Raw genomic sequence first — 60,948 nt, 5'->3', positions numbered from 1 at the left:
AAAACTTCACTTTGTTGTAGTGTTAGTAAACATTTCGAAGAGTTCTTGGCCGCCCCTTGGAAGTTGGTGTCAATGTCATCACAATTTCATTGTTCGCATGATAGTAAGTAGCGTACTCCGCTACTACTACGCATTGAGGTGTACAGCGCGTTTCTTCGATCAAGGCGCTTAAAATTCACAATCGGTGCTGGCTTATCCCGCTGTAGAATAGCTTTTTCGTTTCGGTAAAGGGTGTCCACGGTAAAATTGCAACACGCTCAAATTGCTCTAACTTTTGAACTGTTGGGTAAAATTAAATCAAATTAGCATTTTCCTGTGTTAGCTTCAAGATCGTGTTCTTAAGTCCTAAATTAGATTTAGATGCTAAATGGAACAATAATACTGCAATAATAACTTCTTCTGTTCTAGATTTCATAGGATCATTCGCCTATGGCCTAGCTCTTCCGGTAGCCGTAGGAAATCCGACCCCGCCAAACCATTGGCTATCGAGATCAAAGTGTAGCGTCTTGGCCCTACCTGGTTTTCTCATCTCATCTGGGTTAAGCTTAACTTTAGAAGGCACCCATCGCAATTCGCGCACTTCCGTACTTTCCAAAATCTCCCTTATACGATGGGCTATGAAAGGCTTGTAGTACCACGAATCCCACCGGATCCATGATTGCGCGATTGTAGAGTCCGTCCAAAAATCGGCGAATAGAGTAGGATGGCCCGGAAACCAAAACACAATTGGGAGCACCTTCATCTTCGGTCGTTCGAAGGTAAGGTCATTCTACATATGACCTGAACATGAACGTGAAAAAAGTTTCATTCAAAAATTGCTTGCTCGTCCATACACATATGCAACCCGAAGCCAGCTAGGATGATGCAGTAACAAATTCTCCATCACGAAAGAATGTACACATAGCACATATTCTGAAATATAAGGATTTATTCAATTTCCGGAGAAGGAATAAAATAAGAACCATAGCGGAACGAAATTCACCAAACTTCATTGGAAGTGTAAATAGGCTAGCGAACATGAACGTGAATCAGTACTTGTGGCCTAAGCAGCACGTTCTCCTCAAGGACATTCGCTTCCGAAAGTGTCGCGGTATTCTGAAAACGTTCACTCGTTGTGTAAACCCGACGATGAACGTGAAATGAGTAATTCCCCATTGCGTTTGTTATTGCAAAGCGTGACACGTTTGTTCCTCGCCCCTCGGGATTTGGCGTTTCCGAGTGCGAGTACGCTAAACGAAAAGAGAAAGAGCGAGAAGAGAGAGAGAGGCGGGGGGACTCACCACTCGAATTTATTTACTAACTTTACTTATACACACCGCAAAGCGTGAGAGAACTCGCGCGCGAACGAAACGGCAGGTGAACTCAGTGAACGGAACAGAATTTGGCTACTAGATGGCCAGAATAAGAGGCAGCGATAGCCTCCCAGTTGGCTTCTATGTATGACGCCAGGTAATAAGCCAATCGTCGTATGTTCGAATCTTGACTATGAGAGGTTATTAGAATCAATAGGATCGTAGCACCTGGCCCTGCAATTGTCCTGCACTCTAACAGCTGCTTTTTTTTAAGAAGCAGCGATTTACCTAGTCGAAGGAGAATTCGCAGAGGGCCATAGCTGGTGAGTCAGTATTAGACATGTTACTAGACAAGAAAACAACTTGCAGATTCATCATCTGTTTGTTGACTTTAAAGCAGTGTACGATTCAGTCTAACGAAATGGTTTTACGACAAGCTAGTTAAGCTGATGCGTGTGGCGCTTGTTCGATCGAAATCATGCATTAGGATAGCAGGTGAACCTATTTCGCAAAAAAAAACTGATGCTCTAGCAAATCATGGACGCTGAAGAAAGCTGATCGACGAGCCCGAGAGTTTTTTGAGCGCAAAAATCTGCGATCTTTACTTGGTGCCAAAATGGAGTGTGGCACAGACGCATGAACTAAGAGCTGTATCATGTATCCAAATATGCTTATATAGCGAAGGTAGTAAAATGTGGCAAGCTGTAGTGAGCTGAGCACGTAGCCAGAATGCCCGACGAAAGAATAGCCAAAACTATCTCCATTAGAGAACCAGAAAAGGCTATAGGCTCATATGTCGAGTGAACACCATCAAAAAGACGCGTTTTCCTTCTAGTGTTTAGATAATCGTGAATGTCCGCCCGTGCGGCCCTGGAGAGCCATTCGCCATTGCGGTATGCTCCATTTTGATTTATTAAGGTTTATAGGATGGATATACGAAGGAAGTTCGACATCGTAGAGCTGCAAGAGGTATTCTGGGAAAAAAAACATACGTATAGGGATGGTCATACCGTGCGCGGTAATACACACGAACTGGGTGCAGCTTTCATAGTGATGGGCGAAATGCAGAAGTGAATGGTGGTGGCCGATGATGACAAAGACGAATTTTACACGCAGTTGGAGCGCGAATACGATCGCTGCCCAAAACATGGTGCCAAATCATCATCGGGATCTGTAATACTCAGGTTAGTTAGAAGGATGAATTTAAACGCAAACGTACAAAAACTGCCTAAGACTTGTCGACTTCGCCGCCTCTAGAAACATGACCATATGTGGTAATACCTTCTTCCAGCATAACCTCTACCATCGGCGCACCTGGAAATCACCCAACCAAACGGAATCACAAATCGACCACGTCGATAGTCAGCACTTTTCAGACTAAAACTAATTCGGCTCACTACCTAGTGATGGTTAGGATACGTCAAAAACTATCTATTGTGAACAACATACTATAGCGGCGCCCGCCACGTTATAATATAGCGCAACTAAAGCAAGCGGATGTCGTCGAAAGCTACCGCGTTGCCGGAAGAGGCAAGTTGGATGAAGCCCCCCTTCTGGACTGTTGGAATGCCGTGAAAACAGCCATTAACAGCGTAGCAGAGAATGTCCTAGGCCGTGTGGCACCGAATCGATGTAACGAATGATTTGATGAGGAGTGCCAGCAGATATTGGATGAGAATAACGCAACTCGAGTACAAATTCTGCGTAGAGCCTCCCGTCAGACCGTGGAACGATACAAACAGAAGCGGAGACAACAAGAAGAAGCGCTATCAGGAGGAGAAGGAGTGCGAAGAACTCGATTAGCTGTACCGCGTTCATGATACACGGAAATTCTATCAGAGACTCGACGAATCACGCAAAGGCTTTGTGCCGCGTGCCGAAATGTGCAGAGATAAAGATGAAGGTATCGTGACTAACGACCGTGCGGTGATCGAAAGGTGGAAGCAGCACTACGATGAACGCCTGAATGGCGTGCAGGCGGAAGATCATGATAGTGGAGTAAGTGACTTCATTGGTGCAGCAAGCAACGAAGATGTGTCACCCCCATCTATAAGGGAAATTAAAGAAGCCATTCAGCGGCTCAAGAACAACAAAGCAGCGGGAAAGAATGGCATTGCAGCGGAATTTATTAATGGGTCCGGACAAGTCTGCATCAACTGATTGTCAAGATTTGGGATACAGAACGACTGCCGGAGAAAGACGGGGTTATTTGCCCTATCTACAAGAAAGGCGATAAGCTGGATTGTGAAAAATACCGAGCGATCACTATCCTGAATGCCGCCTACAAATTGCTTTCTCAAGTCATCTTCTATCGACTACCGCCAATAGCCAATAGATTTGTGGGAAGTTACCAGGCCGGCTTCATGGAGGGTAGGTTTACAACGGACCTAATCTTCACCCTGCGGCAGATCTCCAAAAGTGCCGCGAATTCCGAGTCCCCACGCATCATCTGTTCATCGATTTCAAAGCCGCATATGATAGTGTAAACCGACAAGCTATGAAAAATTTTGGACGAAAATGACTTTCCGGGTAAGCTTACTAGACTTATCATGGCTACGATGGATGGGGTCCAGTGCTGTGTGATCGGAGTGTGATCTCGGGTGGATATTCGGACCCATTTGAAACTCGCAGGAGACTTTGACAAAGAGATGGTCTTTCCCGCCTGCTTTTCAACATTACGCTTTAAAGTAAGACGAGCAGCGATCGAATTGCGGGGCACGATTTTCAATAAATCCAGTCAATTTATTTGCTTCGCTGACGACGTGAATGCTGTCGGCAGAACTTTTGAAATGGTGGAAGATCAGTACACCAGACTAAAACGCGAAGCAGAGAAGACTGGGTTGAAGACAGATACGTCTGAAACGAAGTATATGCTGACGGGCGGGACCGAGCGCGAAAAGGCCCCGCTTGGGCAGTACCGTGGTAATAGACGGGGATGAGTCTGAGGTAGTCGACGATTTCGTATACCTTGGCTCACTGGCAACAGAGGGAAAAGTTATGTTCCAGGTGTCGAGTGAACACCATCAAAAAGACGCGTTTTCCTTCTTCTAGAATTATTGTTGTATGCTCCGTTTCGATTTGATTCATTGAAAGGATTGATGATGGTGAGATAGATAGATGCCAATATCAATATTGTTTGACGAGAGAAATTCCATAAGGTGCTCACCTCGATTGTTGAAGTCGATACTTCCCCACAAAGTGTGATGACCATTGGCGGTTTTAATGATTTCCCTGCAGTGTTTGACGAAATACGCGACTTCTTCAGTGGGCACTGGGAACCACAGCAGCATTGTCAGGAGAGTACCTACATATGTTGATGCAATATTCTTTTTATATTCCTCTGGCGTTTGTTACCTCAATTCTGGCCGGGACAATTTCCCGTAGGATAAACTCTGTAATAGGAAAGTATTATTTAATATTGTATTAACCAGTAGCTTTCGAACAGTCTTGCTTGGATGTATATATGCATAAGGAAAGCCACCATTAGTTCAAAGTCCTGCTAATGTATGTGGATAGACTTACAGTAGATCCAAATTTGATTATTAAATAAATTTCATACTAATGCTTACTCACTTACTAGCTAATTGGGCCGTGTTGGCCGATCTAGCAGAACAAGGGACGAAATCAGATAACTCCACTGCCGACGGTTAGTCACAATGGCTGTCACCTGCCACCAGGACAGGCTCTCGTCTACAGCCCGGATGTCGTTGGCTAAGCTGCGTCGCCAGGTGCCTCTTGGTCTGCTTTTTTTTCGTTGTTCTTGCGGATTCCAGTCGAGGGCTTTTCTGCAGATCTCGTTCGCTTCATTCCTCAACATTTGTCCGATCCACTTCCACTCGGCTGCTGACTCCTGGTTGAGCGCATCCTCAAGCAGTAATTCTTGTGCGTATTCCGGGATTATGAGCACCTTCCGTAATAATCAAATTCATTGCACTTTCACTTTCAACTTAGGTACATGAAGGTTTGTTGGTTAGAAGGGCGCAACATAATGATTGTGTCAGGCATTCAGGAGTTTCCTCCTAGAGAATCCGGTTGACTACTCACTCGATCTTCCATTCTTTCACTCATATGATGCCTCTGTATTTCAACTTTCTCCTTAATTTATCAGATAATGCATTGAAGAATAAAAAGTGAATATATGGGGCACTTTTAAATATGAAATTGAATTCACAAAATATTGTGCGTGAAGGTTTCTAATGAATTTGTGAGCGAAAACAGTGTTTGAAAAATTCTCGGTATCCCAAATTCTCAGATTCAGTACTCTTGAACCTAGAATCGTAGAGCAAAACTTTTTTGATGAAAATGTAAGCTAATTTTTTCAATAATTCAGAAAAATATTATCTGGGAAAAGTTTTTTATGAAATTTTCAACGGTGTTCAAATTTATTCCACTAACATGCCCTTTCTCAACCGTCAATCGATTTTCATCTCGATAAGTCACGATTCTCATTGTTTTTTGCTGCTTCTGCATGTATTACGTATAGGAAAAACGTCTTTGTGTTGCTCTTGGGCTCTTTTCTTCCTCCAGACAATTTTTACAGAGTGCACTTTACAGGTTATAGGGTTGCCATTATGCTTAGTGATAATTTAAATGAATTAATAAATGAAAAAATTCAAGTATAGTAACGGAATTAAGCATCTGAATTTATCTGACTTGATTGTTTACCCCGCTTTTTGCGAGGCTTCCCCTTTTTCGTCGACAGAGTGGTACCGCAACAATCGAGCAAATGCTGTTTTTTCTCTTTTCCGGTCTGGAACGGAGTCGCACACTTTGGACATTGGCCCAGATGACGCTGATTCTAGAAAAATAGATCAGAATTAGATACAATATATATTTCGCTGTTCTCAGAAAATCATACCCGTGTTGTTCGAATGTACCCCCACAGATGATTGGGATCTGGCTTGACACGTACATTCGTCCTAACCCCATGGTCAACGAGCATATGTTTGTTGTAATTACGGTGGTAAAAGTAATCCTTTCCGCAACAAACGTAATCGTTACTAAGAGATAAATACCAAATAAAAGATAATTGGGCCAAGTGCTTTCTAAAAAAGCAACGCGCTAAGCTTACCGGTAAGTAATACAGGTATGAGCTTCCATCAGCTCGTTCGATGCAAAAACATCCAAACAAGTTCCGCACTCGAGCTCTTGTGGGCTGGCGTGTCGCAATTTGTGCGTACTCAACGCATCTGAACTATTGAACACCAGCAGACAAATATCACAGAAAAACCGAACCTGAATCTGGAAGACAAAACCGTTTCAGATACAGCTGGCGTCATAAGAAGCATTTGTTTGATGAAAAAACTATTACCCCATGCACATACTCAATGTGATCTCGCAGAAACTCTGTTCTGAGAAATGCTTCTCCGCAATGTTCACAGGCCACGGTTATTTTTTCGTGTACCATTCGTTTATGCCGCCTAAGGGCGGCTAACTTGAGAAATGATTTACTACACCGATCACATTTGTGCAATCTGTTATCAGTGTGCCCATTCATATGGTCCGTCATAGAAGACTTCCTGTAAACAACGAGAATGTAGGTAGGGGTAATAGGGGCATAATGAGCATACGGGGCAGAATGGGCCACCGTTCGTTTGGGCATATTGGACGATCAATTTCGCTAATTTGACTAATGACCTTGTTGATAATGTTCTTAATAAGCATCTCAACAAAAATCGCGTCCAAATTCGTTGACATGTCTGAGATATTGAGAAAAAGCTCGAGCTGATTCAGGATTGTAAAAATACTATAAGAATTGCAACCCACAAAATAAGCTCTATAGCCATTTGTTGCGTGCTATGGATTTCTCCACTCCATATATGGTTACTATTAGCATATATGAACAATTTCTTTGTATAATTGAGATATTTTGTTGTTTTATCGCATTATTATAATTATTTTTGATTAGCATAGCTATAAGGGGCATAATGAGCATACCTGGCAATGTATTTGTACATAACCAATAAACGCTTGAAAGTAATATAAACATTAAAATTACACAGTCAAGTATAATGCTGCGTAATTGTGCGCAAAAATCAACCCGAAAATAGCGGTTACAGAGCAAAAATTGTGTCTTTCATCTACCTGCCACTTGAACCGCCATGTTGCCTATGTTGTTCAACTGAAAAAAAATCGTTAAATAGAAACAATCATAAAACAACCGCTGAATGAAATCAAAATAGTCACCATTTCTCTTTTCTTCTATATGATATAGTCTTTTATGTTATTTACCTGTAAAAACTGGTTAAATTGGTAACTTTAACTAACGTGCCCATATTGCCCCGTATGGTGGCCCATTATGCCCCGTATGGTTTGTGAACGACGCAAAAAGTATCATTTTTTAAACATTTAAATTTGATGGCTGTTCATAGTCAAGCAATATTCTAACATTGTTGATTTATCAAAGACATGTCAAATCGTAAGTTTATGGCAATTATTAGAATTTTAATTACGCGCTACATGTTTTATGAAGCGTTTTGCTTAGGTGGCCCATATTGCCCCTACCACCCCTAGTGGAAAACTAACTATCAAACAAGCTTCTATCATACCGCTTAAACCGAACACCACATATTTCGCAAGGAAAGAAGTAAGCTGCATTATGTCTAACGTTAATGTGAGTGCGTAGATCCTGTTTCGTGTTGGTACGAAGACCGCAGTACGTACAGCAGTGGCTGTACAAGTTCAAATGCCGTTCTTTATGGTTGGCTAATCTGCCGGCATTCCCGAATCGCATCCCGCACGTGTCACAAATATGTGGTTTATGAATTCGTTCGTTATGTTTGCGACGGGATCGAGAATCCGGGAATATTTCCGTACACGTGGTATCAAAGCACGGATATGTTTTACTTTTTTTTCTTGCAGCCTCTGGAATTAGTTCGGCTATTTCATCAGCCGTACACTCTTCTGCAAAAATCCCTATCGGTTCTTCACCTTGTCCAGCTTTTTTCTGTTCTACAGTCATTTTCGCCACATAATATTTGGGAAATTCTTCTAACAAATCTTCTACCGTAACTGGTTGCTTCGTGCAAAGGTCAAGATCCTTAAACAAAATTGCAAGCTTGGCTGATTTGCTTTGAAACAGTTCAATCATCGGAGCTGAATTAGAATGTTTCAACTCTGCTAGTGAATTCATAAACAAATGCATGTTAAGCAACTTTGCGCGAAATTTGGCGAAAAATTTAAGTGATTCGTAACAATCCTGACAAATCGCTTGAGGAAGCAGTGCAATGTTGGGCTGAAAAGGAAATGCTGAGAGTATAATCAACAATAAACAATGAATCTACTAGGTATAAGTACCTCTGCAATTTCGATAGTTATCGCCGTGATAAAGCTCTCTATAGTGCCGTCAAAAACTGGATCTTTTTTCTTCAGTGGAATCATTCCTTTTTTCGTCGCAGGTTTGAAACACAACCGGCAGACAATAGGATACTGTTCTAATTTTAAAAGGACCATTTTGAAGCTTCACTGCATCAGATTTTTGGTAAACTTTCAGCAAATACCTAATCTTATAAAACACGAAAGCAGTCGAAGGAAAAGAAAAGGATGGATCCATGGATGATGGATCAGATACAGAGAACAGAGCTGCCAGATAGTGGCTTTTGTGCCGGTGACAGTTGAAATATGGTTGAAATTATGTAGTCGTTGAAACGCATAGACTTGCGGATGCAACACAGTTGTGATTCGAAAAATCTTCAACCGATATGTAGTTGGCGCTGCAGTAAAAATCTTGAAAATAATGCAATCTTTAATAAAAGTATTTAAAATATTTGAAAATTAAAGTCTATCTTCATTATATTTTTAAATTGTACTAAGTATACTTACTTCCATCAGCCGAGAGCCGGGGTGGTTATTACCGTAATAAGAATTTCGTTTCCACTATACTCGGTGCTGGGGGCTACTAAGTATATAGAGCTTGCTAAGCCCAGTGCAAAAGGCTACAAAAACTTATCGTTTATCACTCAAACGTATGTTTTTTTACCGGGGTATAACTGGGGGAAAACAAAAACAAACGTGTAAAATCAATGTAAAATCTAACAACAGCAACAACAAATCGCGCGTCGATGTGTGCGTACGGTAAACGTCAGCAAGCTCAATAGTCGCCAACTCTGCGCGTCCCAACACACGCAAGTCGGTTGAACCTGGTCGACCTATCTTTAAAGTACTTAGCAAAAAACTCACGGACTTTCTTTTTGTTTAGCGGAACGAAGGGAAAGTCCGTGAGTTTTTTGCTAAGTACTTTAAAGTGGCGACGAGCCAAAACGGTTAGCTACGCGTGTGTTTGAATAAGTGCATAAAGTGGCATTTAGTGGTAGCTGAAATTTCGCTACACAGTGTTTTGTACAGGGCGATAATTTGGTGCCGTTCGGTAGCGTTTTTGAACGCCGAATTTGGGCAGAATCTAGAGCAAATTATCAACTTTAAATCAGCGCAAGGTAAGTGAATAAGCCACAGGGCTTTTTTAGTGAAAAGTGGAACGCCATTTTAGTGTATTTTAGGATTTTTTTTTTGACAAAGTGATCCGCAAGCTAAGCATTTTTTAGTGATTTTGCCTTTGTTTTTCTTTTTCTCCTTTTTGCTAGTTTTGCCAGTCGGTTGCAAAGCAACGCTCTCAGCATCGGCAACATAGTTGCATGCTACGGTATAGAGTTGTATAGAGTACACTAACGCAATCTGGGCTTTTCTTTCGCCGATTGCCGGTTCGTTGTGTTTACCTTTTTCAAGGTATAAAAAGTTGGCGATTGACCGGGTTTTTCGCGCTAGAGGCGGGCGAAATACGGAATTACGATTTCGGACGGAGCGTTCAAAGGATCCTGGAGACGGGCTTTGTTGTACCAGCTACACAAAGGCGGCCGTGGCCATTTCGTGTACGACAAGATTCCGGACAAAGGCTGTGACCATTTCGTAGGTCTGAATAGATTGCGGACAAAGGCGGAGGTGACCATTTTTTAGGATCCCGGACAAAGGCGCTATTCTGTGGAGCACACAAAGGCGGAAGTGCCTTTTCAAATCCGGTGGAACGGACAATAGCGAGGAGCTTCACGGTTTTGTTTAACAACTGATTAGACAAGGTACGTTTTTTTTTGTCTATTATTTTTAAATTGCCTTTTATATTTATTATAAAAATATATCTTTAGTCGCTTTGATCTGGTGCAGGTATGGCGTTAATGGGGACAATAGACCCATACGTCTTTGGCACGTCTTTTTCGAATTATGTAGAGCGGCTAGAGTATTTCTTTTCGTGTAATGACATACCGCAAGATAAAAAGAAAGATATTTTTATGAGTTTCTCGGGAATGCATGTTTTTGAGGAACTCAAATTACTTTATCCTGGTATAGAGCTGAGAACTCTTACCTATGAGGCAATTACAAAAAAACTAAAGGAGCGTTTTGATAAAATCGAATCAGACACGATTTTGAGGCATAAGTTTAGGTCTAGGAAACAAGGTGCAACAGAAACTGGTGAAAATTTTATACTTGCCGTAAAGCTTCTCGCAGAGCAATGCGATTTTGGAGAGTTTCGCGATTCCGCTATTAAGGACCAATTGATATACGGGATTTACGATAAGAAATTGCAAAAAGACATTCTTGAAATTGATAATTTGACGTTGAGAATTGTGGAACAGAAGATTAAGAATAAAGAAATTATAATGTCAAGTACAAGTGCTTTAAATTCGGATTATAATACTGGTGTTAACGCTGTTCGGAATCGTTTAGGAAATCGTGAATCGGATTATAGGCCGCGGAATTCAGTTGATAGAGGTCGTGACAGATTTAGAGGTAGAGATAGGATGAACAATAGCTATCATAGAGGTAATGATAGAAGGCGCTCACGTTCGGGGCGCAGGAATTCCAGTCGTGGAAGATATGCCAACTTTATTTGCAATTTTTGTAATCGGAAGGGTCACATCCAGAAAAATTGCTACCGTTACAAAAATCAGAGGAAGAATTCCGTAAAGTTCATCGCAGAGACGCCTAGTTCTGACAATGTGTACGACTATTTTAAAAAACTGAGGGTCGACTATGACAGCGATGATTCTCCAGGTGATTATCCATGTCTTATGATTAGATCCGTTAATAGGATTGCTGAACCTTGTTTCCTAGAAGCTGACATTGAGGGTAGATTGATAAAAATGGAAATTGATAGTGGTTCATCAGTTTCGGTGATGAGCAAATCTGATTTCTTCAAACATTTGCTAAATGTTCCATTGAAAAATAACAATAGAAAGCTTTTGGTGGTAAATGGATCGACATTGGAGATACTGGGCAGTGCTTTTGTGAGAGTTTCAACCAATAATAGAGAGGCTTTGCTAGAACTTATAATTTTAAACAGTGAACATCGCTTTACTCCACTAATGGGGAGAGACTGGCTGGATGTTTTTTGTGAAGGTTGGAGGCAGCATTTTTCGAATATATTTTCAATAAATGCTACTTTTCCAAAGAATCGTTCTGAAATGATAGTAAGCAATATAAAGGACAATTACAAAAGCATTTTTGATAAAAATCTATCTACTCCTATTATTGGTTTTGAGGCTGATTTGGTGTTGCGGGAGGATACACCGATTTTTAAAAAGGCGTATCAAGTCCCTTATCGTTTGAAGGAAAAGGTTGATAATTATTTAATAAAACTTGAGAAGGATAAAATCATTTCTCCCATTAAAACCAGTTTATGGGCCTCGCCGGTGATAGCGGTTATGAAGAAAGATAACACGATTAGACTTGTCATAGACTGCAAGGTGTCTATAAACAAAGTTTTGATTCAAAATACGTACCCATTACCTTTAGCGCAAGATTTATTTGCATCCTTGTCTGATTGTAGTTGTTTTTGTTCCTTGGACTTATCTAATGCTTATACACAACTTAATTTATCAGAGAAATCACGGAAATTTGTCGTTATTAATACATCAAGAGGACTTTTCACTTACAACAGGCTTCCTCAAGGTGCTTCTTCAAGTGCTGCAATTTTTCAGCAAATAATGGACACGGTTTTAAAAGGACTAGATATGGTCTTTTGCTATTTAGACGACGTGTTGGTTGCTGGAAGAGATTTTGAGGATTGCCATAAAAGGCTTCTATTAGTTTTAGACAGATTGCATGAAACTAATATCAAGGTTAACTTTGATAAATGTAAGTTTTTCGTGAAAGAGTTGCTTTATTTGGGACACGTAATATCAGGGGAGGGCCTCAAGCCAAACCCAGAGAAAGTAGCAACTATTCAGCAAGCTAAGAAACCAGAAAATGTTACCCAATTAAAAGCTTTTCTTGGCCTCATAAACTATTATGGCAAATTTCTTCCTAATTTATCTGCAATTTTAAGTCCATTGTATAAGTTATTGCTAAAAGATGTTAAGTATGTGTGGAGTTCTATATGTGACAAAGCCTTTAATGAATGCAAATTACAGCTGCTCAATGCTAGTTTATTAGTTTTGTACGATCCCAAAAAACCAATTATAGTCTGTGCTGATGCTTCATCCTACGGATTAGGAGGAGTGATAGCTCACACTATCGGTGGAGTAGAAAGGCCGATCAGTTTCACCTCTTTTTCGCTGAATACAGCACAAAAAACTTATCCGATCCTGCATTTGGAGGCACTGGCAATAGTATCAACGATAAAGAAGTTCCATAAATACCTGTACGGCCAGAAATTCACGGTATATACTGACCATAAGCCGCTTTTAGGAATTTTCGGTAAATCGGGACGTAATTCAATTTTCGTGACTAGGTTGCAACGTTACATAATGGAGTTGTCCATTTACAATTTCGATATTTTGTACAGACCATCGGATAAAATGAGCAACGCCGATTTTTGTTCCAGATTTCCTTTAAGCAACGAGGTTCCTAAAGCTGTTGATAGTTATAGCGTGAATAGTTTAAATTTTTCTATTCAACTGCCTCTCGATTCTTCCGTAATAGCTAAAGAGACCCAGAATGACCAATATCTTCAACAGGTAATATATTTTACAAAGCATGGTTGGCCAGAAAGATTAGAGAGAAGTTTCAGAAATATTTATTCACAACATAAGGATTTAGAAATCACGGACGGTTGTTTAGTTTTCCAGAACCGTGTAGTAATACCATTTTCGCTCCAAAATAAGATATTGAAGCTACTCCATGCAAATCACGTAGGGATTATCAAGATGAAACAATTAGCAAGAAGATATTTATACTGGTTTGGCATTAATAACGACATTGAGCGTTATGTTAAAAAATGTGACGTTTGTGCAAAAATGGTTTCTGTGCCAGGGCAAAACCTTACATTTAAATGGACGCCAACTACTCGACCGTTTAGTAGAATCCATGCGGATTTTTTCTACCATGAAAGAAATGTATTCTTGCTAATTGTAGACAGTTTTTCGAAATGGTTAGAAGTAATATGGATGAAGTATGGAACGGAAGCCGAAAAAGTTATTAAAAACATGCAAAGTTTATTCACTCGTTTTGGTCTACCGGATGTTGTGGTGACGGATAATGGACCACCGTTTAATTCCCAACAATTTATTTCTTTTCTTGAAAGACAAGGGATCAAGGTGATGAAAAGTCCGCCTTACCATCCACAAAGTAATGGTCAAGCGGAACGCTTAGTACGAGTGGCTAAGGATATTTTAAAGAAATTTCTCCTTGATCCCGAGATAAAGAGTTTAAGTATCCAGGATAAACTGGACTACTTTTTGTTTGGTTACCGTAATACTTGTCTGACAGAGGGAGGAGATTTCCCGTCTGAAAGAGTTTTGTGCTATAAACCGAAAACGCTTTTAGATTTGACAAACCCTAATAAAAACTTCAAAAAAATGATTAAGCAATCCAAATTTGACGATGAAGAAAAGCATGTTCAGTTTGAAAAGGCACTTAAAGATCCGTTCAATAAACTAGTTTCAGGAGACAAGGTTTATTACAGAAATCATAATATGAAAGAAACACAGAAATGGTTAGAAGCGACGTTTGTTAAAAGAATCTCTTTGAATACTTTACAGATCTCGATCGGATCAGCCTTGATCTCGGCCCACAGGGGGCAGATTAAGCTCAGTGAAACTGAACGCAGGCGCAATACGGCGCTTCAGTTGGACCGGTTTACACCTACGCTATGCCGGGGTTCAAAAAGGCGACATGAAGGCTCCGATGACGACGAACCATTCCGGGGATTTTCGCCGAACTTGGAACTACCTGTACCAACTAGAAACGAAGTACACCCGAATGTTTTACGATCAAAGGATTCAAGAGTTCAACACGACTCTTCTCGAAGCAACAGTGATAAAGATCTGCGTAGATCTAGCCGAGCTAGAAAAAAGAAGTTCGATGGAAGCTATGTTTATTATAAATGAAATGTTCAATATTCGATTGAATTCTAATGTTATAATTTCAATAATTTCGAATTTATTATGTTGTAAATAGTTGTAAAAATATTAAGCATAAGTTCGATCCTAAGGGTGAAGGCATTGTAATATATATACAGTTCGGTTAATAATCAAGTAGAGTGTAGAAGTTGATCTTTAGTCTAGTGGGCATAGATGTCCGAACCCATTGATGATCCAGCTGTCATTTCGATTGCTATTGATATTGTTCGCTCTTCGGTAAGAATTTAGCTGAAAGCTAAATTGGTTCGATATGTTAGAATAAACTCGATCGTCAAAGTGGAAAGTTTACTTTTCCCTTCGTTCCGCTAAAAAAGAAAGTCCGTGAGTTTTTTGCTAAGTACTTTAAACTATCAAGTACGTTGGACTCTTTCACTGCACAAACGTCCAGCATCTTTGCAACGTGGCCGGCCCACCGTATAGTCTCCCAGCATTTGACAGGGTTGGGTTTAGTTTCGACGCATTGATTTGTAACCCTAGGAGAATTGTGTTCCGTTTTTAATCTGGTGTTGCAAGGTTTCTATAGAAATGATGTCGAGCTCATCTGCGAAGGCTAGGAGTTGGCTTCTCTTGCTCGTTCTCTCGTTTCGATGCCCGCTCGCTGGATCCCACCTTCAATAGCGATATTGAAAAACATACAGGACAGTCCATCCCCTTGCCGCAACCCTCTGCGCGATTCAAAAGGACTCGAGTGTCCCCGAAACGCGCATGTAGCACATCACTCGCCCCAGATTAGCTTTGATCAACCATGTCAGTTTGTCCGGAAAACCAACCATCTGCATTATCTGCCATAGCTGTCCGCGTTCAACTGTACCGTATACCGTCCTGAAATCCACAAAAATACGATGCGTGGGCACACTGTATTCCCGACATTTCTGGAAGATTTATCGGAGAGTAAAAATTCGCCCTACGAATCCTCTTGCTATGTATTGCAGACAGGCGACGCACGCAACAAAATCTGGGAGAGCATTTTTTTCCATGTGTGGACTCATCACTGCGACCAGTATAGTTGATCTATTGTGATATCGCCCGGGTGTTTGCTGTACGACCTGCACTGCATTTCTTTTTGCTATAATCGCTATTGAATGAGCGATATGCTTATTAAATTTTATGCGTGCTTGAACTACTTTACCCCCTTATTCCTCGCTGCCAGTCCTATCCCATATTATAGCCGTCGTTCCAGGCGAGGACTTATTCGTACTTCTGACCAGTACGCTTCCCAGGTAACCAATAAGCATTTCCAATGCAATTTAAATGCAAGCCAATAAACATTAAGGTTGCCTTAAATGCTATTTTGGCTAAATATGCGGCTACTTTACTGTTAGCCCTCTTATAGTGCTAACAATGCTTATTTGCAGCTAGTTACCGACAAGAAGAATTTAAATAGAATTGTGGATGCCAATTTACAACCATTATGCAGTCAAAAGACTGATAAACGATTGATTTACTGCTTATACTAATGCTTGTTGGTTACCTGGGTTAACTATAGGAGGGACATTTGCACTGTCAGGAGGCTTCAAAGAGTAAATATAGAATTCAGCATGAAGAAAGGGTAAATGGAGTGGCCTGAGAATAAACTCATACTAAAGTCACTAGACATCGAATGGCTTGATTCCACTAAGATTCGAACCCACGACCACTCGCTTGTCAATGCAGACTCGATAATCTTGCGGCTAGGGAGCTTCTCTGTCGTACTGGGGTCCCTTTTTGTAGATGGGACAGACTACAGCTTTCATCCACTGCCCCGGTATTTTCTACTCCTCAAAAATTCTTGACATTATCAAGGGAAGTAATTGTGCTAAGTATATGTGGTTTATGGTTTTAAACCAGTCGTGTATTATAATTGGGGTTTCCATATATTGCTAAGTAGCTGATACATCACCCGACATGGATGGATCAGCTTGATACCTTAATTACAACCAATTTACGCAATTAATGCGACGAACTATACGCTTGTTTTGATATGGCTCTGACATTTAGGAAAAATTTGTTCAAAATGGTCAGTCCATGCAGTTTGAGCCCCAGACGCATTCGAGTTCCAAACGTCAAGAGTGAAACACGTCTTTCCGGAAAGTGAATAAGAAAATCCTTAGTTAAATAATTCAGTTCTCTGTAGAGTAGCAGCGTTAATCACGTGATTTACTACAAGTGATTCAAAAATTTATAAATTCATATTGTTAAGGTGAAAATATCATTTTTTCGACCCAAGGGGCGATAAAGGACGCCATAAGTTAAAAGTGAGGTTAAGCCCATCATAAGGCGAAAAATGACACGTGCTTTCAGATATTGCAAGAAGTAAGAAGCCGTAACATGTTAGCAGGAAACGGGGTCAAAAGGAAACATCTCGAAGTTCCGGCATACACCCAAACTAGCAGGACCATGGAAAAAGTAGACTATCACTATGTTTTTGGAGATCAAAGTCCTTTTCGAGTAATGGTGGAGATGAACATACAAAATGAAGCTCACACTATCAATAAACTAACGCTTGCCAGCACATTGCGCAAAATGGCGATGTACAAAGCACACATTACCGATATGAAAAATGTTGGACGAAACAAAGTACTGATATATCTAAATAATTATCAAATCGCCAACCGTCTCACAACAGATCCAGTATTAAAAGAAAAAAACTACCGGGCCTACATCCCGCGTCATTTGGTTTCCGTAACAGGAGTCATATCTGGAATACCCTTTGTTGCTTATGCAACAAAGGGAAACGGTTTCCGTAATTTTAAATTTTTGTATTTACGCAAATTAAAATTTTCCTGTAACAGTTGATAATTCGTAATTATTTTTAGTAGCACATTAAATCTATTACATACGTTTGTAAGTTTCCTGGATTTTCTGTAATTTCAACCGGAGCGATAGCGAAACTGTTTGCACGGGTCTAAGCTAGGTTTAATGTTAAATAAGTATTCGTTTTATCAATAGCTTCAAGTAGAGTCGTACTAACCTTATTTAAGTTTTATACTCTAGATAATTTATACTAGCATTAAGCAAAACTCCGTACTATTATTAAGTAAATTTTAGCCTTATCAGCAGTATTTATCCGTACTATATAGCAATAACTTTTAATCCCACTATTATTTAATTATCTTTAAGAAAATGTCCGTAGAAAGCGATTTTAATTCTCCTCGTGACTTGCAAGAATCGGCAGTGACAGTTCTCCATCCAATGTTTACACACCACGGTCAACTGTATGCAAGGTGAGTCCAGTTCAGCGATCCATGTGTTCAACAGTAGGTGCGGCGTATGCGCAACAGTCCCCCCCAGTGATCGGATCTTTGTTCGACTCACTTTCGTTTGCACCTACGTCTAGGACTGCCAGCTTCACCGCGGGCTTTTCGTAGAGACCAAAGGCAGTCTGTATAACTGCCGACCGGACTTGTCCATCTGTGGAAGTCTTCACTGACACTACTCTTCCTTTAGGCCAGCAGTTCCTTGGCATGTTGGGATCCACTATAATGACGATCTCACCCACAGCGATTGGCTTGGTTGGATAGAACCATTTGGTTCGTCGAGTTATTGTGGGCAGATACTCTGCAACCCAGCGTTTCCAAAAATGATTGGCCAGGGCGTCTGATGCTCGCCACGACCGTTGCAGTGCCAGCGGACAGTCAGAAAAGGGAACAAGCGGCTTCAGTCCGTTTGATGAACCAACCAAAAAATGATTAGGGGTCAAGGCCGGCGCAGAGCGGTCATCTACGGGAACGTATGTTAACGGCCGACTATTAACAATATTCTCCACCTGAATTAGATAGTTCCTCAAAACCTCCTCTGTGAGTACCCGTTGGGGCTTGACACGAGCCAAAATCTTTTTTACTGATTGGATCAGCCGCTCCCAACAACCACCCATATGTGGTGAGGCCGGAGGGTTGAAACGCCATAGAGTTGACGGTGTAGTGAATTCTCTTAGCAAGGGGTCCATGTCTAACGCGGCCACTGCGTCTTTCAGTTCTTTGTCTGCCCCTACAAAATTTGTTCCACGATCGCTAACTATTTCGATAGGAGTTCCCCGACGTGCGAAACAGTTCTGTAATGCTAGAATGCAGGAACTCGTATTCAACGAAGCAGCTAATTCGAGGTGTATAGCTCTAGTTGTTAAGCATGTTACAATAACACCCCATCGTTTTTCGTGCCGCCGACCTACTACTATGTGAAATGGTCCAAAATAATCGACGCCAACATAAGAAAATGGTCTAACAAAGGCTGCCAGTCTAGCTTTAGGTAGAGGAGCCATCGCAGGGGGTATGGGTCTGGCTCTAAGTATTTTACACATTTGACAGCTTCGCTGTACTTGGTCGCATACGGTTCGTACGCGCGGAATATAAAACGCTTTACGCACTTCGTTCACACAAGTCTCACGACACTGATGATGAAAACGTAAGTGGACGTCATGGACAATAAGGCGTGTCAAATGATGATTTCGAGGTAATACAATCGGATATCTATCATTGCTGTCTATGAAGTCGCACTCGGCTAGTCGACTATGTATGCGCATCACCCCGTTTTCGTCTACGAACGGGCTAACTTTATATAAACGACTTTTGTTATTGAGGCGATTTCCCGCCAATAAGAGCGCGAATTCATCTGCGTATTCATCTTGTTGAGCTCTCGTGTAGTGAAACACTTCAGCGTCGAAAAGTTCCTTTTGCGTTAGCGGCTCAACGATCATTCGCTGGTTACTCATCCTCCGTTTTATGTTGGCAATGTAACGCAGTACGTAGGCAGTGACACGACGGAGACGATTCCACGACGAGAAGTGCTGTGGTCTTAGGACAGAACAGATTCGATCGTCCGAGAAATGCAATGAAATAAAGGACGGTCGGATTTCTACGTTAGTGGACTCGACGTTTAACGATGACATTGGCCACTCACTTTCCGGCTTCCACAGAAATGAAGGTCCCTCAAACCAACGGCTAGTAGATCTTAGATCCGGTTTCGATTTCCACTTTGTGGCGTCATCAGCCACGTTCAACTTAGTCCCCAGCCAGCGCCACTCAGATATGTTTGTCGCTTCCAGAATTTCACCCACACGAAAGGCCACATACTGCGAAAATCGTCGATGATCTGATTGCAGCCAACATATGACGTCTCGCGCATCCGTCCAGAAGTAACGTCGAGCAATTTTGATAGAATGGTTTTCTTCCACGTTTTTAGCTAGGCGTGTACCAACAACGGCAGCCTGAAGTTCTAGGCGCGGAATGGAAACAAACTTGATGGGCGCTACCCTGGTCTTGCTTGCAATTAATGTACATTGCACGCAACTTTCATATTCAATACGGAAGTAGGCTACCGCGGCATAGCCGTTTTCACTAGCGTCCACGAACGTATGCAATTCCACTGTAGCCTCCGAGAGGCTTATTTTCCCTTGAAAATAGCAGCGCGGAATCTCTACCGATTCTAATTCTGGCAATACACGCAACCAAGTAAACCACTTTTGCAGCTCTTTCTCGGCTATCGGCTCATCCCAATCTGTTTGTGCTCTCCAAATCTCTTGCAGCAATACCTTTAGGTACATTAGATAGTGCGCAATAAGTCCCAAAGGGTCGTATATGGCCATCAACGTACGCAGCACGTCCCGTTTTGTGGGATGCTTTTCTCCAGTTAACAGCTCTTTGTTGCGTTCCGTACAGAGTTTATAACGGAAGGTATCCGATGATAAGCTCCACCACATCCCAAGGACCTTTTCCATAGCCAGCTCCGCATTCATATTCATCGACTTTTCTACCTTTGGAATTTCACCTAATGCTCGTAAAACAGCCGGAGAATTCGACACCCAATTTCGCATTTGGAATCCTCCCTGTTGGTGAATGTGGTGTACTTCATTGGCTAACTTTATTGCCTCTTCTTCCGTATCGACACTTGTCAGCATATCGTCGACGTAATGTCTATGGCGGATGGCATCAACTGCAGCAGGATACACGCTTTCAAACCGGGTTGCATTTTCATTCAAAACGTATAAAGCTGTGCTAGGGGAACACGTGGCACCGAACGTTACTACCTGCATCACGTAATCGCAGGCTTCTGCTGTGTCGTTATTAGCACACCATACAATTCGCTGGCTGTCCTCATCCACAGGATTCATACGCATTTGGTGAAACATTTCTGCAATATCACCACCAAGGCCCACCAACCGCTCCCGAAACTTATACAAGACTGACGACAGAGCGTTTAGTTGATCAGGACCCTTCATCAACACCGAATTTAGAGAAACACCTTTAAACGAAGCGGCTGCATCGAAAACAATTCTGACCTTTCCCGGTTTATTGGGATTGAAGATCGGGAAGATCGGTAAATACCAAGTTCTATCGCTGATTTTCCGGCTCTCTTCGGGAGTGAGTTTACGAATATATCCCTTGCGCTCATAGTCTGACATTTTCCCTCTTACCGTCTCTGATAGATGAGGATCACGTTCCATTCGTTTAATCAGACAACGATGACGTCTTAATGCCATGGAGCGATTATTTGGTAAACGGACATCGTCGTATTTCCAAAGCAGTCCAACCTCATATCGCCCATCCCGTAATGTTGTCGATTCTTGCAATTTGGTCAAAGCTCGTTTATCTTCTTTGGAGAATAAATTATCTTGTTGCGCTTTAATGCCTAAACTATCCAGTGCGAAGTAGTTCTTGACGGCTTCGTGCAAATATTCATCGGAGTAACGAGAGTGAAAGCAAACCTGAAAGCTACACGGAATCTCTTTTATATTTGCCGACGGACATACTCCATACACCGTCCAACCAAGACGTGTTTTAACTGCTACAGGCTCTTCTAGCTTACCTTCTCGGCCCTCGAGAGGATGTAACATTCTGGCGTTACTCATTCCAATCAGCAGCTTTGGTCGAACACTGTTGTAAGATTCGATAGGCAACCCTTTAAGTTGAGCGTACTGTTCCGAAAGCTTACGTACAGACAACGATTGCGATGGGAGCTTTAGATCTTTCACAGTGTATACTTCCGACAGACAGTGTTGGCTACTATTACTATACGTGCCGGAGATTTTCACGGAAACCATCATAGCGTCTTTCTCAAATCGGCAAGTATCTGCAGTCCAGCGCAAGCAGAGGGGATATTTCTCACCTCGCAGATCTAGTTCTTCTGCCAGACTCTCCTCCATCAAAGTCAAGGAAGATCCACTGTCCAGGAACGCGTACGTACGCAGAGCATTTCCATTGTGGTGAAGAACAACTGGGATGTACTGGAACAGAACCGATTTGCGTCCTCCGCGATGCGTATTGCATGAATCAGCTTCGGAAGCGTCACGGTTACTCAAGCTGGATGATGACACCTGCTGTTTGTCCTTAGCATCATTGTGCAGGAGCTGATGATGTTTGTATTGACAACCGTTCTTCCCGCACAGTTTTCCGAACTCACAAGGACCACGATGATCACCCAAGCAACTACGGCATAGCTTGTATTTCCGGAGTATATCCCAGCGAACTGAAAGACCGGACGAAAGAAATTTCTTGCACTTCTCCACTGCATCACAATCTCCATGGCAAACGAAACAACTACTGACGTCATATTGCTCAAACTTCTGTTCTGTTTCGGTGTGGGCATTTAGAAAACCATCGTCTTTCCGCCCACGGCGAGACTTACTATCGGAGGAACTAGAGAAATCTGGCAGTGTAATAGAGCTTGCTGCTTCCGCCAGTTTGTACAACCAATCACTAAAGTCTAACACAGTCACGGAGGGAAGAGACTGTCGATGAGTTGCCCAATTCAGTCGGATCATTGGGGGAAGCCGCTTAGTCAAGTTGTGCAGGAGGGTAGGGTTGCATAGATGCTGCTCCAAATCGCAGGCTTTAATAGTAGCTACCATGTTACGCACAGCCAAAGCAAAATCAACCAGCGATCCAAGGTTCTCCTCTTTTGGAGAAGGAAGAACGTTTATTTTTTGTAGTAGTGAATGAACGATGATATCCGGGCGACCAAAGAGCATCTTAAGGGTGGAGAGAACTTGTCCTAGATTAGTAGGATGTAACAGCTGACATTTAACTGCATCTAAGGCTCTTCCTCGCAAGCACTTTTGCAGTCGAGCTAGATTTTCTTCAGGTGAGTACCCACAGAGGTTTGTAGAATTCTCATATGTAGCAAAAAACAGTGGCCACTCTTCCGGGTCACCACAGAAGATTGGTAACTCTTTGGAAATCGCCTGTCGTGCAGCGATTTGACTACTATTTAGCAACGTAGTCCCTCCAAAGGCGCCAGAAAAGCCGAGGGAATCACAGGGGTAATGTTCTTGAGTCGCATAACGAGGAAGACCAACGAAAGGTGCGAACGCGGAGGCATTTGGACGTTGGTGGCGATTTGGCAATGATGATGACGGAATATACTCAAACTGCTCGGGACGACCGGGAGCAAACGATGACGCATTAGGCCGCTGCTCAACTGGAGGCGGATATCGTACTGGTACTGGAATGTATGCCTGTTGGTTTGGCGGAACTGGACCAAATGCTGACGAGTTCCCACGATTTGCGAGCGAATGTGGAACGTTAGCTGGAACACGAATTGGTTGTTCCTTCATACCTCGAACGAACACTGATTCATCTCTATTTTGGTGGCTAGCATGCGGAGGATGGTCATTAGAACGGTAATCATTCATTGGCGATGAATGGAAAATAGGAGGATCTCTAACATTATTACTTGCTGGCATATTTGCACTACTATTGCCCTGACTTGCATGATTTTTATTCACTGATGCCTCGAGTAAGAGTTGGTATTTACGTCGTAAAAACTTACGTTCGATGGCTTCTTCTTCTTCCAGCATCTTGATACGAAGTTCAACTGGAAGTTTGTTTGCTAGATCAGGATCAACAACAACCTCTCCCGAAACGGTAGGCATATTTAGTTGCACGAGTGGTGGCCGGGGAGAGCGCGGTTGTGGTGGTGGAACCGGCGAGATGGGTGTTTGTGGTGTAGGCAGACGTTGGTTTGATCGAGGAAGCTGCGGTTGTGCTATTGGCTCACTTGCAGGGGTTTTCGGATGCGGCGATTGTTGCGCAGGAACTTTAGCAGCGACGCATTCCGGGCAGCTCCAATCATAGTTGGCCACATCGTCGTTCACACCGACGCATTGAAAGTGATACCACCGTTCACAATCGTCACAGCAGACCATCTCGTCACAATCAGGAAGTTGACAGAGCGGGCAGGATTGCTGCAGGGTGATGTCTGGAACAGCATCTCGTGTACGGGTCTTTCGTGGCATCTCCGAACGATGAAAACGAAAATTTTAAACTGTTGCTTATGCAACAAAGGGAAACGGTTTCCGTAATTTTAAATTTTTGTATTTACGCAAATTAAAATTTTCCTGTAACAGTTGATAATTCGTAATTATTTTTAGTAGCACATTAAATCTATTACATACGTTTGTAAGTTTCCTGGATTTTCTGTAATTTCAACCGGAGCGATAGCGAAACTGTTTGCACGGGTCTAAGCTAGGTTTAATGTTAAATAAGTATTCGTTTTATCAATAGCTTCAAGTAGAGTCGTACTAACCTTATTTAAGTTTTATACTCTAGATAATTTATACTAGCATTAAGCAAAACTCCGTACTATTATTAAGTAAATTTTAGCCTTATCAGCAGTATTTATCCGTACTATATAGCAATAACTTTTAATCCCACTATTATTTAATTATCTTTAAGAAAATGTCCGTAGAAAGCGATTTTAATTCTCCTCGTGACTTGCAAGAATCGGCAGTGACAGTTCTCCATCCAATGTTTACACACCACGGTCAACTGTATGCAAGGTGAGTCCAGTTCAGCGATCCATGTGTTCAACAGTAGGTGCGGCGTATGCGCAACACCCTTAGATATTTCTGAAGAAGAAGTAATGAATGATATTGAGAGTGAGTTTCCGGTAATGCAGATTTATCGTTTGAACCGTTATGTTGACGGACAAAAGCAACCGTCTATGAGAATGAGTATCACCTTCAGAGCGTCCAAACTTCCGCAAACAGTGAGGATCTTTTGCGTATCGGTGCGCGTTAAGGCATTCTACCGTAAAGCAAATTTATGTCTCAACTGTCTCAGATATAATCATAAAACCGAAAATTGCAAGGGAAAGCGGCGATGCAAAACTTGTACAAGGTTCCACGATAAAGAGGAAGAATTCGTAAATTGTCAACAACAAGAGAAGTGTCTCCACTGTCGTAGTAACCACAAAACTACGGACCAGCTATGCCCAGAGCGGAATCGACAAAACAATATTCAAGCGATCATGGCGCGAACAAATCTAACTGCCATAGAGGCAACTGAGCAGTTTCCAATTCAAACACAAAATTACTACGAAGCTCTAACCGAAACAGTTCACGAACCGACTCCCGCAGAATCCTATGCTAAAGTGCTGGCAGGTAATTATAGACGAAGTCCAAACCCAAACCAGTCTCGGCGTAAGCAAGAAAACCGTGAAAAGGAGCAGAATTCAAATAATTTGGCCGAAAAAACTATGGTATTTAAGGCCAAACCAAAAACTACACAAACAACGCTGGAAACTCCAGCATTATTTAAGAAATACAAGCCAAACGATTCACATGCGTGGAAAGAAGAGCTGAAACAAAATCAGAGAAATCAACCACAGAAAAAGATTAGTAATCCCGTCAAAACAAACTTGGCAGTCAATCAAAAAGATGAAGATTCGGATCCCATTCCGCATACAAGTAATCAGCAAGGGAACAGCAACCATGCTACAGAAAGCTTTTCGACGTTCGTTAACAATATGATTGACAAAGGCAAACTGCATCCGCAAACTATGGAAGTTAACGAGTTTGACGAAGTAGACGAAAACGGCATATAACATGAAAATTTTACAAACAAACATTCAAAGCTTAAGGAAGAATAAGGATGAAATCGTACGAATATTGAACGAAGAAAACTACGACGTGGCACTATTGTCAGAGACGTGGACTAAATTGGGCGAAGAGGAATCACGACTATATAATATACCAGGATATCACCGTGTGTTATCTTCACGCTTCGATGATTACGGGGGAGCCGGTATTCTGATAAATAAAAACTGGAATTTTGAACCAATAACCGTGCCAACGCTCTCTGACAGCGTACAATGTGCGGCAGTAAAGATTATAAGATTAAATATAGTTCTTGCAGCAATATACGTTTCACCATCTATACCCAATGACGAATTTGAAGCTAGTATAGAAACAATGTTCAATCAGATAACTTCACCCCGAATTGTAATAGGAGGCGATTTCAATAGTCATCATTATGTCTGGGGAAATGACAAGTGTGACAGAAGAGGTTCGATACTAATGGATATTTTAAATAATTCAAACTTGATATTGTTGAATAATGGAGCAAAAACCTTTGTACCATTAGAAAGAGGAAAAAAATCAACTGCTATTGACTTAACACTAACATCTGCAAGTTTATACTGTGACTGCCAATGGCAAGTCTTGCCGCTATCTGTAGGAGGTAGTGCACATTTAGTAATTGATATTAAACTAAAACTGTCTAACGAAAAGAAAAGACCATCTATGATTAACTATAGTAAAGTGCATGAGGAACTGGCACAACTAGATTACGATGATGTACGTGATCTTGAAGATTTACGGAAAAAGATTCAAACTAGCGTTAAAAAAAATAGACGAAGAAGCAAATATACACCAAAAATTTGGTGGACCGAAAGTGTGGAAAGAGCATGGAAAAACAAACGAGAAGCCATGCTTAAATTTAACCAAGAAAGTACAATAGAGAATGCAATTCTAGTGAAAAAAATGTCAGCCATCTTTATTCGAGAGAAAAAAGAGGGAATTCGACAAAAAATAGAAGATCTAGCTTCCAGTATTGATCCGACGACCAACTCCAAGGTTATATGGAGCAAAATTAAAAGAATAACAGGTAAAAAAACATCTAAAGTTAACAATCCGATACAAGAGAATAAAGATTACGCAGAGAAATTCTTAGACCTACACTTTGGGCCAAGTGAGGTTCACTTACAAGGCTCCATAAGATATGGACCCACGTGCAACTACAACCTTATCGACACAGGTAAATGGGAACAAATTCTCGCCAAAAAACAATCTAGGTCAGCACCATCAAACGACATGATTACCTATGGAATGCTAAAGCAGCTAAAGCCATCTGTAAGAAACATAATCATTCAAGATATGAACAATATGTTTATAGCAGGAGTCTTACCTAGCTATTTGAAAGAGATAAAAGTGATAGCAATCCCCAAAGCCGGAAAGGACCAGGCGTCGGTTGAAGGCAAACGTCCCATTTCTTTGCTACCGACGATTACGAAAATTGTGAATAGTGCTGTGCTGGATAAAATCCAACAACATATTGAAAATAACAAAATCCTTCCAAGGCTTTCCTTCGGTTTTAGGAAGAAAGTATCAACGTCGACGTGCTTGAACTACCTAATAAATCACATTAAAGAAAATAAACGCAACAAATATATAACAGCCGCGGTTTTTGTAGATATTTCTAATGCCTACAATGCAGTAAGATGTACTAAACTAGAAGAAAGTTTGCAGAAATACCAATTTCCATCGGAGATTATCACATGGGTCAGCTCGTCCCTGACAAACAGAAAAATAATAATGCAAGTAGCAGAAGAGAAAATCTCACGTACGGTTTGTAATGGACTACCGCAAGGAGATGTTCTTTCTCCAACCTTGTTCAATATTTACACCACTGAATTACACTCTATAACACACGACGATGGCATAATAGTCCAGTTTGCAGATGATTTTGCAATTGTGGCTAGAGGTAAGAGCATACAAGAAATTGATCAGACGATGCAACATCTCATCTCACAATTTGAAGAGCGAGCTCAAACTCTCAATCTTAAAATACACCCCAACAAAACGAAAGCTGTACTGTTTCATGGAGGAAACGACAGCTTACAAGTTACAATCGGAAACACACCTATTGAAACGGTGTTAAGACACAAATTTTTGGGTTTGGAGATTGACCGATTCTTGAGATTCGACTGCCATACGAGAATATTGAAAGGAAAAATAAACGAACGATTATCAATGCTGAAAGTGATTAGCGGCATACACTGCGGTGGCCACCCACAAACGATGAAACAAATATACAATGCCCTCATCAGGAACGGGGTCGAATACGGCTCATCAATATTTAATAACGCTTGTAAAACGAATAAAAAATCCCTACAGGTATCCCTGAATGGATGCTTACGCAAAGCGACCGGATGTACAAAGACTACTCCATTGAACACACTCATGGCTCTTGCTGGACAGGAGCCTTGGGATATCCGAAGTAAATTTGTGGCGAGCAAGGAAGTGGCAAAAAGCATAGCCTTACGCACACCACTATTTGATCAATTTAAAAAATTAATTGATTTTTCGGGAAATGTGGAACAGCTTACTTACATTGAAAAAATATTCGTGGAAAATCGCCAGATGTTTGAGTATATAAGTCCATTCAAAACATTCGTTCAGTCTACGGAGAAGGTTAAAATTTATTTAAATATCGGTATGGTAATACGAAAAACAGAATCAAACCCCATCAAAATGAAACAATTAGTGCTAGGCCTCCTGTACGGGAAATATCAGTACTCTCCAAAATTATACACGGATGCTTCAAAGACCGGTGATGTATGCGGTGTAGGAATCTTTATAGAAACTAATAAGCAACGAATGTGTTATCGTTTGGAATACGAGACGTCAACAATGACGGCCGAGATGATTGCAATCCGGATAGCAACAGAACAAGTTCTTCGATATGAATTAAAAGATGCTGTAATATTAACCGACTCCCTCGCAGCTTGTACACTCCTAAACAATAGCCAACATAAAACAATTCGAAATACACTTGTCGAAAATATACTTAACAATTGTCGTAGGTGGAATACTTCTATCCAGTGGATTCCTAGCCATATTAACATTACGGGCAACGACATTGCTGATATGCTAGCCAAAGAAGGTACTCGTTCTAACGCTGTAATCAAGCACGAACTTTTAATTAAGGACGTCGTTTTGATACTACAAAATGAAAAACAAAATACGACAGATCAGTGGTATAAAGAGTACGCTAAAGATAAAGGTCAAAAGTTTTTCGCTATCCAGAAAGATTTTTCTGACAATCCATGGTACTATAAACAAAAACTTAACAATAAAGAAACACGGACAATGAACAGACTTATGGCTGGGCATGATTATAGCAAATATTGGTTACACAGAATGAAAATTAAAGACAGCCCAAACTGTGATGATTGCAATGAACCGGAAACAGCTGAACATATTATAATTAAATGCCCTCGCTTCAACAACACACGGAAAAATTATAGCTTCAACGATAAATTCCAAAATATTACGGAATTATTAACAACCAAAAGTACGGATATTTTCAAGGAAGTTGTAAACTTTATGAAACAAATCAAAATCACCATTTAATTTACTGACTACACTGCAAGAAACGATAAAAACGACCTCGCGGACAGTCGCGGTAAAGTGGAACGTCATCATGACGTAAAACAGAGCAGTTGGATATTATGGTCCTGGTTACCGATCCAGCAAAGTGGTACTTTAGGGTCCACAACTAGAGAAGAAGAAGAAGAAGAAGAGCCCCAGACGTTACACAGATCTGCCAAGGCCCCCTGATCCGTGTGGCTATATCAGGCTTGGTACCACCATCGGGCGTTGTCTGACTATCAAGATTTCTTCTTCTTGGGCTAGGGAGTTAGTCCCAGGCTGTTTTGTCCCATCTACAAGGTCGTTAAACAACCCTTTCCAGTTCGGCGTATCGTTGACGGGCAGCTGTCTTAGCTGCTCTGGTTCGCACTCGCTCAATGCCGGTCTTTGCCTCTCTCCGCTCGTCAATTATACTCCGCTCCCAGACTCGGGATTCAAGTTGTTCGACAAAGGCCTTTTTACCTCCAATCTACGGGTGTCGTAACGAGTAACGACAACCTACTTTGTCCTCCCCTCCCTGGACATGTGCGACACGCAATCTCGCGTGTCTCGGAGATAATAAGATGATGGTCTGATATAATGTCGGTTCTGCGCTTGTTGCATACATCAAGCGGGCTCTTTCGCCATTTTCGGCTGATGCAGATGTGGTCGATTTGGTTTTGGGTTCGGCCGTTGTGGGAAACCTACGTGACTTTATGTGCTGGTCTTCGTGAAAAGATGACACCAATGATGACGATCCACCAATGACCATGATGTTACTACTACAAAACTCAGTAAATAACCCCCCATTTTGACTCATCTCTCCTAGATCATGGCATCCCATGACGAGATCAAGGTCCACACTGTTTGACTTAATCTTCTCATTGAAGTCACCCAAGTGGATTTGGATGTCCCTCTTCGGGATTTTCTCAACCACAGTGTTCAGCTGGCTGTAGAAACAGTAGCATTTCTAACGAATGTTCTGAACCTGGCAACGTTTATTCTTTTATCGGTTCTTGTATAACCAGAGCCGGCACAACGTGGAGGTAGGGATAGGAGCTAGTGAAGAGGTGGTAGATTTGCACATGTTCACTTTTCGCCAGTTCATGTGGTTAGCTGATCTGTAATTCTTGATCGCATTGCCGATCAGGAAGCATCAACCATTAGGCCGAAGTTCAGGGTTCGCTGTCGCAGATGAAAATTGATTTTTACCTCAAGGCACAGCAAACATAAGCCTATACTTACGGCAAGAAAATTCGAAACCAATAAGCTCAACAGTCTTTTTTTATTTTAATTTATTCATAGGCACGAGCTGTCGAAATCAACTCACTTTTCCGTTACCTCGTCATCACACATGGTTTGTTCAAAATCCACAGTTTCTTCGATTACTTGATCACCCGCAACAACAGCCTTCACTTCAGGCATGCATGTCTCCAAATGCTGTTTCTTCAGATTTCTGGTAGTAAAAGTAGCCTCACAATGCGGACAATGCTCAATACGTTTCTAAAAGAAAGAAAGAAGATTTAGACCTGACAATCACCCGTTCTTACTTTAGTCATACCCGTTTGCATCGGAGATAGCCGACCAGATGATTGGGATCAGGCTTCACGCGTGCGTTCGCCCTGACGCCATGCTTGATGAACATATGCTTATTGTAATTGTAGTGATGGAAAAAATCTCTTCCGCAACATATGTAATCGTCACTATAAAAAAGAGGGGGATTTATATTTCAGAATGTTTCTAAATAAACTATTGTCAACATGAACGATTCTAGATAGATAGTGCTTAAACGGATAAACTCCTTTAGAACAGACTTACCGGTAAGAAATGCACAAATGATTTTCCCTTAAATCAGTCGAAGGAAACACAGCCAAACAGGTGCCGCACTCAAGCTCCTTTGGGTTGGAATGACGTAATTTATGCCTCGCCAAAGAATCTTTATCAAAGAATAGTTGCACACAAATATCGCAAATAAATCGAATTTGAATCTGCAAAAAAGAGGCCACAGATATGTTAGTTTGTAGCTCTACTTAACACCCGCAAGGGTTAAATTTTCAACCTTACCCCGTGCACGTATTCAATGTGATCCCGCTGTACTTCTCGTCGCAAGAACGTACGCGGGCAATGATCACAAGGTATGCGTACATTTTCGTGAACCGTTTTTCTGTGTCGTTTGAGGGTCGCCGACTTTATGAATGATTTATCACATCGGGTACATTTGTACTTCCTTTCATTAGCGTGGGTTTCCATGTGCTCCTTCATTATTGACTTCCTAAAACCACAGGCGCATTAGAAAACAAAAAATTAAAACACACTATTTCCCAGTACCGTTTAAATTGCAATCCGCATATTTCACAAGGGAAGATGTAATCTGCATTGTGTTGGATGTTAACGTGATGGCGAAGATCCTGTTTTGTATTGGCCCGATGGCCGCAGTACTCGCAGCAATGATCCAACAAGTTCAAATGACGTTTCTTATGGGTAGACAATCCGGACTGGGTTGCGAATTGGATTCCACAAATGTCACATACATGAGGCTTGTGAACATTCTCGAAATGCTTTTTACGGGCTCGTGCATTGGGTAATACTTCCGAACAACCAACGTAAGGACACGCGTATTTTCTATTTTCTTTTCTCTTGTGTGAATCCTGATGGCCTCGCATATGTTGTGGGTAGTACGTGGTATACTTGCACTTCTCACAATTGAGCAGCACATTTCGCCTTTTCCTTTTCGGTTTCGCTGGATCACATCCCTCCTGTTTGGCGATATTGGAAAATGCTTGGAAAAGGCTATCTATTTTTTGGTCCTTATTTTTTACAGATCCCGAGCCCTTTCGTTTCATTTCTTTCAAAAGTGGTTGCGGAATTAGCTCCGCTAATTCATCAGCAGTACATTCCTCTGCATAGATAGCCGAATCATTTTTTGAAGGATCTTCAACTTGTACATCGTATTTCTTTTCGTCATCGCTATCTTCCATTTTCGCAATCCGGTAGTTGCCAAATTCATTCAATAAGTCTTCAACGTACACCGTTGGCTTAGTACATAGGTCAAGATCTTTGAATAAAATCGCCAACTGATCCGGTTTACTGCGGAACAGATCGATCATGGGCGCCGAGTTGGAACCTTTCAGCTCTATCAGTGAATTTATGAATAGATGCATATTAAGCAATTTTAATCGAAACTTGGCAAAAAATTTAAGCAATTCAAAGCATTTCTGACAAGCCAATTGAGGAAGCAAAGATGCTTTAGACTGAAATGAAAAGTTTTCAAACAAATAGGTATTACAACAACGATATAGAAAAGGATAATCTCAAAGGATACATCTTCAAATACGAATGTTACTGCTGTAATAAAATCCTGCACACTGCCGTCGAAAAGTGGATCTGTTCGGTCCAATGAAATCATTCCATCTTTTGTCGCAGGTTTCAGACACATCCGGCAAACGAAGGGGAAACTTTCCAACTTAAAGACAACCATTTCTCCACTGAATGGTACAATATTATCGGGCTTTAAACCATACAAACTAAACCTTAAATTTTTTGAGACAACCACACAAACGCAGTGCCGTATACTGAACTGCACCCACTGCACCTGAGCTGACTCTGACTCTGACTGTGACTGTGAGCAGGGATGCTAGGTGATTTTTTGAAAAATCTTCACGAAACAAGGAAAAATGAATATAGAATTAACAAAAGGGCGAATGTAACATAACAATAACACGTATGCAATGCATGGCCACGCTCGTACACATCCTTTCCCACTTATACATGTACCGTGGACCCCCGTTCGTTTGACCGTTTTTAATCTGAACACTTTTTAATTTGAACCCCGTTGGTTTGCACAACGTGCAAATTAAAAATGGTTCAAATGTCATTTTCAATATGACATCATTTGCTTATCCAGACAATGCACATCAACACGATTTGTTTGTCTGATCTAGCGTGTTTAATCTGTTTCACAATGCGGTTTCCCAACGATTATGGTATAGAAATCTGGTCGGAGAATGAAATATTCGCTGCTTGCAACTGCCAACTGAATCAAACCACCAAAACAATAACAAAGAACAGGGCAGCCAGTTCACACAAGCTCCAGCATATTTAGGGTTACCATTTGTTCAAATTAAAAGCTAACCCCGTTAGTTTGCATGAGGAATCGTTCAAACGAACGGGGGTCCACTGTACACACAGTTTTTGCCCGGAGTGGTGCGCTGTTGCTTCTGTTGCTTGTCATTTGTATGGGCACGAGGAAGAGATGCCAGTCTTCTTGATGGGATATTTTTGCCCAGGTAACCAATAAGCATTACTATAAGCAGTAAATCAATCGTTTATTAGCATCTCTGGCGTTTAATACTGCAGGTTGCTCTTCAGCCTTTTGACTGCATAACTGTTGTAAAGTGGCATCCACAATTCTATTTAAATTCTTCTTGTCGGTAACAAGCTGTAAATAAGCATTGTCAGCACTATAAGAGGGCTAGCAGTAAAGTAGCCACTTATTTTGCCAAAATTGCATTTAAGTAGCATTTAAGACAACTTAAATGCTTATTGGCTTGCATTCGAATTGCATTGGAAATGCGTACAGTGGACCCCCGTTCGTTTGAACGATTCCTCATGCAAACTAACGGGGTTAGCTTTTAATTTGAACAACTGGTAACCCCAAATATGCTGGAGCTTGTGTGAACTGGCTGCCCTGTTCTTTGTTTTTGTTTTGGTGGTTTGATTCAGTTGGCAGTTGCAAGCAGCGAATATTTCATTCTCCGATCAGATTTCTACCTTAATCGTTGGGAAAACGCATTGTGAAACAGATTAAACACGCTAGATCAGTACAAACAAATCGTGTTTATGTGCATTGTCTGCATAAGCAAATGATGTCATATTGAGAATGACATTGGAACCATTTTTAATTTGTACATCGTGCAAACCAACGGGGTTCAAATTAAAAGTTCAGATTAAAAACGGTCAAACGAACGGGGGTCCACGGTATTGGTTACCTGGGTAATCCATTGAAAAGAAAATTTCCAAAGCATTTGGCTAGCTAGTGACTCCGACAACCGATTCATGCAAAGCTGATGTATGAAAATGCATTAGTATCGCCGTAAACAGCGGAAGAGAGGAGACACGAAGTTAATCCACAGAGAACAGACTACCAGGTAATCACCAAAAAGTGTGTAAAAGGTTTTTATGTAATCTACGAGTAATCCTTCAATAGAGCACCCCTCGAGCAGTAAGTGGCAAACTAAACCTTGATGTCGCTGCCTTCGCTGATATGTAACTCCAGCACAACGTAGGGCCCTATTCTGTAAGTCACGTCGAGAAACTCGGCTCGACTCAGTCACTGTCGAGTGTCGAGTGCAAGAAAAACGGGCAGCATAGCGGCTCAATGCACGACCAAAACAAAGCTAGCTCAGGCGTCACTTGCTAACCGTTTAGTCACTAGCTTTTTGGCGGTGGACTCAGTCGAGTTACTCGACAAAGTCGGGTCGCGTGTGACTTACATAATACCAAAAGTCGACTAGTCGAGCAAAGTGACACTCGACGTGACATACAGAATAGGGCCCGTAATATTGATAAAGGTACATGGATATTTTTTGATGCGTTTGGCAAACTATTTTTGGAGGGCGCCACCGACAGCTTTTACACACAAAAATTCGATTACTTCCTTCGAGCCTGTTAATCTGTTCTCTGTGGTTAATCTATCATTTGCAGATACCTCGAAATGAAAAAGTACCCAAAAATTGACGGTCAAGTGGTTTTTGTCATATCAAAACAACAAGTTCATAGGGTGCGCACCTTGCGCGTATGTGAGAATGAATAGAGTTACCAAATATTCAGATTAAAAATGAATTCGCCTAATCTGAACGAGGTGTTTTTCTCCTTAGCGGGAGTTCATGGTATTTACTGGCCAGCAAACTTTCTCCGATTCTATTCGGATTTCGTGCAGTTTTACTTCAGTTTTCGAAGGGTTTTATTTTCGAGTGTAGGTTGTTGAGGAAAGTGTTCAGAAAAATCTGGCATCTCTGGATCAGAAAACAAAAACAAAAGCATCACAAAGTGCAGCCGCCGTCGCCGGCCGCCTCCGAACCAACGCGGTCCGACGGTCATCAGTCAGCAGTCAGCACCGTCATCACCTGTCATCAGTAGTACACTCTTGACTTGAGACTTGACTCTTTGCTTTACTGTTAGCCGAGCTAAATAGTTATCGCTGTGCAAATTTATTATATCCGATCTATAAAATACAACCAATTTTATCAAAACGTGACATTGAATGTAAAGAAGCAAAAATATTCTTTAGATTAGGTTGCAAAGATGAACAACATTATACTGAAGAATTTTCCCAACGTTTGTCGAGGCTGCTTGAAGGACCTTCCTTTCGATAAACTTATTTCGTTGGATTGCGTTCCTATCGAATGCGATGGTTTTTCCGTTGCGGAGTGCTATGCAGAGTTTGAACCGGAAATTCAGCGGGTAAGTTAATTAAGCTAACTTCGTTAAAATATCATAAAATGCCATTAGTGCTTTTATGCATTCTAGGACAGCAATGACATGCTCCCGTCGGAGGTTTGTTACGATTGCTTGCACGAACTGAAATACTTTTTGAGTTATCGAAAACGGCAAAAGTTTCTTGCAAAACTTATTGCTGCAATGGCTCAGTTACGCCAAGGAAACAGTACTTTACTGGTGGATTTGTTCTATGATGAGATGGAATACATGCAACAGGTGTTTCAGGAGCTAAATCTTTGTGATGGGGAACTTCTCTTGGATGATTTGGTTTGCAATAAGGTTGAAGTCGTTAGCGAGGAAATAAGCAGTGAAGAAGAAAATGATGACGCTGATGTTTCCGAAGAAATAGTTCCGCGGATAGATGTTATTGAAATTGCCGCAAATGCGAAGGCAGGTCGTCCAAAAAGAACGATCAAGGTCCCTAAGCGTATATCAGAGGCTTTCTATGAACGAAAAAATGAGAAACGAAAAGAAGAAAATAATGCCGCAGATGTTTCCGTTGTGGTACAACAGACAGAAGCTGTTGAAACGGTAGCAAGTGCCGAGATTGGTCGTCCAAAGAGAACGATCAAGGTACCTATGCGGATAGCAGAGGCTTTTCGTGAACGGAAAAACAGGAAACGAGGAGAAGCAAACGATACCGCTGATGTTTCTATTGCGGTACAACGGACAGAAGCCGTTGAAATGGTAGCAAGTGCAGAGGCAGATTGTTCAAAGAAAGCAGCTAAGGTTCCTAAGCTAAGGCACGAGGCACGACAAATTGAGAAGCAAGAACAAGTAACTGATGTCGCGGATGATTCCGTTACAGTACAACGGACAGAAGTCTTTGAAACGGAAGGAAATACCAAGGTATGTCGTTCAAAGAGAATGACCAAAGTTCCTAAGCGTATAGCAGAAGGTTTTCATGAACGACACAAATCTAAACGCAGTAGAGATCGACCGAAAAAAAGCGATCAATCCAGAATCATAAATCAGCAACACGAAAAACAAGAACAGATCGTAGAGAAAGATAAAATTAATTATAATAACTTATTTTCCAAAGTTGCAAATTCTGAGCCAGAGGGAAATGACGAACTGTCTGAAACGGATCCGTTGACTGACCAAGCAACTGGCTTCTGGAATAAACCTAATTACATCTGCAAGGTGGAAAATTGTCAAGCAGGAAGCTTCGCTACCCGCGCCGAAATGGTATTGCATAAAAAAGATCAACACTGTGGAAATATCTGTGAAATTTGTGGCGAATCTTTTACTGCTCCATCAGGGCTAAAGAACCACAAAAAACGGCATGTTGGTCGTTCATATAGCTGTTCGTATTGTGATATTATACTGTACACCAAGACTGAACTAAATGCACACATTCAACGACGACACGTAAAAAGTAAGGAAAAGTCCTGCTTTATATGTGGAGTTCACTTCGCGGAGTAAGTAATTATTTCGATGCCATAGGTATGGGGAGTTAATTCAATGTTTTGTAATTTGTAGCAATCGCCTTTTGGCTAGACATATGGAAATACACACAAATGAAAAATGTTTTAAATGCAACCTATGCGGAATAACGTTGAAATGCAGTAATCACAGAGCGCGTCACATTGCAGAGGTACACCTGAATATAAGATACACGTGCGAACACTGCCAGCAATCGTACGGCCGAAAAGATAAACTCCGAAATCACTTGGAGAAGACGCACGGTGTAGGTTTTAAATTCCAACAATTTAATAATTATTTTTGAAAGCATTTGATTTTGTAATCTTACCGCAGATCCAATCCTACTTTGTTTGTGACATCTGTCTAGTTTCGTTCGAAACGCAGAGTCGGTTGGATGTTCATCGAAACCGTCACAATAATCCCAAACAGTTGGAATGTGCCATTTGTTTACTGGCGTTTAAAAATCTCGAGAACCTCAATGAACATCTCTGTATCTCTTATCGGTAATCGTCGGGTTGTGTATTGTTTAAAAAAATGTATTAAAGTTGTATTTGCAGGGACAATTACATTTGTTGCGATCGAGATTGGAAAAATCATCAGCAGTATAATAAGCATCAAATGTATGTGCATGATGTCAGAACCAATGTACGGGTTCGACCAGATCCAAATAAGCTTATGGGTGAAATACGTGGTCAGCGGGTAAGTAATAAACCGGATCATGTTCCCAAATTTAATGTTAGATTTAACTCATTAGACAAGTTTGTTTTTTTTTAGAAACAACAAATTCGATGTCCAAAGTGTGAGAAACCGTTTGGAAGTCGCATAAAGAAAAAACTGCATGAGAAAACCTGCACGGATAGTTCGCCACTTAGTTTAAAACCAGTATTAGTGAATATATCGCTGAAGTAAATATCTTTTCTATGGAATTTCTAATTTTTGATTGCGATGTGACTTATGATATTGACGATATACAAAGGATAGGTCAATGCTTAATTCAGCAATATTGTAGATAACAATCAGCACTGGAAGCATCCAATACATTTTGGTTTTGCTTAATAATTGGGATTTAGGAGTGCCGCAGGCACATTGGAATCGGTTCCAGGTAGATCCTAATCATGGTGTACTGGAAATGCGGGTTGGGCTGACAGCTGTGTTATTCTTTTACGTCGGCATCCACGTCAAAGTCCATGGCTGTTGGCTCAGATGCAACATGGCTTTGCACTCTGTCCTCATAAACGATAGGGGTACAACCCTCGCGTGGCCTCCCTGCTTGCATAGACAAGCATGGGATCGAGTGGAGATAACGGCTTAGAGTTGGGACTCAAAGAATTATCCATGTCCTACATCAATAATTTAATTACTTTACTTATGTGTCCATGTCCGCTGATCTGGCAGAACAAAGGGATAAAATCAAAGACCTCCACTGCAGTTACCCGCCATGGTTTTTGCTTGTTGCCAGGACTGGTTTACATCTATAGTCCGGATGTCGTTGGCGAAGCTGCGTCGCCATGATCCTCTGAGTCTATCTCTTCCACGCTGTCCTTGCGGATTCCAGTCGAGTGCTTCTCCGCAAATCTCATTCGCTCTTTTCCTCAAGATATGTCTGATCCAATGCCACCTACGTTTTCGAATTTCTGTAGCTATCAGCCGTTGGCGACATCGACGACGGAGTTCCTCATTGGATATCCAGTTTTCAGGCCACCAGGCACGAAGGATATATCGCAGGCAGCTGTAGTTTTTGCGTTGTCCGCAGAGACGCACTTCGTTTCGCAGGTATACAGAAATTTGCGTTTCGATGATCCCAAAGTGATTCCTTTGTTAAAAAAGTATGCTGACTTGAACGCGATAAATTTTATCTTGTTTAAAGTAGGGATCGCCAGCGAGCGAAATTCTGTCCCCGGAACTGAACTTACAATAAATGGAGTATTAGCTCAACTAGTCCGCACTGATGGCTCTGCAATACCATCTTTGGATTGAACACTGGGACGTAACGATTTAAGTATTATGGAAGCCTCTAGTCATGCCACGACCGCCAGCGTTCATTAGTCCGGTCCTACGTGTGTGCACACCCACAGCCTTCAGGATACTACCCGAGTCACCCTTGTTCGTCTCCGGGACGCTCATTGGACTACAATTTGGAAGCTCCTGGTTACTCTAGCCCAGTCATCCGTATCCCGCCAGTATTCAGCTGAGTCGTCCCGGAAGTAGATGTGGCTAGATGTGGATCAGAAGTCTTCCAAATTGCCTCCTCTGGCAAGTCTACTCAAGAATTAGTTAATTCGTTGCCTGATGTCGATCCAATTCACAGCACTGCGAGCAACGTTAAGTTCGTATAGTTCCGTCTCGGTCAGGCTTCCTACTGACGCAAGGATAACGCAGCTTTGCTAGTGGACAGCATTCATCCGACAGTTCCGTAATTATTGAGGAAAATGATCGTCCGATCCCAAGCCACAAGCAAGATGTCGTAGTCTTCTATCAAAACACGGTGGAATGAATTGAATTCCGATATTTAAAACTACCGACTAGTCATATTGGATCGCTGCTATGATATCATTGTCATATGTGAAACGTGGCTTAATTCTCAGACGACTTCCAGTCAAGTTTTTGGATCTGATTGCGAAGTTTTCCGTTGTGATCGGAATCCTAACAGCAGCCACAAATCTATTGGCGGTGGTGTTATGATGGCTGTTCGTTGTGTATTGGAAGCGAGAACCATCGAGAAGAACTCGTCGAACTGCATAGAACAGGTTTGTTGGACAGCCATCAAGCTGACAGCCCACCTGATCGGGTTCGCGAAAACGATCAAATTGACGCTCACTACCAGTCAGTTTACTCAGTTATGAGGGACACTTCGCCGCTTGATGTTGGGCCATAGTCATATTGGGCGACTTCAATTTGTCAGGTATCTCGTGGAAACCCGCCCGAAGCGGTTTCCTCTATCTTGATTCTGAAAACTACACAGTACTGCATTGCTAACAACATCAAATCCTTCATGTCGTCAACGAGAATAATCTTTCGTTACACCTCTGCTCCGTGAGCTTACAGGACAAGACGCCATTCGTCTCAGTGGCTCCATGTTTGTTAATCAAGAGAGTTTCACACCATCCTCCTCTGATCGTCTGCATTGAAGACTGCATTGACCTCGATGAATATCCAGGTGATATCTCATATTACATCCGGAAAGCTGATCAACAAAGCATCAATGATTTATTGCTTTTCGCGGTTTCAACGCAGTATTGAACAAAGATTGAAGCATCACCCGAAGTCTTTGTGGAATTACGTAAACGGGCAACTCAAAGAACCCGGGCTCCCGTCATTAATGGAACACAACGGGGAAGTTGCTGCCGCTCCTCAGAATATATGCCGTTTCTTTTCCAAGAAGTTTTCGTGTGTTTTAACCAATGTGGGATTGAGTGCGGACCGTGTTGCCCTGGCAGCCAACAACGTCCCGATATATGGTCAAACGCTGGGTGACATTGATATCAATGTCGAGATGACTTCAAAGGCCATGGCCATGCTTTAGTCGTCCTTCAACTCTGGGGCCGACGGAGTACCTTCCGTATTCCTGAAGAGACACATAGACTGCTTGCTGACACCACTGCTTCGTTTGTTTCGTCCATCATGTTCATCGCTAGTGGGATTTTCCCGTCGTGTTCCCTGTACACAAAAAAGGAAGTAAACGATCATATGTAGACAACTATCGAGGCATCACATCGCTGAGTGCATTTTCAAAATTATTTGAGCTGTTACATAAAAGAAGGTATGGTCCAATGAGCTCAAACAGATGTTTTATACACCGACCTGTCGGCAGCCTTCGACAAGTTAAACCACACCAATAAAATTGCAAAACTACATAGGCTAAGTGTTAGCGACAACCTTTTGCAATGGTTTCGCTCATATCTCACCGATCGACAGCTGGTGGTTGCCGTTGGAGATTATCGGTCCGAAAGCTACCTAGCTTCGTCAGGTATGCCTCAAGGAAGCCAACTAGGTCCTCTGATTTTTCTGCTTTCAAAGATGGCTAATTGTTAAAATTTGGGATACAAAATAGTTACCGGAGGAGTGAAAAAATGGTGTTATCTGCTCGATCTATAAAAAGGGCGACAAATTGAACTATTGAGCGATCACCGTTCTCAATACTGCCTAAAAAGTTTTGTGCCAAATCGTTTTCCGCCGACTATCACCAATTGCGAACGTACCCGGTAATGCTCTATTGAGTAGCCAAGCTAGGAGGTGCGATGCTGGGTGGTTCCCGGCTGCCTGATCTCAAGACTGCGGGTTTGGGTGACGGCTGAGCCACACGATCTTGTTAGTAGGTAGGCTTAATATGGGTTATTTTAATTATTTGTTTCGTTTTAGCTCATGAGAGGTGCTTCAAACAAACAGTGTATAGTGAAAACTCTGGTCGAAAAAAGTTTAAATAATGCTCATGGATACCTACCAGAAGAAAAAATTAAATTAATAATGGAAGCACTCATGGAAACTCAAATGATGCAACTCTATTCCATTCGAAGGACTGCTGGTGAGATTGTTATATTTTAGTCCTTATATTTTCATATAATGTATATTCATATAACACATATTTTATTACATTGCCATATACCATCATTATCGTAAAGGGAAAGGAGCATCAGGGTATCGAATGAATCGAAGACTGGATGAGGGGTGTGGTAACGCGCCCTTCTAGCACACAAATCATCACGCAAGATACGTTTGCACGACGAAGTTATGTATCTAGAAACCAGAAGTCTATGCTGGAAGCAGAGTCTTATATTCCCGTGGAATCATATAAGGGACATAGCTTATAGATCCACCCAACCCCAGTAATTCTACTTGCATACAATGGGAAACCCTTGGGGTGATGGTGGCTGCCCCCATATATACATACATACTATTACTAATTGCGAACAGATTTGTGTGAACTTATAAAGCCGGTTTCGTCGAAGGTCGGTCTACAACAGATCAAACATTTACACTGCGGCAGATCCTCCAGGGCCGTAAATACAGAGTTCCCACGCTTATGATACCATCGATAGGAAAGAACTTTGGAAAATCATGGACGAGAACAGCTTCGCCAGGAAGCTCATCAAACTGATCGTAGATTTCTACAATGGATGGTATACAGTGTTCGGATTTCGTCAAGGTGATGGTCTTTCATGCCTGCTGTTCCACATAGCGCTACAAGGTGTTATGAACCGAGCGGATATCAACACGCAGAGCACGATTTTCAACAAATCTAGTCAATTCGTCTGTTTTACCGATGACATGGATATTATCGGCAGAACATCTGTGGCGGTGGCTGAACAGTACACCAGAATAAAGCGCGAAGCAGAAAAGATTGAGTTAAAGATAAATACGTCTAAAACAAAGTACATGCTGGCCAGCGGAACCAAGGCCGACCGACGCCGCTTGGGCAGTAGTATATTGATCGACGGCGATGAGTTTGAGGTAGTCGACGAATTCGTCTAGGCGTCTCGTCGGAGGCGTATTATCAGCGAAAGTCGTGCTTACTATGGCCTTCACAAGCAACTGCCGTCCAGCAGACTCCCCGTACAAAGTGCACCCTGTACAAGACTTGTTCAACGTAAAATCGCGCGGAGGTGGACGAAGCACAATCGTTAAAACGAGAGATCCGCAATATTCCGAAATGAAATAAATTTACGCGTTTTCTCGAATTTTCCGTCGCATGAAAAAACACGTGTTAACTGTACGATTTTATTAGCAAGAATGAAATACAATATGTAAAGGCAGAAGAGAGAAAATATTTGATTTTATGTTGGTAGCAGTTCTTTCTAGAACAGGCGAATCCAGCTTCGCCGCAGAGTCGAGGGATTGCTGCACATCACGACCGTAGACATCCACCCGACCTTGAGGTAACAGCCTCAATCAGATGGCAGTAGCACCAACTTATGAATAGGGCGCTGATACTGGGTTTGACCTCTACACAGGGTCACGTTACGCACAGCTCCGTTGCGATCTGGATGAACAGCTATTACGCGAGCAAGTTCCCAATACGCCGGTGGGGAATTTTCATTTTTAACCAGCACTAGGTCGCCAAGCTTCAAATTCTCCTGTATGGTTCTCCACTTGTGTCTCGGTTGAAGGGTGTTGATGAATTCATTCCTCCAACGTTCCCAGATCTCACCAACGTAGGAACGTAGTCTTTGGTACCGGTCGAGACGATTCAATGGTATATGAGAAACTTTAGGTTCTGGAATCAAGTTCAATGGCTGGCCAATGATAAAATGTCCTGGCGTCAAGGCATCACAGCAATCGGGCGACGTAGATAGAGCACAAAGTGGGCGCGAGTTGAGACAAGCCTCAATTTGAACCAATATGGTTGAAAGATCCTCGTATGTGAGTGATTCCGTACCAATCACTACGCGTAGATGTTTTTTCATACTTTTAACTGCCGATTCCCATAGTCCCCCCATGTGAGGGGCATTGGGAGTTATGAACGACCATTTGATTCCCAAGCGACTGACGTATTGTTCAATCTCCGAGCTAGAGTTCAATGACCGCAGACTCTCTCGTAGCTGCCGATCAGCACCGATGAAATTAGTGCCGTTATCCGACCACATCTGACTGGGTAGACCACGACGACCGTTAAAGCGCTTCAAAGCCGAAATGAAAGCGCTGGCTGAAAGGTCCGTAACCGCTTCCAGGTGTACCGCTTTTGTTGTCAAACAGACAAATACAGCAACGTATCCCTTAACCGTTTTAGATGACCGCAGTGTACTCGAACGAATAATGATTGGTCCGGCGTAGTCCACTCCCACGTTCTCGAATGCTCTTCCTTCACATGTCCTTACTGCTGGTAAACTACCCATGAGTTGTTTTGCAGTCTTGGCTTTCCAACGAATGCACCGTACACAACCATTTATTACAGAATTAACCGCTGTGTGACAGCTCAGCACCCAATAACGCTGGTTTAGAGATGATATTACCAGGGTTGCTCCAGCATGGAGATTTCGTAAATGCAGATCAAGGATCAGTAGCGCTGTATACCGGTGGATCTTTGGGAGAATTATTGGATGACGTCTTTCATATGATAGATTTGAGTTATCTAGCCTGCCTAAAACACGCAATGTGCCAGAGCCATCCAAAAACGGACAAATAGATTTGAGTTGGGCGTTGATTGGTTCTAAACCTTTACGTATTCTTTTGATATCATGACCAAACTGTTCGTGTTGAGAACACTGTGCTAATTGGAGATCTGCTTGATGTATTTCGGAAGGCGTAAGGCCGCCCTGTAGCTTTGATGTTCCTTTTGTTTTCGATAGTAGATTTACTTTGAATCGGTTCACCCACGCTAACACCTTTCTCACCAGCACTAAAGACGAGTATCGATTTAAAATATATGCTTCAATTTGGAATGTTGTTACTGTTTCAACCGCCACTGTCAAACACTTAAATTCTCGTTTTTCTTCGTATATGTTTTCCTCGGACAAAGGTGGAATCGGTTCGATCTTCCATTCTTCTTCATTCCTTTGTAACCACTTCGGGCCGAACCACCACAAATCATGTTGCACTAGATCAGCCGGGAGTACGCCACGCGAAGCGCAATCGGCAGGATTATCCGTAGACGATACATGGTTCCACGCGCTGCGCGGTAAGAAGTCCATTATTGTCGATGTGCGATTAGCAATATATGTCTTCCATTTCCGTGGATGTGATGATAACCACTCGAGCACGATTTTAGAATCAGTCCAGGCGTGAATGGTGACTTCTAAATGCGCGATGGCTTCGAGGATACTTTTCAAAAGCTCGACCAACAGAGCCGCAGCATTCAACTCCAACCTTGGCAGAGATACTTGGCGAATGGGGGCCACTTTGGTCTTGCTGGCCACTAGCGAAACGTATATATTACCTTCACTATCTACCGATCTAGCATATATGACTGCTGCATACGCGGCCTCTGATGCGTCAGAAAAGCCATGCAATTGTATGCGCTTATCATGATTCACTATCCATCTTGGTATGTTAATGTTTTCAATTAACGGCAAACTCATTTTGATTTTGTTCCACTCATCGTTGATAACTGCAGGAAGTGGGTCATCCCAAGATAAATCCAAAAGCCATAATGATTGGTATAGAATCTTGATACGGACGATAACTGGCGCTATCCAACCGAGAGGGTCGAATAGTCGAGCGGTGTCTGACAAGATCTGACGCTTAGTGTTCGGTTTGTGCATATTAAACGTGAGCTTGTAAAAGAAAACATCTTTAGAAGGGTCCCAAAGAATACCTAACGCTTTAATGGTATCTGTTTCCGGGGATAGTTTCATGGGTATAGACTCGATTTTTGTTTCAGAATTTCTGTGCAACAGTTGTGGGACATTGGTCGACCACTTTCGAAGATTGAATCCAGCACCGGAAGCGATCTGGATAATCTGGTCCTTTAACTTCATGGCTTCCTCGAGCGTATCAGCACCCGAGAGGAGGTCATCGACGTAAAAATTCTTTTCTATTCTTTCAGCTGCAGCAGGAAGCTCGACATGACTATCTCTGGCTGCTTGTCTTAGTGATTCGATGGCTAAGTATGCTGCACAAGCTGTACCGTACGTAACGGTTAAAAGTCTGTAATGCTGTATCGGTTGATCGGGGTCTGTTCTCCATACAATCCTTTGAAAATCGGTATCTTGTTTGTGTACCTTTACCTGACGGTACATTTTTTCAGCGTCTGCCGTAAATGCAACCGCGTAGGTACGAAAGCGAGTTAAAACAGTAAAGAGATCCTCGTTCAGGTTTGGGCCAACCAGTAACCTGTCGTTCAATGATATTCCCGTCGAAGTTTTACATGAGCCATCAAACACGACACGTAGTTTAGTCGTAGTGCTTGAGGCTTTTAAGACAGCATGGTGGGGAAGATAGAATCGTTTTTCCTGAGCGATGCTCACTTCTTCTGCCGGAATAAGTTCCATGTGGCCTAGATTTAAATATTCCGCCAAAAACTCGAAATATTGCACTTTAAAAGTGGAATCTGCTTTAAATTTCCTTTCCATAGCTTTCAAACGCTGCGTAGCTGCTGTAAGAGACTCTCCTAGAGGTGGCTTGGATTGATCAAACGGTAGACTGACTGTGAAACGTCCATCGGTATCACGTTTGTGTGTTGCTCGAAATGATTCTATTGCTTTCTCTTCGTCGACAGTAAGAGGCTTTGGCTTCAATATTTCTTCAATCTCCCAGAATTGTCGCAACGTGCGATCTATGTCAACCTCTGTGTGCAGACAGATGATAGCAGCTCGACAGGTCAGAGTGCTAGCACAACCAACTTGGCCAGCGACGATCCAACCAAACGCAGAGTTCATGGCAATTGGAATCTCCAAGTTATCGTTTACTTTGCCATCGCCTAAAATCGAAAGAAACACATCTACACCCAGAATTAGATCGATCTTACTTGGTTTGTCAAATTCTGGATCAGCCAGCTGCAACGATTCCAAACACTTCAAGTTGCCGGTGTTGATTTTCTGCTGTGGCAAATTACGTGTAAGCTTTGACAGCACATACGCCCTTGTGCTGATGATGGGATTGTAATCAAATCGCGACGCAATTTCCAAATTTACTGCGCCTCGTGTGGTTTCAGACGCACTATTTGTTACACCGGTAATAACGATTTTCGCATTCTGCCGTTTAAGTCCCAACTGAGTGACGCAACTCTCCGTTATGAGTGTAGCTTGCGAACCACAATCGATCATAGCACGGATTTCATGAAACACTTCGTTTTTTCCTTTTATGCGAACGACAGCCGTAGGTAGCGTACCGAAAACGCTCGTCGCAAAACTTGTTTTGATATTTGCCGAACACGATACTGCACTACTGTCATTTTCGTCGTTGTTCACTAGCACTGGTTGTTTTTCACTTCCTTTCGCCGCTGTTTTGCTATTCACCTCATTCAGTGATTCCAGATGACACAATAAAGTGTGGTGACGTTGTTTACATTCGGGTACTCTGCAAACCGATTTCGACAGACAAACTTTCGCGTAGTGTTTTGACCTCAAGCAATTGAAACAAAGCTTGCTTTGCTGAGCTAAATTTCGTCGTTCTTCGACGGACGCTTCCTTAAACTCTGTGCACTGGTAGATGGTATGTTTTTCACCACACACTGGGCATTGTAGTTTTTGAATAGCCCCAAAACATTTCACTTCCTTTTTCACTGGTGGATATTTTCGCTCCTCCTTTGTGTCGTGCTTGGTTTGGTCGAAAGATTTGCCACCAAATGCAGCGCACGTCTCAAATGTATCACATTTTCGTTTTAGAAATTTTAGCATGTCACTAAAAGTTGGACTGTCCATATCAACAATGTGTTGTGCCCATTGAGATCGGAGTCCGTCGTCTAACTTTCTGAGAATAAGATGTATCAGCCATGGATCCCTTGACTCGTATTGTTCTCCTAATGCTTTAAGCTGCCGTATCACCTCGTCTGAGGTCGAAACGAGTTTACGCAAATTGGTTAAATTTGGCACCTTAAGTACCGGCTGATCACAAAACTCTTGGACAAGGGCCGAAACAGCGAACTTCGGCTTGTCATAGTGTTCGACCAGGGTATCCCAAACTTCTTTGTAATTCACGTCAGTAATAGCATAGCTGCTTACAAGACCTTTTGCTTCTCCTCCTAAATGCGATACTAGAAGCTGTAATTTGAGTGCACCGGTCAGGTTTTTACGGTCAACACTGCTTGTAAATAAGTCCTTGAATGAAGACCACTGCTTCCTGTCTCCATAGAAAATTGGAAGGTTGAACGAAGGTAGCTGCGTATCAATCGGTTCAAGACTCTTTCCACGAAACTGGACAGCTAACTCCTCGACGGACGTTGAAGCTGCAGTTTGACGAGTAAGCAAAACTCGTTGCGTTTCAAGTAATACTCGCACTGCTTCTTTTATATCACTGCTGGGATCCGCAATTGTTTCATTGCTTGCTGATTCGTGGTGTTCATCTTTCAGCATCGCCATGTATTGACTTTTTGTGGCATAAAACACTGTTTCGAAATCTGACCGCATATTCAATGTCGATGGTAAATCATCCGGTGATGACAATTCCTCGATTTCAGCTTGGGTTTTTTCGAACGTTTCCTCTAATTCGGCAAGCTTTTGCAATCGATCGTGTACCTGGAACACCGGCGGATTCTGTTCGCACAATTGTTTCGCACCCGCGTACTGCCGTTTAAGTCTCGCGAAGGCAATGTTCCTTCTATTCAACAAGACCTCCATATTCACAAGTTCGACGTTATCCGGAACCGAAGGACCATATGTTCAACGTAAAATCGCGCGGAGGTGGACGAAGCACAATCGTTAAAACGAGAGATCCGCAATATTCCGAAATGAAATAAATTTACGCGTTTTCTCGAATTTTCCGTCGCATGAAAAAACACGTGTTAACTGTACGATTTTATTAGCAAGAATGAAATACAATATGTAAAGGCAGAAGAGAGAAAATATTTGATTTTATGTTGGTAGCAGTTCTTTCTAGAACAGGCGAATCCAGCTTCGCCGCAGAGTCGAGGGATTGCTGCACATCACGACCGTAGACAAGACTTATTAGACCGGTTGTTTTCTACGGACATAAAACATGGACAATGCTCGAAAAGGACCTGCGAGCTGCGAATGCTCGGACTTTTCGAACGACGAGTGCTAAGAGCGATCTTCGGTGGCGTACAGGAGAACGGAGTATGCAGGCGGAGGATGAATCATGAACTCGCACAGCTCCATGGTGAACCCGGTTTTCAAAAGGTGCTAAAGCTGGACGGATACGCTGGGCAGGGCATGTTGCAAGAATGTCGGACAACTACCCTGCAAAGATGGTGTTCGCCTCAAATGGTGTTCGCCTCAAACAGGACGACCAGGAGCGCAGCGAGCAACAGGTGGAGCGAGATCTGGCGGAGAGTACTCGGTGTCCGAGGAATTGAAGAGCGGTAGCCTTCAACCGAGTTACATGGAGAAACTTTGTTCAACAGGCTTTGTCTTAAAACGGCAAGCCACCTAAGTAAGAAAGATGTAGGCCAAAATCACGATACGGGGAAAAGTGATTTTCTTTAAAAAACGTAATGTAAAATACTAAATACCAAAACTATACCAAAAGGTTAAGGAACTAGAGCAGTAAGAAACGTCTGATGGCCGGCGTAGCCATGTTGGTGCTGCAGCTGAGATATGGTGCACCGGCTTGGGCCTCAGTGCTGGACAGTAGGCGCGATTATGCATGTCTGAATAAAGTATTCAAACTGATATCGCACCATATCGCTAGAGACATGTTTGATTTTATATGTATACTCTTGAGCGAGAATATCGAGTACTATAGGCAGAGAAACGTCAGAGGATTCAGGATAGAGTTAGGTCGAACTCTGTAAGTGGATGGCAGGCGGAATGGAACCATCCCTAGCGCGGCAGATGGACTCATAGGCTGTTCCAAAACATCTCGTCTTCGATAGGCAGAAGGTGAGGTAAATTTTTACCTTACACAATTTTTGTCAGACCATGGTAGTTTTAAAAAGTTACATAGGTGTGGACGAGTACGGTCACACTCTTCTGCCGCGTTTGTGCTGTAGCCGAAGAAACTTCGGAGCACGTGATATTAGACTGCCCGCGTGTTGAAGCCACGTGGTGCGAGATGCGAGCCGAGTTTGGAGTAGACAGCAACACCGATAACATCGTGCAGAAAATGTGTGCGGACGTGATGACTGAGTTGCAACGGCTAGTGGGCATGACATATCTTAAATAGGGACAGCTTTAGGGCACTCGAATATGCAGTCAGGCAGCCTAGGGCTTACGGGATCTGTGCAGCAGGTGGTTCCGGCCGGGATATTTCTAAAGTCTGAAATTAGCTTTTGAGACATAATGCTGTTTCTTTTTTTAGGGGTTATAAAAATTACATCGTTACAGTTGATTAGATTTATATTTAGTCACATTTCACTTACTAGAACGTATCAGTTAGGAAATTTAACACTAATTCATTCTTAGAATGCAGAACTCAAGCCAGCGGCGGGCTCCTGGCTATCAGCCGGAACAGTATACTGCAGTTCGTTTTGCCGATTGCAGATTGCCAAATGTTGCAACTTGAGAGCCCTAGATGGAAAGGCAATGTCGCACTTGCGACACTGCTCTAGTCGCTTCCGTGCGGCTCGCAGCTCACCCAACAGTACACCGGGGATCGGTTTCACCCGAGCATTCGTGCGCAAACCATGTTTCACCATCATATGCTTATTGTACTGGATGTGGTTGCGCAGGTCTTTGTTACAGCACTGATAATCCTGCCGATACGTGATGCACAAGTGCTTGTCGAAATCAGTTTGATTAAGATGCAAAGTTAAACAGACACTACATTCCATTGGTTTGGGATTGCTGTGGCGTTGCTTGTGCGCTTCAAGTTTTTGCCGACTGTCGTAGGTAATAACACATATGTCACATATAAAAGTACACTGAATCTGGAGAACAAAATTATTTGGTTGGACTTTAACCATAACGTAAACTACTTACATGATGTATTCGTTCGATGTGATCCCTCAAAGCGATTTTCTGGTCGAAAGTTTTCTCGCAATAATCACAAGCGTGGCGTATCGCTAGGTGAACGCGAATGAAATGATTTCTCAGCGCATTGGTAGTGTTGAATCGGACCGGGCACTGCTCACAAGCGTACTTTCGCTCATTGTCATGACTTTCCATGTGGCGTTTCAAGCGGCTTGTCCTTTAACATAAAATGTGCGTCGCAGCTGTAGCAAAAATTTGATTCAATAAAGGGTATGCTTTATACTTACGTTCGAAAAACGACTCCGCACACCTCACACCGTTTGTTCCAGCCATTCTTGGTGTGGATGCTCATGTGGGCCTGCAGGGCGAGCTTCGTGTTGGAAGCATAATCGCAGTACTCGCAGCAATACTTTCTGATATCTTCATGCCGCTCCATGTGAGCTTTGAGTGAGTAGGCATTTTTCAACGACGTTCCGCACACTTCACAGACCACCTGATTCTGTGGATGATTCATACTGTGGGTTCTCATTTCCTCGTAGGTTTTAAAAACCTCCGCGCATTCCGAACAGGTGTAGGTTCGGTTTTCACGCTTCAAATGAACGGCTTTGTGTCGCTCTACCGCTAGTCGGTACTTTGTTTTGAACTTACACTTATCACAAGACCAAGGTTCCTTTAGAAACGTCCCGTCCGGATGAATTCTTGGTCGACCTCTTTTCTTTTTGCTTGTACTTTCGATGTTTGCGCTAGCTTCAAGTTTGCTTTTCTTCTCGGCTGTCGAAATTTTCCTATCCCGTATAGTACGTTTCCTTCGACGAAGGGTTCTCCTAGTAGGTTCCCTTCTTTCTGGTGATTCAACAGAGAGCGTTTCGTTAGATTCCCACTCATCGTCGCTTTTAAAATCGTTTTCACAAGCACTATCATACTTAAAATCTACACCTTCCGAACCAGCATCGGATTTCTCGTCGTTCTTTGTGTCAGATTCGTCGACCACATCTATCGCTAGCTCTAACAATTCTACTTTTACAATTGATTCTTGTGTCCCAGTTGTTTCGTAAGCTGAAAGCTCCTTTAGAAGATCTTCAAATGCAGCATCTTCCTTATTGCACAGATTGAGTTTTTTAAAAAATTCATCCACTTCTGGTTTGCATGTTTGGAAAAGATTCGCTAACGGCTGCGGCTTAGAATCGCGTAGATCCAGCAGGGCCTCCATAAACCGTAGCGTTAGCATCAGTTTACTGCGGTAGGCCACAAAGTGTTCCAACTCTTCTAGGCACACCTTACAAATTGACCGTGGCAGTTGATCGCATTTCGGCTGAAAAGTCCAGCTTTGAATGGTTCCGGAAAATATAATGCTTAATTCGAAATTACCTTTGGAATATGATAGGTAATATCAATCAATGCATCGCCAATATTCCTGTTTATATTGGGGAACTCTCCTTCGATTGGTAACATTGTACCGCCCTCGTCTGGTTTCATGCAAACAAGGCACACTGCCGGTAATTTAGCCAGATTAAATACGGACATTATAACATTTGGTTTGAAACACTTAAGTTCACGAAAATTAAAATGACGGTATTGAAGTTTTTCTGATTTTCCTAAGAAAATAAGCGAAGAAATCGAAGAATATTTTTTGCTTGTTAATTTTTTACATGACAGATTCTTCCTTTACGGGATGTTGTGTAAATGTGTGTGAGAATGTGACTTTTGAAATCACTCTTGCACGCTTGTGCACTTTTGCTCTACATAAAGTAAAATGTGCGAATTTCAATTCAACAATGATGAAGACAACCCAAACCCATCGACATCTCTATAACGAGCTGCAGTGAACGTCAGCGACAACATGTCCTAGGCTCAAAATTTGACAGCGGGCCCAAATCAGACTGCTGGCAGTTGAGTGAAACGCCGTGCTGACATGCTATCTCATTTTCGCACGCACGAGATGTTGGCAGCGAAAACATGGTTGCCTGCCGATGGGGTGGATGAAGACGATGAAGATGTCACAAGCGTAATCCAACTTTTTGCGAACCAAAATGGCAGAATTGTCATAATATTTTGTTTTCGCAAGTTCCTTTAGTTTTACCGTTATCGTGCGGAAACACGACGTGCGATGTATTACTGAAATGTCATTTCAAATATTACGAATACGTCCGCCATTGTGGCTCGTAAAAAGCTGGATTAATTAAACCGGTTTTGCCATACCGTGAACCCCTGTTGGTTTGCCGCCTTTTTCATGTGAGCAATGAAAATGTAACGTCATATCAGCCCCCTGGATTTCTCGTTTACGCTATTGAGCTTGCTGACGTTTGCCGCACGCACACATCGACGTGCGATTTGTTGTTGCTGTTGTTAGATTTTACATTGATTTTACACGTTTGTTTTTGTTTTCCCCCAGTTATACCCCGGTAAAAAACATACGTTTGAGTGAAAAACGATAAGTTTTTGTAACCCTTAGCAAGCTCTATAAAGCTAACATGTTGGCATCGAAAACATGGCTGCCTGCCAGCTACTTGCTATATATATAGTTCGGTGGAAAGAAAACTAGGCGAATTGGCATCCCTGATTTTTGAAATTAAAGTTGAAATTATGGAGAAATGTGCAGGTTTTTACGGAAAATAATCGCTAGAGGATGTTAAAAACGACTAGTTCTATGAAAATAAAATGTGTTTATTAGCATTACTCCCACAATTCGAATTTTGAAAAACGTTTGGCTCCGCTTTTGACGTTTAATTGGCTCCCGATTTTTGTATCCGCCGAACTATATACAGCAAAGTTTCGTTAATTGGTGGTTCGTTAATTGGGCGGTTCGTTAATTGGGTGTTCGCTAATTGGGCTATATGACAACTTGAATGTCAAAATTGTATGGAATTTTCGAGTTTAGAAATTTCTAACAACTGTCAGTCGGCCCAATTAGCGAATCAGCTGGAGTGCAATCGTGGCCCAATTAACGAATTCAGGCTGTATATAATAACTATGATAACTATAGATCATTACACGGGAGCTCCTAACCACACTTTTTTGACAGCACTTGGTGGTTTGTTTACGTGGTGTTAAATTTTGAATTGAGTTTTCTATCTTTGTCCGGCAGATAATGATAGAAATTTATAGTTTTTATTGAAGAGAAAGTACCTTACATGCATTTTACAGAAATTGATGCAGTAATCCTTCACAAAATTTCAAATCGAAACTGCTGGATGTGACAAAAACATGTAAACAAACCACCAAGTGGTGTCATTTGACGGCAAAATGACGTCATCGCAAAATGATCTATAAATAATTTCAACGATTGAAATTCGCTTGTGAAAGATACTTGAGAAAATAATACGTAGTTTTAGCGATTTCCACTTTTCTGTGTAGTTTTCTGATTGTCACGTCAAACGACAGCCGACAGCACTCAATGAGGTTTAAAAAGGTTTGGCAGATGAAGACATTGGATGGTATTAGTAGCGAAAAATCAGAAAACGACGTCAAACTACAAAAACAAACCGCGTCGGACAATGGGGTTTGTTTTTGGAGATTGACGTCACGCTTCATCGTGATTGGTCGATTTACGATTCCACCCACACCATGATGAAATTTCTTCATTGCACTAACACCACTTAACCAACATTGCCACACCTGTATCACATTATAGTTACTATATATATAGTTCGGCGGATAGAAAACCAGGCGAATTGGCATCCCTGATTTATGAAATTAAATTTGAAATTATGGTGAAATGTGCAGGTTTTTACGAAAAATAATCACTGGCGAGTATTGAAAATGACTAGTTCTATGAAAATAAAGTGTATTTTTTTAACATTACTCCTGCATTTTGGATTTTGAAAAGCTTTTGGCTCCGCTTTTGACGTTTATTTGGCTCCCGATTTTCTATCCGCCGAACTATATATATAGTAACTATATATCACATTGGACAGCACTGCTTATGTTGTTGTGGTTGTTGCTTTTGCTGTTTATGTTGGGAAACATAAAAAATCTTGTTTCGTGCTTCGCTTCAATAATATCGTTAGATACATTTCGATCAAAAAATAGTCCTTCATTTTCAGCTAATTTTTTATCAACAAAAAGATGACTATATATAAACTTGAAAAATTTCCTTACGTGTGTCGAATGTGTCTGAAGGAACCGGGTAAAAATGAAATGTTTTCATTGGATACGGTAGATCCCTTTTTCGACGGTAGCATACGTGATTTTATTTCAACAATTACCTTTGAAATTGACGAGGTAACATCAGGCACTGCTCAAGCAAAATCCGAATCATCACCATCTAATATTTATTTTGCTTTTTCAGAACAAAGAATTATTTTTACCAAGAGAAGTGTGCAAGCAGTGCCTAGAGCTGCTGAAATTTTTTGCAAAGTTTCGTTACAAGTTATTCACGACACATTTATTCATGGATTCACTAGTGGAACTGAAGCTGTCCAACCAAGATCCAATCAAAAACCTGTTCCAAACCAAATCAGAGAAACTAGCAATTCTCTTCAAAGATCTTGACCTATGTACCAAAGATGTCGCACAGTTGGACGATCTGTTAGATGAGTTTCCTAATTATCGCATTGCTAAAATGACTCCTAACGAGGACATTGAAAAATTCGATTTCGATGAAGACTATTTCTACGCCGAAGAGTGTACCACCACTGAATTAGCCGAATTGATTATTCAGTCAGTCGAAACAAACCCCAAACCGGTGGTAAGAAGATTAAATAAAGCGAATAACGAGTGCCCGGTAACTGTGGATGCCGAGGATAATGATGTGGAGTTATTGGATAGTAGCAAGTGTAAGGATCTCGTTCCTACAAATACCGTTCGAAAGTACGGAGGACGAAGGCTGGCCGAGCCTCTGCAGTGTCCAAAATGTAAATATTCTACTCATTATGCACTCAATTTTCAAACTCATCAACTCTTGCATATAAAGCGAGAAAACAGAAGGTATGCATGCAAGCAACCCGGATGTCCCGAAGTATTTCTTACTAATAGGCAGCGAAACAACCACTATGGACAATTTCACAAACCTTTGGTTTGTGACACTTGCGGAAAACAGTTTCCAACGCCAAAGGCGTTGACCATGCATAAAGAGCGTCATCTGAACCTGATGAATCATTACTGTTCCTTTTGCGGTAAAGGACATAACACGAAAAATGATCTAAGAATTCACATAAATAATAGGCACAATGCTACACACTTCTTTTCTTGTGAAACATGTGGACTGCAGTTCAAACGGTAAAATATAATTATTCAATCTAGCACTTACAGTGTCAAAAATATTTTATTTTGTTCTACAGCAAGTCGGTACTGAATGATCATGTGATAATTCATACCAATAAGAAAGATTTCAAGTGCGACAAATGTGATAAAGAGTTTATGCTACTTTCTGCCCTTAAAAAGCATTGCAAAACCGTACATGACAAGGTGCGCTATGCCTGTGAGTTGTGCGATGAGTCTTACTGCAGACGGAAAAAACTCAAGGATCATATTGAGTACGTGCATGGGGTAAAGTATCGTATTTCCGAAAATATTGTATATTTTTTATAATATTACAATGAGACCGTTGTTTGCGTTCGCAGATTCAATCACGTTTTGTTTGCGACATTTGCCTGCAAATGTTTGATAACCAAGATTTGCTGGATAAGCATAAAGCTCGCCATGCAAATCCCAAGGAAAACGAGTGTGGTGTTTGTTTGGCTGTGTTTCCAAGTGCCGAAGCAGTGGAAAACCACCTCTGCATTACTTACAGGTTGTTCAATGCATGATGGAATGTGTTTAATTTCACTATACATTTCCCTATCATTTCCACAGAGATGACTATATTTGCTGTGAAAGAGATTTCCGATATCATTACTCGTACAACAAGCATATGCTACTCAAGCATGGTGTTCGTACCAACGCACGCGTCAAGCCGGACCCGAACCATTTGCTTGGATACATCAGAGCTAAGCGGGTATGAGTAACCGAACTTATAAAGTCGAACGTTTATCAAATTTACTTTGTTACATTTCTAGAAACGCATCGAAACTTGTCCAAAGTGTGAGAAAACATTTGCTACCAGAAATCAGAAAAAACAACACTTGGAGCACTGTACGGGCCCTGGTGAAGTTATCACCGATCCGAAATTGGAAAGCGATGATATCATCGTTGAATATATCTAATTAAAACAATTCAAAGTAAGCCCTCTAAATCAAATTCTACTAATTTTATCTTGCTAAGTGTCGTTACACTGCTTTTCAGAGAATTTATGCTCCAGAATAAACGACATCTTCGGTTGTTTTACGATGAAAGCTCACCTAAAAGGTCAAACGAATGAATGTGCCACGAAACAAATTGCAGCTGATGATAAGTTTTGGTTACTAAATTAGATATAATATTACACGTCTTCTTAATATGGTAATTACTTATCAAATAAATACGCTACTCGACAAGTGCAGTGCATTTTTGGACGGGGTCGTTGCCATATAAGGCTTTTTTCAACACAGAATTTTCCAATTTAAATCAAATATGCGCCGTTTTGTGCGATATCTTGTTGCCATTTCGAAAGTATGGCTTAGCGTTTCTGGGCCATGTTTATGAAGTTCTGCTGGTAAGTGGTTCTTACCGGTGACCTTGTTAGTCTTCAGCAACCCGATTCCTCGCTTGACTTTTTGGAGATTAGGTGCTGGGATATTACTATCTGCCATGCGTATTCCTAGGTTAACTTCCGTTTCATCTCCTTCTGCAACTTCACCATTGAGACGATGATACCACGACAAGATGTTTTCTTCGTTTACTCGTCCTGCATCTCCCCAGGTTGGGAGCGGCTCATGGTAGTGTCCGATCCGAAACGGGTGGCTGAATTAAGATGCATGTCTGGGTACTAAAGCCAGATCCCCATCACGAGACTCTATAGTGTGATCTTAGTAAGGCACCTGGAACGTTCAATATGGTTCCAAGTGTTGAAATAGATGGAAACAGTTCGCTGAATTTCGTGGGAAGCGATTAGGTGCTGCTCGAGCAGTTCAAGATCTGTCGAAAACAGCTGAGACGCTGTGGAAGAACTATAATGGCAAGGCCCAAACTTACAAGAGCGGTGGAGCTTCCAAAACGCTGGGAATGGATGTTGTAGTTTTGGATAGAATGTAAAATTGTGTTATGGACTGGAAGGTGAGCAACGAGAGGATGTGTCTGTTGAGGATAAATGATCATTTCTTCAACAACACCATTGTCTATGATGGTTATATTTATGCTCTATCTGCATGTGGACAGAACCGACGACGAAAAAAATTCGTTCTACGTGCAGCTGAAAGGAGGTGACTTACAACAATTGTGATAGCAATAGTGGGACTGAAATAATGTCAACTGGTTTGAATAGTTTGGCTTTCATCTCGGTTTTTACTTACTAACTTGTGTGTCCATGTCCGTCGGTCCGGTAGAATAATGAGATGAAATCAGAGATCTCCACTGCCGACGGTTACCAGCGACGGCTTTTACCTGTTGCTAGGACAGGTTCTCCTCTACAGCTCGGATGTCGTTAGCTAAGCTGCGTTGCCCAGAGCCTCTGGGCCTGCCTCTTCTATGCTGTCCTTGCGGGTTCCAGTCGAGTGCTTCTCTGCAGATCTCGTTTGCTCTTTGCGCAAATTGGTTATTTAAAACGTGCAAAAGTCTTCATTAAGCTCCATTGCAGCTTCGAAAGCAGCTAGCCCGAAGCTTGATAAAATCACCAGATTTAGATGTTTAAGACCTGAAAAAGGTTCTTATTTGCAAAACTGAGCCATAATTCAGCTACAGGTTAAATAAATTCAGCTATAAAAGCGTTTGATCGGCCCGAAATTGTTACTTAGGTAACTGCTTTTAAAGCTGCAATGGAGCGTAATGGAGGCTTTGGAGAGTTTTTAAATAACCAAAGATCCACTTGCATCCTATGGCCTTCCTTGCAGGTGGTAACTCCCATGGTTGGTTGTCACGTAGCGACTGCAGCTCCCCCTTCAGCGCATTCTGCCAAGCTTCTGCTTCCAATGGACTCCCTTGGTGGATTTCTTCGAACGTCATGGCTCAATTGGTCCTCTTGACTCGATTGCTCAGCATGGTCGTCGTCATCGGATTCGATCCCCACAGCAGTATAGTCGCTTTCACCGCCGTCCTTGCTTTCCTATTTTTCACCGTCGTAATCTTTTTCATCGGGTATGAAATGGAGGGAGTTACCTGGAAGGAGCGTCAAACATAGCTGTGGCTCTCTCAAGCTCCCACCTGGCGCCTCCACGCAGATCTAAGTCAAATGATGACGGTCGATGGCCTTACCCGGAAATGCTTCATGTACTTACTGAAGCAGCTAAGCTAGGAGGTGCGAACTAGAGCGCCTGTTCTCCAGGTGAGGGGCGGCTCACACAGCGTCTGTCTCGTAACGGGCGGCTGAATATGAAATGCTGTATCCCGCAAGCTATACCTAAGATGGCAGACCCATCAGCGGGATGTAGGTATCGCGACCCCGGTGAGGTAGTATACCGAAACTTCAATTACCACGAACAACGAACAAAGAAATTTAGGACGGAACAATCGGTATAGGACACGGCAAGGGACAAGGAAACGATTAAGGGATAATGATTGGAAACTTGGTACCTGGAATGTCCGAACTTTCCATGAACCGGCACGGGCTGGCTTGCTTGCTCGAGAGCTGCATCAACTCGGAGTGGAGATCGCTGCTATTCAGGAAGTTCGGTGGCCAAATTCCGGAGAAAGGGAGTTCCGTGCAGTAGACCCTATTGCAGGCACTTCTTTCAAGTACCACATCTACTACAGTGGCGGTAAGAAAGCTGAACATGGAGTCGGTTTTGTAGTGTTGGGAAAACAAAAGCAACGAGTTATCCGGTGGAGGCCCGTAGATGACCGTCTATGCGTGTTGAGGATTAAGGGCAAATTCTTCAACTACAGCCTAATCAACTTATACGCACCGACAAATGATAAATCCGATGATGCTAAAGACGAGTTTGACGGCAAGCTTGAGAGGACCTATGGAGAGTGCCCAAAACACGACGTGAAAATCATCATCGGAGATGCAAACGCGCAGATCGGGAGGGAGGAATTCTTCCGTCCAGTTATTGGAAGACATAGCCTGCATCTGTCGACCAATGATAACGGTCTGAGGCTCTAAAGAAACGCGAGTACGAGGAGCACGTGCTCGCCGGCGCAGAGGAGCGATACGCCAGCAACGACACACGGAGTTTGCAATGATAGTGCTAGTAATCTGCTTACCGACAAAACGGCGGTAGCAGCCAGGTGGAAGGAGCACTTCCAGACACTACTGAATGGAGAGGTAAATGCGGAGATCAGCAGGGACAGGATAGAAATTGTAAGCGATGGTCAAGCTGTGGAGCCACCAACACAGGAGGAGGTTAATGTCGTATCCGAATCCAAAACACATCCGTGGTTCTCGAAAATAGCACACAGAATGACTTCGCTCGTTATTCTCGCGTTCCTCGACCTTACGGGAAACGTTGTCCCACTCAATAGGATTATATACATGGCTGCCAGAAACAATATCGACTCAAAGTTTGGGAAGTGCTAACATTTTGAAAGTGACATTATTGTTTTATATTTAAGTTCATAACTAAGCTAGCTATGATTACTCTTGATTTGATCATAAACATTTGCTTACATTCAACCATGTCATTGCTATTCACTACAGTTAAGAAGGCAATCAGTGAGCTGAAAAACGGTAAGGCTGCTGGGAAGGACGGTATCCCGGCTGAACTTCTAAAAGCGGGGAGTGAGCGGCTGTACGAAGCAATCCACCGGATCATTGTCAGGATCTGGGAGGAAGAACAAATGCCGGAGGAGAGGTTGGATGGCCTCATTTGCCCAATTTTCAAAAAGAGACATCGAATGGAGTGTAAAAACTATCGAGGAATTACATTGCTCAATTCTGCCTACAAGGTGCTTTCCCGTATCCTGTTCTGCAGACTGAGACGGTTAGCGGAGTCCTTCGTCGGCGAGTACCAAGCTGGTTTTCGTGAGGGTCGCTCCACGACGGATCAGATGTTTATCCTGCGCCAGTTGCTAGACAAGTTCCGGGAGTACAACTTGCAGACACACCATCTGTTTGTGGACTTTAAAGCGGCGTACGATTCAGTTAAACGAAATGAGCTGTGGCAGGTAATGCTAGAACATGGTTTTCCGACGAAACTAGTTACGCTGATTCTTGCGACGCTGGACGGATCCAAATTATGCGTTAGAATAGCGGGTGAGACCTCAGCTGCTTTCGTGACGTTGGATGGACTGAAGCAAGGGGATGCACTCTCTAACCTGCTATTCAACATTGCCTTGCAAGGTGCATTACGAAGAGCAAACGTGGAAAGGGATGGAACTATCATCACGAAATCTCACATGCTTCTTGGTTTTGCGGATGACGTCGATATCATCGGAATCAACCGTAGAGCAGTGGAAGAGGCCTTTAGGCCCTTTAAAAGGGAAGCTGCGTGATTGGGACTTACCATTAATACCGCCAAAACGAAGTACATGGTTGCTGGTAGGGAACGTGGGAGCCCAAGTGGTGTTGGTGCCGAGGTGGAGTTAGATGG

The 60,948-nt window shown here is 42.2% G+C and overlaps 7 protein-coding genes and 1 long non-coding RNA gene across 10 annotated transcripts; 3 read left to right on the top strand and 5 right to left on the bottom strand.

Moving 5' to 3' along the window:
* Nucleotides 1–5,922: 5,922 nt before the first annotated feature.
* LOC128736628 (zinc finger protein 729-like) lies at nt 5,923–8,769 on the bottom strand. Its single transcript, XM_053831115.1, has 6 exons — nt 8,589–8,769; nt 7,841–8,526; nt 6,604–6,811; nt 6,364–6,533; nt 6,151–6,292; nt 5,923–6,090 (listed from the first exon to the last, which is right to left on the bottom strand). Exons 1-6 carry the CDS (start codon nt 8,742–8,744, stop codon nt 5,923–5,925), a joined length of 1,530 nt encoding a protein of 509 aa, XP_053687090.1. The 5' UTR covers nt 8,745–8,769.
* A 716-nt stretch (nt 8,770–9,485) lies between these two features.
* On the top strand, nt 9,486–14,944 carry LOC128736976 (uncharacterized protein K02A2.6-like). Of its 3 annotated transcripts, XM_053831499.1 has the most exons (4): nt 9,486–9,724; nt 9,872–10,193; nt 10,242–10,360; nt 10,427–14,944. In XM_053831499.1, exon 4 carries the CDS (start codon nt 10,448–10,450, stop codon nt 14,606–14,608), a length of 4,161 nt encoding a protein of 1,386 aa, XP_053687474.1. In that variant the 5' UTR covers nt 9,486–9,724; nt 9,872–10,193; nt 10,242–10,360; nt 10,427–10,447; the 3' UTR covers nt 14,609–14,944. The 3 variants fall into 3 exon arrangements, 2 of the variants coding, with proteins under 2 accessions (XP_053687474.1, XP_053687473.1); XR_008412018.1 differs by having other exon boundaries at nt 9,872–10,360; nt 14,261–14,943; XM_053831498.1 differs by having other exon boundaries at nt 9,872–10,360.
* Nucleotides 14,945–23,940: 8,996 nt separating this feature from the next.
* On the bottom strand, nt 23,941–28,660 carry LOC128734636 (uncharacterized). Its single transcript, XR_008411985.1, has 3 exons — nt 28,467–28,660; nt 28,005–28,409; nt 23,941–24,461 (listed from the first exon to the last, which is right to left on the bottom strand). It is a non-coding gene; the product is annotated as an uncharacterized LOC128734636 (long non-coding RNA).
* Nucleotides 28,661–30,331: 1,671 nt separating this feature from the next.
* LOC128737386 (zinc finger protein 141-like) lies at nt 30,332–32,580 on the bottom strand. The gene is made up of 6 exons (XM_053832014.1): nt 32,347–32,580; nt 31,353–32,275; nt 31,089–31,296; nt 30,843–31,012; nt 30,586–30,727; nt 30,332–30,527 (listed from the first exon to the last, which is right to left on the bottom strand). Exons 1-6 carry the CDS (start codon nt 32,500–32,502, stop codon nt 30,351–30,353), a joined length of 1,776 nt encoding a protein of 591 aa, XP_053687989.1. The 5' UTR covers nt 32,503–32,580; the 3' UTR covers nt 30,332–30,350.
* Nucleotides 32,581–35,266: 2,686 nt separating this feature from the next.
* LOC128736627 (zinc finger protein 37-like) lies at nt 35,267–37,856 on the top strand. The gene is made up of 6 exons (XM_053831114.1): nt 35,267–35,486; nt 35,553–36,943; nt 37,005–37,212; nt 37,281–37,450; nt 37,505–37,646; nt 37,722–37,856. The coding sequence occupies exons 1-6, from the start codon at nt 35,328–35,330 to the stop codon at nt 37,854–37,856; spliced, it is 2,205 nt and encodes a 734-aa protein (XP_053687089.1). The 5' UTR covers nt 35,267–35,327.
* Nucleotides 37,857–40,466: 2,610 nt separating this feature from the next.
* LOC128736626 (uncharacterized) lies at nt 40,467–48,157 on the bottom strand. Its single transcript, XM_053831113.1, has 2 exons — nt 45,608–48,157; nt 40,467–40,604 (listed from the first exon to the last, which is right to left on the bottom strand). The coding sequence occupies exons 1-2, from the start codon at nt 48,155–48,157 to the stop codon at nt 40,467–40,469; spliced, it is 2,688 nt and encodes an 895-aa protein (XP_053687088.1).
* Nucleotides 48,158–49,891: 1,734 nt separating this feature from the next.
* LOC128737431 (zinc finger protein 729-like) lies at nt 49,892–51,990 on the bottom strand. Its single transcript, XM_053832064.1, has 4 exons — nt 51,776–51,990; nt 50,695–51,719; nt 50,417–50,624; nt 49,892–50,364 (listed from the first exon to the last, which is right to left on the bottom strand). Exons 1-4 carry the CDS (start codon nt 51,929–51,931, stop codon nt 49,897–49,899), a joined length of 1,857 nt encoding a protein of 618 aa, XP_053688039.1. The 5' UTR covers nt 51,932–51,990; the 3' UTR covers nt 49,892–49,896.
* Nucleotides 51,991–54,431: 2,441 nt separating this feature from the next.
* LOC128737600 (zinc finger and BTB domain-containing protein 14-like) lies at nt 54,432–56,763 on the top strand. Its single transcript, XM_053832272.1, has 7 exons — nt 54,432–54,628; nt 54,696–55,624; nt 55,687–55,894; nt 55,969–56,138; nt 56,201–56,342; nt 56,404–56,565; nt 56,630–56,763. Exons 1-6 carry the CDS (start codon nt 54,473–54,475, stop codon nt 56,548–56,550), a joined length of 1,752 nt encoding a protein of 583 aa, XP_053688247.1. The 5' UTR covers nt 54,432–54,472; the 3' UTR covers nt 56,551–56,565; nt 56,630–56,763.
* Nucleotides 56,764–60,948: the final 4,185 nt, after the last annotated feature.

This window comes from Sabethes cyaneus, chromosome 2 (genome assembly GCF_943734655.1).
Source record: "Sabethes cyaneus chromosome 2, idSabCyanKW18_F2, whole genome shotgun sequence".
Classification (NCBI taxonomy): Eukaryota; Metazoa; Arthropoda; class Insecta; order Diptera; family Culicidae; genus Sabethes; species Sabethes cyaneus.
This window is presented reverse-complemented; position numbering and strand designations above follow the sequence as displayed.

Coding starts and splice junctions, on each gene's coding strand:
- LOC128736628 (XM_053831115.1), bottom strand. CDS start 8,744: ATGGTCCTTTTAAAATTAGAACAGTATCCTATTGTCTGCCGGTTGTGT. Junction 8,527..8,588: donor TAACTATCGAAATTGCAGAG/GTACTTATACCT, acceptor TTTCCTTTTCAG/CCCAACATTGCACTGCTTCC. Junction 6,534..6,603: donor ACATTGAGTATGTGCATGGG/GTAATAGTTTTT, acceptor TTTGTCTTCCAG/ATTCAGGTTCGGTTTTTCTG.
- LOC128736976 (XM_053831499.1), top strand. CDS start 10,448: ATGGCGTTAATGGGGACAATAGACCCATACGTCTTTGGCACGTCTTTT.
- LOC128737386 (XM_053832014.1), bottom strand. CDS start 32,502: ATGGTTGTCTTTAAGTTGGAAAGTTTCCCCTTCGTTTGCCGGATGTGT. Junction 30,728..30,842: donor CATTTGTGCATTTCTTACCG/GTAAGTCTGTTC, acceptor TCTTTTTTATAG/TGACGATTACATATGTTGCG. Junction 30,528..30,585: donor GCTATCTCCGATGCAAACGG/GTATGACTAAAG, acceptor TCTTTCTTTTAG/AAACGTATTGAGCATTGTCC.
- LOC128736627 (XM_053831114.1), top strand. CDS start 35,328: ATGAACAACATTATACTGAAGAATTTTCCCAACGTTTGTCGAGGCTGC. Junction 35,487..35,552: donor TTGAACCGGAAATTCAGCGG/GTAAGTTAATTA, acceptor TATGCATTCTAG/GACAGCAATGACATGCTCCC. Junction 37,451..37,504: donor CATCTCTGTATCTCTTATCG/GTAATCGTCGGG, acceptor TTGTATTTGCAG/GGACAATTACATTTGTTGCG.
- LOC128736626 (XM_053831113.1), bottom strand. CDS start 48,157: ATGGAGGTCTTGTTGAATAGAAGGAACATTGCCTTCGCGAGACTTAAA. Junction 40,605..45,607: donor CTGAAAAAATGTACCGTCAG/GTAAAGGTACAC, acceptor TTTTGTGTACAG/GGAACACGACGGGAAAATCC.
- LOC128737431 (XM_053832064.1), bottom strand. CDS start 51,931: ATGTCCGTATTTAATCTGGCTAAATTACCGGCAGTGTGCCTTGTTTGC. Junction 50,625..50,694: donor TGCGGAGTCGTTTTTCGAAC/GTAAGTATAAAG, acceptor TTTATGTTAAAG/GACAAGCCGCTTGAAACGCC. Junction 50,365..50,416: donor ACATCGAACGAATACATCAT/GTAAGTAGTTTA, acceptor TTTGTTCTCCAG/ATTCAGTGTACTTTTATATG.
- LOC128737600 (XM_053832272.1), top strand. CDS start 54,473: ATGACTATATATAAACTTGAAAAATTTCCTTACGTGTGTCGAATGTGT. Junction 55,625..55,686: donor TGTGGACTGCAGTTCAAACG/GTAAAATATAAT, acceptor TTTGTTCTACAG/CAAGTCGGTACTGAATGATC. Junction 55,895..55,968: donor ATATTGAGTACGTGCATGGG/GTAAAGTATCGT, acceptor TTGCGTTCGCAG/ATTCAATCACGTTTTGTTTG.